The sequence below is a fragment of the Anas platyrhynchos genome, chromosome 5, assembly GCF_047663525.1.
Source record: "Anas platyrhynchos isolate ZD024472 breed Pekin duck chromosome 5, IASCAAS_PekinDuck_T2T, whole genome shotgun sequence".
Classification (NCBI taxonomy): Eukaryota; Metazoa; Chordata; class Aves; order Anseriformes; family Anatidae; genus Anas; species Anas platyrhynchos.
The window spans coordinates 33043597-33114395 of record NC_092591.1 but is presented as its reverse complement, the minus strand read 5'-3'; the positions used below and the strand labels follow the sequence as shown (position 1 = coordinate 33114395).

Below are 70799 nucleotides of genomic sequence, written 5' to 3'. Positions count from 1 at the left end.
ATTCTTTATATATCATTTTATATCATTGTGTTCTACTCTGATGCTGGATAAAAATATTTCTGCTGTGTCTGTCCTGCAGTATAAAGATCCTTGTTTTGCAAGGTTATGGAGGAGCTTCTCCAGTCACAGCCCAGGCACTGTCAGCAATGGGGTAAGGGCACTGGCTGTAGCTGGGGGAAGCCACCCTGAGCAACAGTGCAGGCTCCCTGGCTCAGACTCCAGTTGCTAAATTTAGAGAGAAATAGGTAGTATCACTAAGGGGATCAATCCTTTGGGATGTCTCGCTGATTGTAATATCTGTTAGCCATCAATCCCTTGGAGCATCTGGATAGGAAACGGTGGTAAAGTGACCAGTGGCAGGCCTGGCTCTGAGGAATGAGCCTTCCAGAATTGACTTCAGAGCAGGGAGTCCTGAACCTCAGCTCATTTTTCTGTGGCCATCGGATAGATTTCACACTGTAGGATGAGGGGTTGCACCTGGGCACATTGGCACTTCTCACGCTGATGAATAACTAGGGACCTTCCCGGCCAGTCCAGATTAGGAAAGGATTTCTCTGCTAGATTTTATTTATTTTTTCTTTATTTTATCAAAAACAGCAGGTGAAGGTGGAATATCCTGGGGCAGTTCACTGCAGGCTGAGTCAGGCTGAGCTGGCTTTGCTCTCCACATGAGTCACTCCCTCGCCATTGTGGTTATGTCTAAGAATGAGGTAGGACTGCCCCGGCGGTCACTCTCTGGAAAATAGCTGCAGCTGTCCCATGCTGCCGTGGAGAAGGTGCTTTCTTGTTTCTGTTCTTCCAGTGAAAATGGCAGAGGATAAGCCCCAGTGTGCACCCAGATGACGCAGTTCATCCTGTGCGATGCTGCAACGAACAGCTTGGGCAGGCTTACGGCGTTGGTGTCAGCAGAGGCACATCTGTACAATGACCCCGAAGAGACAAACAGCTCAAGAAAGGTTGCAAGACCTGAAGAAGTGGCAATCTGGTCTACCAAGACTTCCTTTGTGAGGGCATGTGAGGAAAACATTTGCTTTGAACAGGCCAGCCCCTCACTAAGGAAGCTGGCAGTTTTATATCGTAGTAAAAGAGTAGGGGCTCCTAGATGGTACCGGCCTTGTGACATGGCTTCATGCACAGTGAGGGTCCTGTTTCCCAATGGCCTCATGAATCTGACATAAGCAAATTTTACCTTTCATTTCCGAACAGTTTTACTTTTCTTTTCTAATGAGGTTGTTTCAATTGTCCTCACAAGAGACCTGTCAAGCCAAATCTGGGCAGACTGTGACTATGGCAGTGTCAGATGGAGAAGGAGCAGGTGGCCATGCCCCTAAGCTCTTTTCTTCCCCCACTGTCATCCTTGGAGAATGGTTAGCAATGCAGCAGCCTTGCTTTTGGCATCAGAAGTTAATTTGCTAGCAAATTATTGAAAACTCAAAATTATTCCCATTTCCCACACAGCAGCAAATAATAAACTATTAATATTATCCTGACTTGAAGAGCTGTGTGGTTTGCCAGAGCAAGATAATTATTTGGCTACTCTGAGCAGACCCCATCAGGCAGCCTTTCGTGGCGTTCATTTACCGCTGAGCCCCCAAAGCCTCATTATATGATGTCCTGGGGAAGATCTAGAAAACTCCTCTCTCCCCACTCACAGCAAAAGGCTGTGTTATGTGTTGCCAAGCCACTGCACCCACAGGTCCTCAGAGCGTGAACGAGGCTCATCCACTGGAGCCCTCTGGCTCCAGACAGAGCTGGAGATGTTCCTTGGGTTGCTGCTCTCCCTGGCTGCTCTGGGGGAGGTGCAGTTCAGCCACTGTATTTGTCTATGGCATAGATGTCTGCATTTATTCTCATTGCCTAGGCTCCTTTTCTAACAACTGGAAAGGTGCAGGCACTGCTGAGGCACGGTTCATCTCACCCTGAAGCTGGAACAGCCCGGATAGTTTGTTTTCTCTCTACTGACTGAACAGATGCCTCCACTTGTGTCTGGAGGGATGTTTGCTCTGTCCACCAAGAGAAGGGCAACTCCACAGCCCGTTCCTGAATGCTTTTGGAAAAGCTGCCGCTATCCTGCTGGTGGTTTTGCTGGGAGATTTGTAGCCCATCCTCCTTCAACCTCCAGCCACTCTCTGCCTGGCACCCCTGAAAGCTTCCCTCCTGAGCATGAAAAGCCTGGTGAATGTGACCTGGCCCTGATGGCTCACAGAGGACTGAAAATTCATGCTGAGAAAAGGACAGAGAGTGGCTTAAATATAATTCCTCTGTAATGTCAAGGAAGATTGTTTCCTAGATTGCCACAGGAGCAATTCACTCCACCTTCCCAGCTCATGTTTTCCATCTGCTCAGAAGACATGACAGAAGACATGTTCTTCTACTTCTGACTAGCATCAATACTTTGATAACAATCTTCAATTTGATTTTTTTTTCCCCTTTCTAGGCCAGCTCAGAGCAAGGGAGAAAGAAGTGGCAGACTATTTTAAACCAGTCTTTGATGGTTTGAGGTGAAACTGAAAAGTTACCAAGTAACTGAAAGGTCTAAGTCTCCTTCTTGAATGTTATTCAGTCACTCAGAAACCTAAATCTCACTGGAAGTCAGGGTGAATGATGCTCTTACCTGCCTAAATCACTTGAGCAGGGGATAGCATCTCATAAGTCCACTCTGATGCTTTGCAAGATTTCACTCACTTAAAAATGTTTTTTTTTTTTTTTTTTTTTTTTTTTTTTTCCCCCCTGGCTTTGCTCAGTGCCAATTGAGTGGAAGTGTTGGCAAGACCTGCGTTAGTTTGTCTGGACTCCGAACCACTTTGCTGAATGATTAATCAAGCTGCTCACCCCTCTCTCCCAGCAGAGGCCGTTTATACAGCAAGGAATCAGCTGGTCGACGAAGCAGACAAGTGGAGAGGGGGAGAGGGAGCGAGCTCTTTGAATGGGATGAGAACAGAGCCACCGGCACCTCAAGAAACTTTATCTGCCTCCAGTGCCAAGCGCACACAGTGCTAATCTTTTGCTGCCATGAATATTCAAGCCCAGCTGCCAGCAACAGAGGGAGCAGCTGCAGTGGCAGAGCTGGCAGGTCCCCTCGTGGTGCCCTCGCTTGCCGACCCTGGCATCTGGGTCCGTCTGGGGGTGGGGAGGGGGAGATGCCGCGCACACGGCAGACGCCGAGCTGCTCTTCCACAAATCCTAAGTGGCAAGAAGAGAGGAACAGAGAGCTCGGCACCAGGCTCCCCCGCTGACATGGGTATGCCAGATGCTCCAGGTGTTTGAGGTCGCTTGAAGTCCTGGAGGGAAGGGGTGAGTGTGGGACAAGACGGAGCCACAGCTGGGGCAATTTAGGTTTGAACAACCCCTGCTGCTGCTTGGAGAAGCTGAGATGAGAGCCCACAGGCCCCTTGGAGAGCTAGGTGTGCGCAGCCCTGGGCTGGTCGCCGTTCTCATGGCTTGTTTGGTAAAGGGTGAAAACAAACAAACAAACAAAACCAAACAGAGATACACAGATCTCCAGGACAAAGAACAGCCTTTGAAGGAGAGAGGTGGATATTGTGTGGTTAGCTATTGATGCCCAAGAAGGGGGATGTGGCTGTTTGAGAAGCTCATCAGACTTGGTTTTGTACAGTTTCTGGTGATAGAAACATCATCTCTTGGTGCTGTTGTTTTGCCAGTTCTCCATTCTGTCTCCATCCCTTCAAACTCAGAAATAAAGTGCATCCCGACACCTCAGACAGAGGAGGAAAGCAAGACAAAAAGGCAGGAAAAATCACATCTATCAAAGTCTTTAATTTCACTTTATTCATTCTTGTCCTTTTTTGATGTCCAATTCCAGAACAAAAAACTAATTTCAAAATTAATGAAATATTTTAGATTTAGGAGGGAGACATGTTGATCCAGAAAACATAAATTTAAAAGTGCCTGCTTGGAAAATTTAATTTCTGTCTGGTGGTAATAGACATGAATTTCCAGCAAACTTCTCAGAAAGCAAGAGCCCAGCCACCTCACAGTCCACCTGCCGGGCACACATCCCACTGGCTATTGGAATGGATACAGAATATAGGTGTTTCCTGTGGATTTATGGCTAACTTTGTCCCTGGATTGATATTAAAAGATAAACTGTTTGAGGATAAGAGCTTTATCCCCAGCAAATCCACCTCCTCCTGCTGCTGCTTTTTCACACTAAGAGGTCAAGGGTTTAGAAACTGATTTCAGACTCCCAAGCTGTTACTACCGCAGTGCTGGTATAGAAGAAGGAATGGCCACGGTCACAAAAGGTATCTTTGTTTGCAAGAATTTAAAATCACGTCTCATATTCCAACAATACTGTATTTACTTCCTTCTGTATTCATTGTAGATTGAGCTACATCCTTATGACTGTAGTATCATTGCACTCATTGCATGCACTGCTCTTCCTCCACCTTTTTTTTCCCCTGTATTTGAAGACATGGATTCCCATGAAATCCAGCAGCATCCATGCATGTGGTCATGCTCCATGAGCCTGAATTATTTTATCCAAAGTGGCCTTGATGAGCTCTCACCCAGGTGCTTGGAAATGCTGGTCTGCACTCAAATACAGTGACCGCCTCAACCCAACAGGTGTGTGCACAGCAATGCTTCTGTGCCACATGAGCATATTACAAAGCATATGACATTGTATACAGGCCAAGTGTGAAACGAGGCTCTAGCAAAATGGCTCAGGACACAGCTAAACCCACAAGGCAAGACAAGGCAAAAGGGAGAAGCAAAGAGGGAGGCAGAGCTGTGCTTGGACTCTCCTCCTGGCACAGCGGTCTATAGGAGAGGTTCAGCTTGTTCCCAGACGTGGTGAGCATTGCAGGGAATTGCTGGCTTCACGACCCAGATTTAGTTCCCTGAATTCTGCCAAACTGCCTGCCGAGACACCTAACTCTTAGTTAGACCAAACAATTAATGAATAACCATTAAACAGCTATGTCTGCAATCTGGGAACTGTTTACAAACACCTTGTGGCAGCAGAGTGTTATGCAGAGCTGTGGACGCACTGTGTTTGGCATATACGTTAAAATTTCTCTTCACTACTTTGGTTTGGCATGAGATGAATTACATAGAATGGAAGTGTCTCGTGTTTTTGTGCTGTGGGTGCTCTCAGCCCTGCATCCCACCTTCCACTGGTGGCCAGTTCAAGCAGCAGCTGCCATGGGGAGCAAATATGCCTGAGCCCTACCAGTTGGCTCCTGACATGCCTGCTGCTCTCAGAAGAGCAGAGGTGGACCAGAAGGAAGCAGAAGCAGCTGGAAGAGAACTGCTGGATGATGGATATGTGACACATACCTCAAAACACCTTGTTGCAGCCCCGGCTGGATGGTGATCAGTGGGAAGGGGGTTGGTTGGGTCAAAATGGCTTTGCTCAGACGGGCTCAAAGGCAGGAATGAGCAGTGGCAGCAACACTTCCTTCTGCCACTTCTCTCCTGAAATTCAGCCCATGGGGCCCTTCATAAAGGGGGCTGCACCTTTTTATGAAACTCATATCTCCCAGGGACATTGTAAGCACTCCTGTAGCTTGCAGTTGTCTCTTGTAACAGGGACCGTGACCCGCTGGCCATTTATGTTTGTTGTCTTTGGTTATTTCCTGCAAGCTTGGTATCTTCCTCTGCCAGGCTAGCTTCTGGCCTCTTCTGCCTGTTTAAATATAGCCAAGATGGCTTCTGGTAGTTATTTTTTAACAGTTTCTTAAGATTTTTTTTTTTTTTTTTTTTTTTTTTTTTTTTCTTATAAATTAGTTACACATGCCTATGTACTAGAAGGAAGAACCAGCACAACCAACAGTAGCACCATTTGGTGCATCTTCCAGGCTCTGGTTGCCTAATCCTTACTTCGCTGGAAAGCCAAGAAATGCATCGGGTCTGCAGAGTTGTCTGCTGGAGGCTGCTGGCAGCCTGATAAAAGTCTGGAGAGAAGGAAGTGGCTTGTCCAAAGCGCATCTGTCTCATTCTGCCAGGTGCCAGGAACACCACCTGGCCTCCACGCACCGCCGGGTGGGTGGCGATCTTCCTCACAACACTCACAGCTTCTACAGCACTTCCAGTCTCAAATTCTGTAGAATTTCATCCAAGTCTACAGTACCACCCTGATGCTTCCTTTACACCAGAACAATCCAGAGAACAGAGGGTCTTGCCGGCAAATTTAGCCCACACTTGGCATGGAAAACACAAAGACTTTAATTCTGTGGGATTTTTATTTTATTTTTTTTCCAAATGATGTCATGGACTTCACATAGTGTTACAGGACATGTATCTTAACATCTGTAATTACTTCTGTTGCACCCTCCATTTGCTGTCCTTCAGAAAATCTCCATCTGCAGGGCACAGGAATTCCTTGGATCCTCCTCCATGAGTGACAAAGCTTCAGCGTAGGCATGAGACAGGGGTGAGGCTGCGCACAGGGAAGAAGAGAGCTATTTCAGATGGTCTTCTACCAGCCCCTGCCAACCTGTTTATTGGTATATACCTTGCAGGTGTTTAGCTGCTCTTCTAGATTGTTTAAGCTCTGTGTTGTCTGTACTTCTTAGCCTGCCCTCATTGCCTGCATTGCCTGTGCCCTGTGTTTGCCTCCAAGGTTTCCCCTTTCTCATGGCAAATCCATCACTCAGAAAGCCTGGGGACATCTGCAAAACAAGGACTTGAAACCTCCGTTCCATTTCACCAAAGTATTTCAAGTGCTTGTGTTGAAGTGGGATTTAAATCACAGTACAGCAAGCAGCTTCTGGTCTGATCCTCATCCATGGTAACGCTGTGCCATGCCCTTTTAATATGAACATCGATATCTATGCGGGTTTAGGCTGTTTCTACGGTACTTCAAACTTCAAAGATTAAAAAATAAAACAAAATAAATAAATAAATAAATAAATAAATAAATAAATAAATCAAGAGAAGTGAGGAACCTGAACAAGAAATCATGTTTAAGCCTAAACAACTGAAAAAAAAAAAAAATCCAAGTCTCTATTTTGTTGCTCTCTTAATAACCTAATTGTGGCCAGATGTATGTTGCCTATTTCTTCAAAGTAAACTGTGTTTTAGAGAAAAAAAAAATACTCATTTCGCAATTTGCTGATGCAGGACATCAAGCTCATGCCAGGGAACAGTTGGCTGACACGCAGACTTTCCAGTTCACGCATCTTATTGGTAAATTTTCTCTTATTTATACTTCTCTGCTTCAGTACAAGAAAGTTTTCTACTGTGTCACTGAAAAACTTTATATTGAAATGTGATTTTCTGGTTTTCTGCTAGCACAGCGCATAGCACCATGCCAGCCTGACTTGTGCCTGGATGCAGCTCGGTACAAGGGCAGCAGGGCTGTGTCCCACCCAGGCCCTCCCCCGGGACTCTCCGAGGCCCCAGCAGCAGCAGGTAATTAGGAGGAACCTGGCTCAGGAGGGGAGAGCGAACCACAGAAGTGGTAAAGGCATTTCCCGACGTGACACGGCTGCCAAATCTTGCACCTGAGCAGAGCAAACCAGAGGAGGATGGCAGCGGGGCTGGTCCCAAGCTGCAGCAGAGCTCAAATCCCAGCTGCACCCGTGGCAGGTGACAACTGCGGAGGGAGCCCGGGGTACTTTGTGTGCCTGTCACTCATGTGCCATCGCCACCAGAGCAGATGGGGCAGGCACGGCACGCAGGGACCTGCCTGTGCGGCGAGTAAATACACAGAGCTCATTCACGACGCTTCCCCTGAATGCTCTCGCCGCTTCACCCTCAGCTCGGTCCCGAGCGTGGACAGTCAGCACATTTGGCCTCAGGCCCAGCCTTGAGGCTGCTCTTAAAATTCAGCGTGGATGCAGGACGGCGGCAGCTCGGGCTCTAGCACAGCATCTCACAGAAGCCGGCGGCCCTGCACGTGCACTGAGCTGGGCACCCGGGGGGGTTCACTCCTGAAGCAGCAGGCCTCTCCCCGGTGTGTTCATGCTGCAGGAACAGGCCGCGCGTCTCGGCACACGGACGTGGCCATATGCACCCACGGCTACACACACGCCTCCTCCCGCGTGCGTGTGCGCAGGCATTGCTCTGCCAGCACCAGATTTCTGGCAGGCGGCTCCGGCTGCCCTTGCCCCGCAAGCAGCAGGCAGCAGCTCTCCCATCTGCAGGCTTCACCCTTTCCCTCGCCTTGCTGTCTTGCCTGCCAGCAAGCAGCCCCTCTCTACCTAGCCAGCCCTGCAGCCTCCCCGCCAGCTCCTAAACTGGTGCTTTTTAATCAAGTAAACGCTCTGCTGGAAGTGACCAGGCAGCTCGAGATGCCATATTCACAGCTGAGGCCCGTTCATGTCCCACGGGTGACGGACACCTCAGTGGCACAGACGGGCACCCCTGGGACCGCATGCCTCAGGTGCACGCACTGAGCACTCGCCTCTGCCTCGGCTTGGGGCTGGCTGTGTTACATACCGATGTGTGCACAGGCAGGGCTGTCGGATATGCTGATGTCTGTTTTTCTTTTGTTTGCTGAATTTGCCTGCTTATAGGTTATTGTAATTCCCCATAGCACGGTGATGCTTTGGCGCTTTGCCAAAGGCTGTAGAATTTCAGGGCGGCTGACTGCAAGGTTAAAAATTGGGTTAATAGATTTCTAAAAACAGCTTTGATATTAGGTGGTCGTCTGCTTTCCCTGACAGATCAGTCTTTTTAACCTTTAGTTTCTATGATATTTGTGCAATTTCACTGTTACTCACAGACCTTTTAACCCAGCACTTCTACCCTATATGTTTCAAGAGCCTCCAACCTAACTCATCCTCTGCAAAGATTAAATCTTCACAGAGAACTGAATCGGCCTGATTTAAGTAGAAATTAAAATACACTTTCTTTTCCTGACTGTCCACATAAGTTTTTTAAACCCAGGCAAGCATTAAATTCAGTCTTGGGTGGAGATGGATGGGGTGTGGGGAAAGAAATGTTTGTTCTGAAAGATGGCTCACTTTTTACCACTTTCAAAAGAGAACGACAAAATTGAGTCTAAATCCTATAACACTTGTTTTGATAGCACAGCTGGCTTCGGAAACCTTGAAAGACCATGCTGGATGGCTGTCCCAACCACCTTCATATATCAGGTATAATGTTTCAGATATGATTACCGTACCTCCTCCTAGCACCTCCTCCCTAAGAAAAACAATCAAACAAAAATGAAAGGAAGAGGAGAAGAAACGGAAAACAGAGCATAGCTGAAGGGAACTGCAATTTTGACTAAAAGCACTCCTACAAGAAGATCAGTCCCCAAACCAGCATGCCTCTCCCACATACTTTATCACCCCAAATCCTTTCTAGGTTGTGTGGTTTTAAAAACCTGCAAGCTGGGACATCAAAGAGAGGCCAGGCATAAGAGGCAAGTACAGAGGCACTATAAAGAATTAATGCACAAAGACCTGTGGGATTAGGGGCTGCAGATTTAGGTCTGCACACAGTCACAGAAAAGACTGAGCAGAGATGGCATGCAGAAAGATTTGCCTGAATATCAGAGTTCCCTGGTCAAGGGTTTTATCAGCTCTGCCCTACAACGCAGGCAAAGGCAGCAAAAGCAGATCTATACCAAAACAACGGCTGCGTTACTGTCCCAACACCAGACACCTTCCTCCCAGTCATGGCTGTCACAAAGGCTGGTTGTTTTTTTTCAGGGCGGTGTGTTTTGTTTTTGGAAGGATACACTTTGTCCTTGAGGGTGTTTTTTTGACAACCCACATTTGGGGCGATGCCACAGATTCCATCAATGCAGGAGCCTGCTGCGCCTTTTCTTTCTCGATCGAGCCCCCAGCCTGTGAGACCAGCATGGTGTCTCTTGATCCTTCCAAATGAAATTAGGAAAATGGGCCGGCTGACTTGCATCTGCCCTACGCTGCACGAAACAGCATTGCGGAGAGGGCGCATTTGCTAGGAAAAGTAATAAATGTAATTTCCTCCACGAATTAGCTGTGCCACACTGGCTCCAAAAGGGGTCGGAGGGAGAACAAGAAAAGAGCCACTGTCTGTAAAAAATGCCAGCTTTTGAGTTATCAAAGGAAGTGGGATAGCAGGTCACACTTCAAAACCTAATGACAGCGGTTCAGGGGATTTGCTCAGCTGCATTTCCTTTGCTCAATTTTTACAGGGCACCTTGCAGTGAGCAAGGAGCCCTCTGCCCCATCTAGGGGGAAAGGGCCAGAGAGTAGGGCAGAGCAGTGCTCTGGGTGGTAGCCCCAGCCCTGCCAGCGCCTGAAGTGACCTTGTGTGGCTGCAGAAAGAATTTCAGGTCGGCAGAATGTAATTACTCCGGTTGGAAAGTTGCCAAGATTCTGGTATTAACAGCCCCGCCGCCTACAAAAATGCCACAGGGCCAGAACTATAGATTTCTCCATCACTGGAAAAAAACAGTGCTGGAGAGGTAGAGGGGCTTATAAGCTCTGTGAGCAGTTGGAATTGTTATAGTGGAGGTTGCAAAAGCAGTTAAAATTTCCAAATCTCTCTTTTAATTTAAAAAACATGGCTAAATTAAAGGGAAACAGTCCATATTCCCCCACCCCCCTACACTCTTTTAGAAAAGGAGAGAATAAATACCCAAAGATCTGTGGCAACGTATCCTGGCCCAATAGCACACATTATTTATGCTCGCACCAGGATGTTCTTTGTCCTCTCTTTCCCCCACCCTCACTGCTTTTTGCAGATCAATCTCCTTCAGGGCAAAGCCCACAGTAGGCAGAACAGCACTCAGCTCCAGCACTGCCCCAGCTGAGGCTGAAGGCCCCTGTAGGACAAGGGGCAATAAGGCCCTTGTACAGAGATCCATTGCAAGCAGAAACATTTCATATGATCAGGAGCAGAGATTTCCTCCATGGGTCTTCAAAACACACAGGAGCCCAGCCAGGGGCCAGACCTAGTGCTGGAGGAGAGGCATGGGCATGCTAGCACAGCAGCTGTATTGGATTATATTTATAATTCTCAGAAATGTACGGAAACGCTTTCCAGCATGTGATCACTTGTGTTTCAGGATTAGTCTTGAGAAGGCAGAAGTTAATTCTTCCCTTTCCTGGCACTCTCCTCTTGACCCACAGGGGATCAATCAGATTGTAACCTGCAGAGGAAAATTTGCACACTGTTTTTTTTCCAGATACTGTGTTTGGCAAGGACACACCAGGAAAAACAAAACAAAACAAAACAAAACAGCACTGCTCTAGTCAAGGAATGGCATCAGCTTTTTTTCTTGTGGAAGGCAAGGTATACCAGTTACACAGAAACGTGCATGAGTTTGAGGACAGCAGACCCCCAGGGAAGCCCAAGCGACTTTTTGAGAGTCCCGTGGCATCACGGTACATTCCTTGTGCCGTCATGCCCCATGGCAGCACTGTGGCTGTGCAGCAGCCTCCACGTTCAGACTGAAGCCACGTCTCCTCCCAGGATGGCTGTACAGAAGAGCCTGACAGAGCAAGATGGAGGGGTTGTTGCTACCATTGCTCACAGCTTTCTTGCCGCCTTTGCTATTTGTTTTTTTTTGTTTTTTTTTTTTTTTTTTATAGCCCAGACACTGAAAACAGATGATCACAAAACAGTGGTCTGTCACTTTCAAAATTAGCTTCTGTCCTTCTCTGCTGTGAAAGAAAATACAACAAATGCTGGAGGCCCAAAGCATAACCGAGAGCTCTGCATTTTTTAAGTGTCAAAATTTCTTTGTCTCTTGGTATTAGACGCCTGCTCTCTGAGTGGCAAGATTGCTTTTTAAGCCCAATTCCTCAGGAGCTTGCCTTTCACACCTGAGCTGCACCATCTCGACACCCGTGCAGGAACACCACCTTCTTTAAAATGGCCTCACTCCCTGGAAATGAAGACATGGAGCAGGAGCAGCAAGAAATTACTGAGGCCTTACCATTTACTCACAGCAAGGTGGAAGGACTGGAATATGGTAGTCTCGGCAAAACATCAGGAAAGGGTGTTTTCTTTTTTTTTAGAATGACAGCAGTTTAATTTTCTGGCCTCCTCACTGATGATTGGGGGTCTCAGATAGCTGGATGATCTGGATTAGCATAACTTTAATCTGCTGGAGGGCTCGTTCCATCACAAGCTCTGGCAGCAATCCAGGCAGAGGACAGAAAACCTCCAACACTGTCTCAGGGCCTTCTTCTCCCCTTTCCCTTCATATGCACAGCAATGGAGTTTTTTCTGATTCAGAAATAAGCAAGTCTTACATTCCCATTTCCTCTGAGAGCCTGAAATAGCCATGCAGCCATCTGCCACAGGTTTCATTCTTTCCATTTTGTCATGGCGTTATGTGACTCACAGGTCACAGAATAGGCAAGTGTCAGAACCAGGAAGACATGATATGTTTTCTACAACTTCAAAGAATAAATCATTAAACAAATAACTTACGAGCTGTTTTAATTTGGTTTGGTTTTCATCAGTTTTGATAAAAAGGCATTGACTGCATGCAGAGGCCTTCATTCTGTATGATGCTAAGAAAAGATAGGGAGGAAAAAAAAAAAAAAAAATCAATTCTCAGTTAAGAATAGACTCCCAACCTTTCCTTTGGTCAGCCCAGTAACCTTCAGAACCTTGCTAGGAAAAAAGACAAAACGCTAAAATTGCAACATTTCTACTATGTGGTGGCAGATTAAACTGCGAGACTTAACTACAAACAAGGTTGCTACTAAAATTAATTACAAAGCAATTCCTCTCCCCTTGCTGTCCCATCCCTCCTGTACCCCCTCAAGTAGGGAGCAGCATCCCCACTGCAGGATCAGCTTGTCAAGGCACAGCAGCTCTTCTACCACCCTCACGTATCCAAGTTACCCAAAAACACACAGTGAAGTTATCTCCTGTAAACTACGAAGAGGTAAGGTGCTCCGCATTACCAGATCCTCCTTCCTACTGAGCAGTTGTCAAAGCAGACTCAGGAGATTAAAAATTGCCCACTAGAAGTCAGAGCACTGATTTTCTCATCTCCTCAGACCCTCCCAGCTAACACCCCTGCAGGGCCAACTTTGGGACAGAACAGCTGGGGGATAGTAATTGGTTCAGCCATCTCAGCTTAAACTGCCACCTGCACACAAGCATCGTCCCTATTCCGCAGCTCATTTCGGTCATCTACAGCTTCTGAGCATCAAGAGGCTTGAGATGGGTCCTGCTTCACCACTGCCTATACATGGCTCAGGATACGGAGTGGAACACCTTGCAGGGGACCCAAAAACTCAAGCCTGTGACTAAAGAGCAAGATTAGCCTCTACAATTATCCATCCCTCTCTCAGAATTACCCATCACATCACAGAAAACACACTCTGATTCACTCTAGAGCTGGAATCACTATGAAAGAGTCTCTTTAAATACAAATTAAAAGCGTGCCATCTGTAAATAAAGCAACCTGCCCTGCGAAGCCAGGCATCTACTCTGGGAAGAAAGGGCCTCAAGTAGAAGGCCATAAAATATCTCAGTAGGACTGTTGGGGTTTAAATTCCCCCTTTGAAGTACCACACAGGGTTGTTATGTGTGCTAATGAAAGGCTCAGCATTCTCAGCTGAGTTAAGCACTATGAGGAATTAGAGATGCCGTGTGCCAGCCGCTATTTTCTGTGCAGTCACTGGCGATGCTTTTGCTGCAGTTTGACTCTGAGGCCTTAAAAGTGGCGTTGCTGAGATATTCCTCAGAAGGAGGGAAGGAATAAAGCAGAAGCAGGTGTATTGTACAAAAACAAACAAAAGGGGCTTATTTCTGAGGAGTGCCGAGCACCAATACCTTGCCACAGTGCCAGCAGGAAGCACAAGTGTTCAGCAGCACTCCAGATAAGCATGTGCAAATAAGGGTCAGAGACACAAATGTGTAGAAATAAAAGTCACCTACCCTCTAATTCCTCATACTCTTTTTGGTTATTTTCATTTGCAATAGATGAAGGCCAGATAAAGCATTTACTGTGTACTGTAACCAACAATGAAATCAACTGTTTTTGAACAAAAATCCCCATGTCTCTCTGCTGTCTAAAAAAAGACTGCACAGGACGTCTCTCACAGTAGATGTACAGTATTACCAGGTGGACCAAAGCCAGGAGTCAAAGCCAGGATAACAGCAGAGAGAAAATGACTGTGATAAGCTATTAACAGCAGCTCGGTGCCTTCTAAGCTTAGCCTCCCTTTTCCCAGCAGGCAAGGTTCTGGATGCTGCTCCATTGAACACTGCCTTAAGCAACATGGCCTCATTCATTTGAGCATCTGTTTCACCTGCTAAAGAGCAGCGTATTTGGTCTTGCACGGGCTTGAAGTGACATTAAACTGCACAGCAGCCTTGAGAACACTTCCAGGGAAATTTATGGTGAAGGGAGAACAGATGCTTTAAAAAATAAAATAAGTAAAGCCTCTCTTGTTTGATCCATAGAAGTACTTCTATTTGTCCCTTAAACAAACCCTGACTTTCTATTCCTTGAGCTGAAAGGTTGGTGCAGAGGCTCCAGAATGAAGCATCCTAACAAGCACGGCAGCCTCAGTCAACACATGGTCCCTGGGATGTCAGTGGTGGAAGCATCCTGCTTGGCTTCTCGCTGACAGAACTGAACTCAGCAGCAGACTCAGAGAAGCAGTCCTGCCCCAGTGCTCCTCCATTCCCCACAGCAGAGGATCGTTAACCCGGCGGTAACGGTGCACCATGAAGTTTTGTTATTACCCTGGAATCACTTAACACCAGACAGGTCTCGGTAACAGCAGAGAAAGAATATTAACAGACAGCACTCTTTGGAAAAATAAATAAATAACCTCCACACACTTGTTTCTGCTTACACTTTGATCAGTTCCAAGAAGTCTGTTTTTCACCCAGCGTGCTGCTGTCAGGATACACACAGTCTCACAGTTGACTCCCGTTTGCCACAATTGTTTCCTCCAGAAGAGCTCCTGCCTTAGGAATACACGTTATCTTTACAGATCCAGACTGTCAGCAGCCTGAGATACAGTGAACTAAACAGCTCACCATCACCCAAAAATGAAATTTGTTCCCCCTTTTCCCACTTCATCTCTCCCTACGTTTCCTTATCAGCTCTGTTGTGCACTGCTACTGTCCATAAGCCAGAAGAAATGGAATCCAGCTCAGATGCACACGAGATTTCTGCCTCAGACTTCCCCCAGCCCCCTCCCAACAAGGTTTCTGGGCAAGACCCAACGTAATCAGAGGTTATCTGTTGAACAGAATGGCTAAACGCTCCCGTCTCTTTTTAGAAAACCCCCAGTCCCTCTAGATGTAGGAAATGGCTGAGTCATTCTCTTCCTAGAAAATAAACACATCATAAGTATCTTAGCACCTAAAAGGTTAGGCTATAATGCTGTAGTGGTATTACACTAGGAGAACAGTCCTAGACCTTCTCTGGAAAATATGAGAAACATTCTTTTTTGTTTGTTTTTCCAGGATAGCTACTATGACTAGTTTTCACAAACAGTTTCATCAGAAGTTACAAAATATGGTTGTTATATGAACTAACATTTGGACTGCAATGCTTATAACAAGCCCCAGCAGCAGATGAAGTTTTTTCCTTTGGCCACAGCCTCCACAGTTTTCCTCTCATTTGGATTCCCTAATACCTGAAACTTTGAGCACATGGCATGGGTGTTTCCTATGGAGCCATAAATAAGATCCAACTCACCAACAATTTTCAGGGAACTTACAAGAACTGAACACCTTTAAAGCAATGCCTGTGTCAAATAAAATTACACTTGGTAAATAGATCTGGAAATTTCAGAGACAAAACACAGACACACAAAAAAAAAAAAAAAAAAAAAAAGAAAAGATACAACAAATGTGCATGAGCTCAAATGCCCAGGCCTTATTTCCTTAGAAACCAGGCTAAGGACAAGAAAATCTGCAGTGTCTGTAGCATCAAGACTGAATTGTAAAGCCTTGTGCATGTTTCTCACTGGATAAACTCAAACATAGAAATATTCCCTTTCCCCCCACATTATACAGCTGCAACACACAGGAGTAGAATAAACACACTAGAATAAATAGCCACAAGTGCATGGTAGCACACAGCACAGATGAGACTGTGATAAACATCATTGTTCCAGAGAATCAGCTGATGTACTATCAGCACCCAGGGTAGAAAGAAAGGATGCTTGGGGAGATTATCTGCATTTATGATTCAGTGGAACCAAGTCCAAATTTCAAACAACTCCACTGAGATCTTGAACCATGAAAGGGATTTCATAAAGTAAAAGGGTTGGATAAAAAATTGTCCTCTGTGTCTACCAGCCCTTCTGGGGAATAAAGGGAGAATGGCGCAGCACTAGCAACTACTTTCCAAGTTCTTTAACTCAAATGCTACACCAAAATTCACAGTGAACAGCATAAAGATTAAATGATTTTGGGGAGTGAGCGTACATGGCTTGTTTCATATACAGAGGAAGCAGTCCAAATGCATGCAGTTTTCAGACAAACAGCAGAATTTCATTCTTCAGATTTTGTGTAGCATAGGAAACTAGTGAGTTACAAGAGAGATGACTCCAATAATGCTGCTCCAGAGTACATCAGAGGAGACTTCTTCCTGCAAGAAGTCCAGAACGGTTTAGATGTAGACTTGTAAGTGGCAATGATGTGGCTGTATCAATGTGCAAAGTGGTAGAGTTGTGTTGAAGAACCTCAAAACATACAGAAGCGGAAAGCATTTTTTTTTGACTGGGCACTGGACAGAGCAAACATGAAGTTGGTCTGGGTCAGAGATCTTCCCTAGCTTGTGGGGAAATTTATCAAAAAAAAAAAAAAAGAACAGAAATAAAAGTATTTCTGACCACATCAGTTGATAAGAGGTCTTGATCACAGGAAGACTGACTGTCCATTTTTAGCACTCTGTGTACAGTCTCAGTCTCTCTGGGTAAAACATCAATCTGTCTGTTGTGGAGAGCATGCATATATATCTTTAGAAATATTCGGCATGGTTGTGCAGAAATAAGTTCTTCCATTACTATTTCTTTAACTGAAGGGAAGGTGCTTGGTTGTCCGGCAGTGCGATCTTTGAGCCAGTGGAAACAGGAAAAAAAAACATGAAACCTGTTCACAAGCTGATTATTATGCAGATCAGCAATCGTTATCCTTTCTCTCATTACCTCAAATGCTTTCTGCCATCTGTTGGTAACAAACCTGCATCTGGCAGATTACCAGAGGCGCCCTAATCAATGGGTAATTGGGGTAGAGGATTGTGGGGACAATCCTGGCAATGAAAGCACAGAAAAAACTTAGAGCACAAGAAGAAAGTTTGCCTGTCACGAGCATGAGGTCTCACACCCAGTATTTCTCTACCATTCTGACAGAATTCCTTCTTGGAAGAGCATGGAGGGATAGACACAGATTTGTCACAGGCAATGGAACAAATTATACTAGCCTCTGTAATGATACCTTAAGCAAAAGGTTAATTCCCAACAAATTATGTCAGTAAACACTGCCAGGAGAGGCACGGTACAGAGCAAGCACAAACACGCATGAGTTTGCATTGCCACGCTTACACCTTGGAACCATCTGTTAATGAGAAGTGGAGGATGCTGTGGGCTTCCAAGTAATGCCTCCTAGCCTAGTATCTTAGTGCCTTCTGATAAGAATCGCCCAAAATACGGCCCCTGCAGGTTTTCTTCCCCCAGCCTTGCATTCAGGGTCCTTCCCAGTTTTGATCACAGCAGCTCAGATATAATATTCTTACTATTCCCCAAGAAAGTAAGTTTTTTTTTTTTTTTTTTTAAATCATACTTACTGGTACTGAGCTCCCAATAGAGACATGATGACAGATTTAATCTGAATTTCAGAATAAGACAGTCTCAAAATTACTGGACTCTGCAAGTTTTGAGGGAAAGAGCTGAGCGGAGCAGAGCAGCCCAGCCAGCACCTCCACCAAGGGAAAGCCCAGGGGAACTTGCTGCTTGCCTCCTCTTCATCAGCTGGCTGATTGGTCAGCAAAATGCATTGGGCTAGTCTGTACACATGGAGCCGTCAAGGAAATGACACAGCTGCTGTCCATCCTCCACCTTAACCACCTAGAGAGTAAGAGGTGAAAGTGTAAGAAGTGTAAAGGCCTCTGGAAGAATCAGACCATCAGTTCACATTTCGAAGAACAAATCAATATAAAAACAGTACTGTACTGTTTAAAAGACCCAATCCATGCTATCTGCCCTTCCACCACTGTGTATAGATAGAGAACAATTTCAACTGGAAAAACATTTGGAGTGTTTGTCTCTCTCATCACATTATAGCAGTGCTCGATTTTAAGATATCCAGCAGTAATAAACCAGCAAGCCTATGTAATCTGCCAAAATAGATGAAAAGAGGCAGAAGAAGCAGTGATTCCTTTTTTACTGTGCTTTGCACGCCACTGCTGTGATACCCCTGCTTGCAGTGCCCCCAGCCCCTGGGAGGGCACACACGTAACCTCCATTGCCCAGACACTGCCCGGGGAGTGCCACATTCATTGCAGCGTGGAAGGAACAACAAATTCTTGTAGTAAGAAAGCAGCCCAAAGAAAAGAAGGAAGTAGAAATCCCTATAAATATCCAAATGCTGCCAGTGCCCACGCACACTGGGCTGGGATCCAAAGTAACTGTTTTGGGGTGATAAGAGTGCTTATTAAGCACCTGAGCATGGGAGAGGAGCACCAACACCCAAGCTATGATGTTAATGAGACTGTGAAAGAAACAACATCCTCCAGTAACCTAATACCCAGGCTGCTGTGACTAAAGAGTAAGAACACAAATCTTTACTATTCAAAGAGACCAAAATAAGAGGCTGCAACTGAAAGTTCATTTTAGAAGCATATTCCCAAGAGATACAGATCTTATATACTTCATGCTATTAAAAGGGGTGCCTTTAATCTTGAGGTCTCTTCCAACCTAGAGATTCTGTGATTCTGTGATTCTGTAATATATACTGGATTTCACATTATGGTAGAGCAACATCCCCACTTGTTCAAATCCGATTTTATTTAAATTCAGCATTCCAAGGAAGTTGGTGCAACCTCCATCTAACAACTAGAGCCCGCAACATGCTGGTTCAGTTGCATTTACATCCCCATAGACAGTGGGTATTCAGACACGGTAACTTTTTCTAGGCTATCAATTTGAACTGCTACCAAAAAGCAAGGGTTTTGTATAGATTACAACCTGACTTCTAGGACTCATAGAAAGATTTCAGAGAGGTAACAGAAAAAGGGCTGGAAAAGAGAGAGACTTGGCATACTGCTTTTTTTGTTGTTGTTGTTTGCATTTGTTTGAAGCAGGGATATTGTGTAGTCCAATCTTCAAATACGGAAGGAGAACTCAATCCCCCCTGTGCAAGATCAAATAGCTGTTTGTCAACAGAAGGATTACTTTCTCCTGCCATCTTGAGCCTCCCATATTCATTAAATGGTATTAGTCAGAAAAAAGGGGTAACAGTGAAAGGCCAAATCCTATTTGGATGTCATTTGTGGCACTGGAAAACTCAGTGAGGAAATACAAAAATCCAAACTCATCTTCTCAACATAACCATGCTACTGTGAGCAACCTCTTTAGATTTTCATCTCAGACTTTAAGATGACTATTGCTTCACTGCTTAGCTCTGAACAGCCACAACAGGCAACAGAGAGGTGGCACTAATTCAAAGACACGATGCTTAATTGTCCTGCTGACTCCTAGTAGTTAGGTAGTAACTAGTGCCCTGGCACAGTTTTGGTCTGTCTCACATTTCATCCTTGTGAAGCCTGGAAGCCAGCAGTCCTCTTGTTACCCTCTCATTTCAACTCCTTTCCTTTATTTATTCCTTTATTTATCAAGATGTGTGCCAGGCTGCTGAGCTGCTGTCTGTCCCAGTGACAGAATGAATAAAAAAGGCACAACATACCAGGCACCACGAAGAAAAGGCTCCATCATCACTGCTCATTCAAGGCCTCATAAGAAGGCATCCAGCTCCAAAAGCATTCTGACTTGTGAAGAATAGGATAAGAAGAGAGCGCTTTGAATTTCTGCTCCTACCTACAGATTGTTTGACTTATGGAGAGCATCCAGCAAGCTTGCTCTGGCTTAGCACTATGCAGATGTGCTGAAGAAAGATTGACGATAATACCTATGTTGCATGAAGAAATTTTTTCTTGTTTCACCCTAAGTTCAGCCTGAACTTCCCAAGTGGTTGATTTTCTTCAGAGCATAACCCAGGGTGGGACAAAATGCCTGGCAGGCAAATAACCCACACCTTTACTTTTGGCTCAGGCACCACAGTGTCAGGTGAGCTGCTCCCTGTTAAGTCAAAGCTGCTGAAATGCAATACTGAGTTCACTCAATCCATGAAGTTACCACCTTGCAGGTACTTCCCCCCTAAGAATACCCAGAATCCGTAAGAATACTCCAGATTCTTCTGAAAACTCCCCACTGCTTCTGAAGCACTTTTCAACTATGCTGCAAAGATGACCAATTTTCAGGCAGCAGATTCTGACTTTAAACTAGCAAACTATTGCCAGAACCTACCCTTTCCAACCGCTTACTACTGCTAATATGCTGGCTTGCTTCACTAAGACTTGCTGTGTATAGAAATTAGGTAGCCCAAGGATCACATGACATTTCCAATCAACAGCCAACAAAATTAAAATAGATGCTACTTGTAAACAGCAAGCTGACATTACCCAATTTGCACTCACTTAAGCTCACAGAAGACATTTGTCTGTTCTTTGAGAAGGCTGAGCTGAAAAATCGTTACTTTGCAGTTTATTCTTACTAAGAATTTTCAACGCTTATTGTGGAATGGGTTTCTGTATTTCCCACTTTAATTAGACATTTCCTGTGCATTTTTTTTTTCCTCTCTTTGGAAACTCTGACACTGCAAGAGTTTGAAGCACATTCACATGATTATCATACGCAACCTTTTAGAGGAACATAACAGAAGGATGACACAGTCCTAGTTATTCCAGACTCACTAACTGGGCAAGCAGGCAAGCATTGGAAACAAAACGCAGAGCATAAGGAAGTGCTTTTCTCCCCAGAAAAAGGTTGCTCAGCAGAACATACCACTGCCACACAAATGTAGATGTCACTCAGACGGTCATGCTGTGTAACACAGGCGAGTATTCAACAAGGAATTGGGACATCAAGGAGAGTAAGCCATGACCCTCAGTTTCCTCCTCACCCGGTGACATTCTGTTCAGTCCTCCCAAACAGCACAAGCTGCTCAGTTAATGGCCCTGTTACCAGGGGGCTGCATACTGTTCAGCTATACGTGGAAGATCATTTTATTTTAACAACAGATCAGCTGTACATACTGAAGTTGTGTTGATGGACACTACACAAGAATTGCTAGACTCGTATTAGTTCAGCAAAGACCAAAAAATACTGACCACCCATCAAGAACAGACACAGTAGCTGCAAATAGTTGTCACAACCCTGTCTGCAGAGAGAAGTCCTAAAAAACAAACAAACAAAAAAAAAAACAAAAAACAAAACAAACCACTAATACAGCAGCCTTCATATTCTTCTTCATCTGTAATAGTCCTAATTCATCCAAAGGCACTGGCCCATTATCCACACATTTCCGTGTGAACAGAAGGAACGGAGCTGAAACACTAGAGAACAAAAAACACTAGCTCTACCCTCAAAGAAAATCACATTGTGCTCCTTGTCTTTCCTAAAAGAAAAAAAAAAAAAGAATAAAAGAGATGAAAAACTCTTAATGAGCCCAGCTCCATAGCAAACATTTATTTATTAGAAAATCTACTCAATATGTACATGCAAAGAGATGAAAAAAGACTGTTGGACAGCTAACTGCAAAACACAGATGTCTGCTTAAGTAGAGTCCAACAGCCTTCAGGTTCGGGCTGTGATCCACTGAACTCATCCCACGTCAAGTGACCAGTGCTTGGATTTCAATTGCACAAAGTGGAGGATACCTGTTTTTGGATACCAAACTGGTTGGTTATTTAATCCTTGTTGTATGAGCTGCCACCTACAGAGAACAATTCAATATGAAACATGAAATGAGAAGGTGGGGGATCATTTTCTCCCAAACGTAACTAAGAGAATTGCAGCCTTCAGGTACAATGTTCTGTGCTACAGTAACCCTTGAAGTTGATCCTGAGTTTAGAACAGGGTCTGGATGATGCAGAGCCTGAGGCTGTATCATAAACAAATAAGGAACTTAGAGGAACCACAAGCAGTATTCATCCTGCACATTACAGGAACTATTCTCTTTTGTTTCCCTCTCACCCCACGCTGGGGAAAGGAGGGTAAGGTACAAGGGACAGGTTGCAGGAAATCAGTAACTGCATACAGCCACATCACGAAATATTCAAATCTGAAAGCATCGATGCTTCTTTGGTTTGCATTTACACTCCGATACCTGGTACAGTGAGGACCTGGCCCAGAACAAGATCTCCGAGATGCAATCTGAACACAAATAACGTGCAAAAAGACTGGAATAAAAATTGTAGATGCACTTGTCATTCTCAGTACAGCACTTCACATACATAATGAAGTTAGGTGCACTTGTAACCTTAGAGTACTCCTGTAGCTCCCTTGCTCCCAGGTAACCAGTCTTCAAACAAGCTGCCTCCAACACTTCTAGCCATTACAGGGAAGAAACACTCAGGGCCCCCTTTTCTCCCCATCCCAACCACTTTCAACAGGTAGATCTAAGATTTGTTTAATCTTTTTGCCCTTCCTCCACCTGAAAGCAGTTGCACAGTAGGTTGCTTTCAAACTCATACCCCATGGAAGCAGCCTGATGCCTTTCCATGAGATCTGGGGATGAGACGAACCATACACTGAGTTAAGGGGGAAGCATCAAGAGTCTCCAAAATCACAGTAAGGGCATGAAGCTCAACTCCTAAAGAGCTCATGAGGTGTAAAGTCTGCACTGGGCATGATCAGAGACCTGAATTCAAACAAAACCCACTGCAAATTTAAGGTATTCCTGTAATATTTCAATTAAATGTGCAAAGTAAATATTCCAAGCTCTTTAATTTTACCAAAATGTTAATGCTCCTATTTCAAAGGAAATGAGCTTTTTCTCATTTTTCTCTGAGATACATGGAGTTGTATTAGAGAAAATACCATTTCCTCTCCTTACCAGGGCACTCCTTCCTGCCTTGTGTACAAGAGGCAGAACAGGAGATGCTGGCCAGCATCTCTGTGCTTTGAGGAGGCCCTAAGATTCTCTCACAAACACCGGACATACTGCAGTGAATTGCATGGTACACCATCTATTCTGAAGAAAAAGACTTAGTCCATCTGACTGAAAATAAATAAATAAATAAAATCCCCAAACACACAAACTCAGGATATTTCAAAACTCAAATTTCATCTCACCACACTTGTTGGAAGGAAGAAGCCCATTTCCAGTTTATCCTTCCACAGAGCAGTACAGGATTGTTGGATTACGTGATACAAGGACCTAATGGAAATGCTTCCCATTAACTCCCATTAGAATCTTAGCATTTGCACTTGTAAACAGAGTCTATACGCTAACAGTGACAGGGTAGTGCTTAACAGGAACTAGCCTTTTCAGGAACTAAATGCTAATGTTTGACTAAAGCCTGAGTCAAATGACATCATCTAATTTTAATGGAGTACTGGATGTTCCTAGTACTACCTGCCCCCCCGTTGGGATTATGACCCCACAACTCAGAGGCAAAGACAAATGCACCAACTTCTCTGGTCATGCAGGTCAGTGTCCAATATTATTATACACACCTGGCTTTAATGACACTTTTAACAAATATACCAGATGCAAAATCTGGCAGCGAATGAGCTGGCTCACATTCACTCCACCATTTCTGCTACTGGGACAGGGTGAAAAGGAAGCAACAAAAATGGCCAGATCCAAGGCCACCAGGTGTTGTCACTGCAAGCCCAGAGATGGTTTCTCCACAGCTTACTGAATTTGTTAGGTCTGTAGAAGCTTACACTGGAATTCAGTTAAGCAAGAGAGGACTTGTTTGATTTGTTTTTAAAACAGTAAATCCAACTTTCGATACTCAGAGCTGAAAAAACAGTGATCTGTGAAATAGTTCCTTTTATTTAGAGACGATTCTCTTTAGCATCCCCACCTCCAAGAACTACCTTACAGGTCTGTCTCCACATCCTCACCACAAGAGGATGGGAACCTGCTTCAGTTCCTGTTTTGTAGTATTTTCTGATACAGAGCAGTTTCAGCTTCTCCACAAGAAACCTCAGTATTTAAATGGACAGCAATGACACCTAGTGGCTTGTTAAGAATTTGCCTTACTAAATTTCCAGCTGTCATTTATTTTTAGTAATGAGACAAAGCACACAGCCCCCAGCATTTCAGTTACAAGTTTCCAACTAAATAGGCCAACAGCAAGAGCATCTGAAATTCTCTAGGAACACTTCCACAGCGCACACTCGCTGTTGTCTCCCGCAACTTGCAGCATTTCTCCAGTCACTTGCTTGAAGCGGAGGTGAGGTAGCTGGTACTGGTTTACTTTAGGTTTTGCCCACATAACTAAATTTCTTCAGCATAAATCTAGTTACAGCTATTTATTCTGGTTAAATAGGGCTTGCGCTTCCACCCACCTTTCTGGTTTTGTTCTCTACCTGCACTAAACTAAACGGTAGAGGTTATTTCCACAAAGAAGTCCTAAGGCCACATCATCTAACTGGTACATAGTTCATTCACAACTTAAAACAAATACCAAAGACTTGAAAAAAACAAACAAACAAACAAAAAAAAAACAACACGTAATTGCACTGAAATTAAAGAGAAAAGAAAAATGCTGTTCTGAAAGTACAGAGGAAGAGATCTTGCAGACCGGACTTAAGGGAGAACATTAAACACTTCATTTCTGTTCACCTGCCCAGAACCTACCCACTCTTACCTTTTTCAGTGAGTGATACTGCAAAATTGTCAAGAAGCACAGGTGAATAGTTATTGAAATGTTTGAAACACAGGAGTGAGGTAAGCTCAGAAGACATCTTCATGTACCTTTCTACACTACTGACACCAGTCATTTAATCACTACTGGAGTCTTTGCAGGGGGTAACATTCTCCACAGCCTCAGCAGCAAATAACCTAAAGATTTTCTGTCAACAATGGTGAGGAACCATGACATTTGTGATGTATGTACCTATTATACAAGCCCAGAGCCCTCTGATCATTAAAAATAAAAAAAAATAAAAAACCTAGTTTCAGTTTTGTTAACTGAGATGTATTAATACTCAAGACTGAAGTCAGTGGATTTTTGAGGTACTTTCCCCATCAATCTATCTCACGCAAAGACTTATGTGTTTTGATTTACTTGGTATGCCCCAGTTTCCAGACATACACTTCTTCCAATATTGCAGACCAGCAAATCTCTCTGGAATGTTCTGTAAGCAAATATTGCTCCTTGTCAAGAGCAAAGCAGAAACGTTTATCTAATATTGTGACATTCTGTTGCGCTAAGAGGAAAATAATGGAGAACTACTAATAACATACCAGGAAAGCATACTGTAAACACTACAAAGTAAAAGGATGGAATAAGCATTAAGAATGCCCCAAGGAAAATAAGCAACTTTATGTTACTCACTGCGTCAGGATGAGTTGCTACTCATGTTTCTGTTAAAAGGCAGAAAAAAAGCCACTTGCTTGCTTTGGACCAGGAAAAGGTTTGGGCACAGGGCTGCTGTTTCTTTATAATGGTTATCGACCTTGAATATCACACTGCTTACATGAAAAGACAATGATTCAGGAGCAGCCACTTACAACAGGTTTAATGCTGAACTTCAAAGGACATCACATTTAGTTCCATCACAAATTCTTCTGATAACAGCCATCAACTTATAAAAAGTAAAAGGCTATCCAGAGCCAAAGAAAACTACTGAATGGGGTTTCTGATCCACTGGTTTATGGAACCACTGAAACAGCAGTTTCTGATAAGCCAGCAACAAGCACTACAAGGCAATAATAACGAAACTGCTTATCCCATAGCTCTAGCAGTGAGAAGATTTCAAAACTTCAGATCTTCCTGCCAGCTCTGCTTTTTATTACTCACTTTACACAAGTAAAATTCATTCATTACAGGCTGAAGCTCCAAAAAAAGCATGGATGTTCTTCTGGAGTTATTAATAGTTATCAAAATTCTTAGGTCTGTTCCTTGAGGAAAGAAACTGATACTCCCTTTTAGTGATGTGAAGACCAATTTCTACATCCTATGAACAGAGTAAGTGACTTGCAGATTGAGACAGGTGCTGAAGACAAGCACAGACAGGTATGCAAAATAACAAGAGTTTTTCAGAGGACAATTGTTTTCTCTTGCCTTAATTAAAAGTCATAGTTTTTATCCCCTAACAGTAGAGCTTCACCAAAATTTTAGTTTCTTTAGTAATAAAACAAGGAACCCAAGCTAAACTACTAGAGCTTTTTGTTGTTGTTCCCTGGGAAGAATTGCCTTCTGGGAAGAATTTTCCAAGTCAGAGCAACAGACCGGCATTGAGCTGCAGCCATCCCCAAAAAGCATCAGATGCTGTCAAGAAGGCAAAAACCTGCCTGATTACACAGCACTGGCTTCAAATAGGAGAGCAACTTTGTTACCACCAATTAGAGCTTTCTGTAGTCCATCCTTGAAGGAATCTATGACTAGATCCCTATTCAAGGGCAGCTTGAAGAGGAACAGAGGAGGGCAATACAAAAGGGTAGTGTTCCTACTTGTCTGGAGTATCAGTTAAAACCTTACTAGTGCATGTATCAATTTTGGTTTGGAGTGGAGATGAAAACAAAACCCACTATACAAAGGCAATTACAGAAGAAATGGGACGGCAGGGTAAACAGGCTAGAAAGCATTGCCAAAAAAAAAAAAAAAAAAAGAGTCCTTAGAGAAAATCCAAATATATGGACTGGCCCATAAAGCTCGTGGGAAAGAAGAATTACACCCTCTGAATTGCAGGCAAATGACTTATGTGTATTGTGAGACACCTGCTTGAAAAATTATACACATTCCTGTATTACATTGTGTAGAAACATGTATTTGTGTGGCATGATGTTTACAAAATATATGTGCAAGAGCACTTCTCCTTTCATGTTCTCTCAGTGTATGTGGTTATAGCACTCATCAAAAAGGAAACCAAAGGCAATTCTAGCACTGGAAGTAATGAATAAATCTAGACTGCTGAGTGTTCCTTACTGCCATCCCTTTAAGGTTGTCTTCACCAAAACAGATACCACACTACAGGGAAGAGAAACCACACACTATTGCCAGTTCCTTCTGGGCAACAAGGCACTCCGTTAGCTTCCCACTGAGAACTTCAGAACTGCAAGTTGCAAACATCTAAAAAAATCCAGAAGATTAGCTTTAATTATTTTTCAAGCTCTTAGCCATCACTACATCCCCTCATTTTTCAAGACTAGTTCACTGTAATTCCAGTAACAAGACCCCACTACTCTTTCCTTAGAATTGCACAGAAGCCACCATGTTCCCACTTCTGGAGCTTGTATTTCTACCACAGAAGCGTCACCAGTTGTGAACAAAACCACTCTAGTGTACTGACAGTTGCAGTTTTGGAGGAGAACTACAGCCAGCTTTGCATCTCCTCTTCGTACTTTTGGGGATCAATAAAGGGCTTGTCAATGGACCGGATCATCAGTTCTCCACAGTACACACATTCGGCTGCCACAATATCATCAATGTCAGCTTTGATTTGTTCCCGGCTCTGCTGCCCCTTCCCCAAGCTAGCAGTATCTGCATCCTTGGGACGATGGTGGCCTTTGGAAGGCTGACTGGTAGCTGCCAGCTTCTTTTGAAGATCTTCAAGCTTTGCCTGCTTATAGGCAGGAAGGTTTGGAAAAACTGCCTGAAGAAGACAGTCATAATGGAACATGTGACCACAAAGGAAAAGGTAAAATGGGCGGTTTAAAAGTGGAAAGTCACAAGCAGCACACTTTTCCTGAGGCTCAACAGAGCCATACTTATTTCTCATTTCCTGGATGTCTTCTCGAATTCTCTTGGCACTCTGTGTGGCTTCTTCCATCTCCCTTTTCAGCTCCTCAATGTGCTTGTTGTAGTCCTCCAGAGAGTTACAGATTGCCTCCTTAAAATGGTCAATAGTGACAAAGTCTGGAAAGAATGGCAGGACGTCTTCAATCTTCAGCAGGGCGCAGCTGGAAAGGCAAGCCATTGCCTTCTTGACATCTTTCTCTTCTTGAACAACATGGCGAGCAATCTTCAACCAGAGCTTCTTCCGGAGTTCCTCATCATCTTCAGGGAGGTCTGCACAGGACTTGGCAAGATCAACATCCACCTAGAAGTTGAACAGACGAGGAAACTGAGTTCAAAGCCTGCTGTCCATTACAGGAGGCATTTATAGAAAACCTCTTGCTATTTCATTGCCTAGGGCTTCACTCATCACTGGCCTGCTGCTTGTTTACATCGCAAACACCTCTCCATCGCTACTGCTTCAGTTAGAAGATTTGCTTACTACTGAGCAAAGAACAAAGCACAGCACTAAAATAAAGGTGTTACACTATCTTTGCTGGCTACACGCTTCAGTGAAGACACAGCAGTGCCAGTAGAGAGACCTCAAACATCTCCCTGAAGGTCAGACTAAGCTGACAAAAGCATTACTCTGATAATTACCACAGCTAGGAATAGAAAGCAAATAGAATCCTGAACAACAGCTGAAAAAGCCTTGCATAAATGCAGAATAATTTTATGTTGGAGACTGAGCTTAAGACAGACAGTATTCCCCCTTGTACTTTTCATACCCACACCTTCAATTAAAGTCAGCTGTCCACCTAAAACAGCTGTGAAAGCACAGACATTAAGAGCCTTTCCTCCTAGACTTAGCTGCACAGCTCCTATACAGATGAGTCTGTCCATTTCCTCTCAGTTTTCAGTTATTTGAGATAACTTGACCTAGCTACATACATACATCATAGCATGCAGGCAGACACACATACCTGTAATGCAAGATCCACGGCTTCTTCATATAATTCCATCACTTTGTAAATATGGACACAAGCATGGTGGTGCCCATGCTCTGCACACAGGCGCAGTGCGTACTTCAGGTCGTAGTGGATCCTGTTTGGATTGGTTCCTGCTTGCTCCAGGTATGATAGTAGCGAGTCTGGCCGACACAAAGCGTAGAGAGACAACAAGTAGTTATGAATAGCTTGCTGGGTTTCCTCCAGCTGATAGACACAGAACTCCATGTATCTAATGGCTTCATTGATCTGCTGGGTGCTGGCACTCTGGCTATAGTTAACAAGAGCTGGAATGAGATTCCTGGCATCAAGTCTGGAGCCCATAGAAATCCAAGCATCAACTACCTTCTTGGGAATATGCTGGATGAGGACTGGGGAGAACTTGTAGAACAGCTTCTCATCTCTGTGCCTAGACAGCACATTTAAAGCTTCATCATACTCATCATGCTGGCAGTGGTGAGCTACTACTCGCTCATAGTCCTGCATGATGACTGCAAAGTAGACCATGTGCTCTGTGTCCCCATGGCTCGCCAACAGTTCATAAATAGATGCCCGATTATTAAACAGACAGTCTTTGTTTTTAGGGCTGCTCAGGAAGGTGCGAAATTTCTCCCGCGTATCCAAATAGAGATTTCGCTGTGAGGGATCTCCTTCCAATATACCTAGCCAGTTCAGATACAGCTCTGTTAACCACGTGGTCAGAAGAGTGGTCTGTGTCTTCTCAGAAGGCTTCAGGCTACTTAGCTTCTTAATCAGAAACTCCATCAGGGCCTCTTCTTGCTTGGCTTCAATGAACTTAAGGGCAATTTCCTCGAAGTAGTTCTGGGTCAGCGCATAACATTTGGCACTGTCTAGGTATCTCTTGTTTTGGAAGCAGTGCTCTGCCTCTTTTGCCAACACAATGTCTAGGCACTCTGGACGGTCTTTACAATACTCTTTAGCTAAATCAAATTTGTTCATATTCATATACATCTTCCACACATCTCTAGATTCCCGCTGGACGTGATAGCGGAACACTACTTTCTCCGTGTGGATCCATATCTGCTGAACTGTGGGATCCTTGATCATGCGTGTCAATGTGCCAAACTTCTCCAGGAACAGGTCTTGAAAGACAACCTGCTCATTCAGAGTGCATACAGCCTTTACCCGGTCAGGCAGCAGCAACAGAAAGTGAAACTGGGTAAGTACAATGGATATTGGCTTGTTCACAGTTATGTCAATATCAGAAGGATAAACCCAGACCCGTTCATCACTCAGAATTGAATCAGGACGGCTATAATCCAAATTACCATACAAAACACCATTACCCATCATCCAGGCAAAGGAGCGTGGGTTGGAACGCAGTTTTGGAGTGTAAAAGGCTATCTCGCTGAAACCGAAGCTGGCTGGAAACTCCCGGAAGCTGGGCAAATGATCAGCATGCAGAGCAAATATGGAGCTGAAGCCTTGCTGCTCTGTCCCTTCAGGCACTTTGCCAACAAACTGGAATAGTCTCTTTCGAGTGGTGGCGATAATAAAAAATTTTCCTTCTATTCCTCGTTCAATCTCTAAACAGCAGACTGGTGCGGGTCCTGATTCCTCCTCCAGAGTGTAGACCTGTCGGAAGTACTGGTCGGGATTAGTGCTGAAGAGGCTTCCCTCACTGACAGATATTTCGGCTTCATAGATTTGCCCCTGGGCTGTTCCCACCAGGATAGGCCCAGTGTTGGTCTCTGTACCAAGAAATTTGTTCCAGCCCACGCTTTCAATTAAGTGGCCTTTCCAGCGGGAGAGTGTCCGTGCTTTCTGAACACTTCTGTTAAGGTAAAGGCATTCACTAGTGTTCAGAGCAATCAGCAGATGAGAGCCTGCAGGGGCACGGGAGAAGGGCAGAAGGATAGAACAAATTTACACTGTTGCCTAAGCAAGTCAAATTCCTAAGGCTTCTCAGCCTCATATTAGATAAGCACTAGTATCAACAGACTTCATCAACATACTTTTCCAGGCATTCATAAGAACATGGGGGATTTCCATACTGGATCAGAACAGTAGTTCATGTTGCAAACTAAAATTGCAAATCCCAGAATCTTCAGAAAAAAGGTATTCTTCTATTTTAATAAACATTCTAAGAACAAACATTTCCCAGAGTTCTCTCCTGTCCCTGGCAGCTAATGAGCATCTCTTTCCAAAAATTTTGTTTGGTTTTAAATCAGTCAAGGCTACAGCAAGCTGCAGATGTTTGACAGTTCTTTAAAAAAAAAAAAAACAACTTACATATACACAAACAGTACAAGGCAACTGCAAGGATTTCCTATGGTTTCTTTTAGCAGCCTTGTTCAGAACAGCCTCATTGCATCAGTGAACAGCCTCATTGCATTTCAGATGGTTCAAAAGCAACAACATACACACGAATCAGTAGGCAGAACCCCTGGGCAATGGAGTACAGCCCACAAGAACCATCTGTTTGCCTTATTCACAGAACAGAGAAAAAGAGGACTCCTTCCCCAGTACTTGCAATGCACATTCAGTTGTCTCTGCTGCCAACCACTGCCTGTAAATATACACAGCCCATTGCCTCACCTGTGTGGTCCAAAAACATCTTGTAGACTCTGGCTTCATCTTTGCGTCCCAACTCTACCTGATTAGGTTCATCTGGCTTCCCAAGATCAATCCTGCAAAGAGAAACTATGAAAGAATGCTGCCCACAAAAGTTCACACAGGCATAGTTTCTTACAGTTTTCCATATATGCAGGTTTGTGGCTTCTTATCCCTTTTTTAATTACAAGTTCCCTATTAACTTAAAAAAAAAATAAAATAGGAAAACATTCAATAACTTCAGGTGACTGGCAGCATTACCTGAGAAGGGTGTCTTTGCCAAGGCTCATACAGAGCTGGTTAGAGGAGACCACTAAGCTGTTAATTTTCTCTGGAGGAGCAAAATCAATTCTTTGCTTGTTAAATATTGGTGTTTCCTTCTCCAGCCGTGCATTCACATACCCTGGAGAAAGAACGTGAACACTTATACAACACAATACAAAGAAAACACAAGAACTACATGCTACACCAGAATCTACTCTTGAAAGACAGAGGAACCACTGCCTGCTTTAGGTTTTACCAAAAAGATACAGTGCTCTGTGGAGCATAAACACTGAGAGCAGCACTCCCGTAAGTACAAAACAGAAAAGTAGTAATATGCCTTACTGTCTTGTTACAGAAATGCAAGCTTGTCACAAGGAATTCCAGGGCAAGATACAGAACTGTTACATAAACTGCATATGAAGCTGAAAACGGGAACAGAATCAAAAGACTTTTTTTTTTTTTGGGGGGGGGGGGGGGGGGGGGGAGGGGAGGGAGGGGGAGGGGCAGTTTATTTGTTCAAGACAGAAGAAAACAGCTGGTATTATGTAAGACACAAACAGCGCTCTGGTTTGACACTCCCATACAAGGTACAAAAGAGACAACTGCAGCGTTAGCTGAAATATATTTCTTACTTTTTCCATATTGGAATTGAATAGGCTACAATATTCGACATCCATAGTGCACAAGGTGAAGTTATTTTTAAAACCATGTTAATGTTAATTTGTTTGTTGATGGTGAGGATGTTATTTATGCGTGTTTGTTGTTGGTGGTTTTAGTTTCATATGAAAAAAACAACAACCAAACAAGTTATAATAATCATCAGCAAAATCCTGGAACATCTGTACATCCACAAACAGATCGTATCTCAGAGTTGCATCCATATCTGTCCCACGAGGCAGGTTTTCCCATTGACTGAGTTTCCCATACGCACAAAGTATTACATAATCTTCTGGCAAAGAGAACAGCAGAAGATCGCAGTCTGACCACACTACCTCCAGCTGGAAAGCCAGACAGATGGGATACGTGGCTAGGTTAACTCATCTGCTTTGCTCCATGAGCAAGTGAAGGATTTCTAAGGCAAGTAGATCCACGCAGCAGGTAGCCTGAACAGGAAGATTAAAAGCAAAACAGAGCTACTACAAGTTAAGGCCACTCACCGCCAAAGCAGCTATCCAGCAAGATGTACACAATGAAAAATTTGTATCTTGGAGGAAACAGACTACCTCCATTCTGAAGAGCATTGGCCTAATAATCTCTAGGCTGGGACAAACAGCATCCCTCCAATGCATATTCCATACCTATAACCTCCTCCACATTATCCTGAAAAACTTTAACTCCAGCCCCATTGTTGTTGAAAACAACAGCACAGTAGTAGAATGCAGCCTAACACTATGATTCCTTTTATTGCTCTTTCTGCCAATATCTTCTCCTTGCTTCTGCCTCAACACTAGGCCAGCTGTGGGATCTTTAAAGGATTGCTGGTTTAGAAGAGAGATGTGCACACGGGAACAGACAAAGCAACCACAATCTGAGTAGGCAGCCTCTTGCTCAGCATGAGTATTTTTCCTCCATGCTGATCCACAGCTGAAATGCTACCCACTCATGCAAATGTGCATTCCTTGCTTTACACTTAAGCAAAACAGATGTTCTTCTGCTCAGGTTAAGCAGCTGCAATGCGAAGGCCTGAACTTGCTGTTATGAATGGTGGTTCAAAACATGCAGACAAAGCTCCCAAGGTAGAGATTCACATGATGTCACAGGTAACCAATATATATTTCCTCCATATATGCTTATACACCCCAACAAGATCTTCAAGTCCCATTCATTCAGAGAGTCTTGATTTCTTTTCAGATTGCCACCAGGCAAAAGGCAGACTGGGACAGAAAGAGGTAGGATGTTTAAGGGATTGTTTGTTTTTTATACAGTTCAAATCAGCACACTGTAGACTTAAGACTGTATCCATTAGCTATAACAACTGCAGCAGCAGTATTAACATGAGGATTTTAACTAGTGTCTGTAACATGACACGGATGCAGTTCTCCAGCTTACAATTCCCTATACAAAGGAGATAAATATTTTACAACTCAATATTCCTTTCAAACAGCCTCCTTCCTCCATCCTGACCTCAATGTCCGCTTTCTGTTCAGGTGAGATCCTACTGCAATATTTCCCACCCTGATTTCTAAAAACTATGTTCTTCCTTAGATCTTTGAATCTGTTCAAGGATTTAAGTTCACCAGCATCAATCGAGTCTACCAGGTCAAAGTAGGGCTTTTCAGGCTGGAACTGGAATACTTGAAGGTTACACTGCAGCTGTACTTGAGCTCTGCAACAGAATCTACAACTCTGAGAAACAGTACCTGTTCTGTAACGTTGGGAATGACTCACTGAAACAGAGAAATACATTTTTAACATCTTCCAGTATTTTCAACATAACCTTAAGGACTGGTTTGAGGAATTTAACTATTAACTTACACTTCTTTCAAAATCAATTTGCTTAAACTTAATTTTGCCCACAACTTTAGGCATTGGAACGGGCTGCCCAGGGAAGTGGTTGAGTCACCATCCCTGGAGGTCTTTAAAAGGTGTTTAGATGTAGAGCTTAGGGATACGGTTTAGTGGAGGACTCTTAGTGTTAGGTCAGAGGTTGGACTTGATCTTGAGGTCTCTTCCAACCTAGAAATTCTGTGATTCTATCAGGCTAAGTTTTGTTCCAAAATGGCAAAGCATTCTGATGTATGAATGACTGAAATCATGACTGGACTGAGTCCTTGCAATTAAGCAGTTTCCAAAACCTCCTTTGCCAACATCATTTGTCACCAAACAGGCAGATTTCCCAACTGTAAGACAGCCATGACCGAAGACAGCGTTGCATAAGTCAAGAAGAAAAGTTGAGTCCTTGGAAATGTATTTTCAGCTGGCACCATGTCCCAACACTGTTTTGTTCAACGAAACCTATTCAGGACACTTACTCTTACATAACATCATGCAACAAAATAACTTAACATACATTAAAACAAACAGTAGGTACATATCTACTTAAGTATGTAGATTCAGAGTAATTTTGTGTGTTTTTTCTTTATAATACATACATGAGTATGTCAATGCATATATGAGTATGACAATTCATCAATGCCATGTATACAAGCATCCCAACCTGTTTTCCCCAAAGACAGCGGGCAGCACTGTATGAGGAAAAGACTTGAAATAACATGCCAATGCATTTCCAGAAGTGTAACCCCCATATGCCAGCTCTGCATAGCAGTTGGTACTACCTTGATGATAACAGGTAGCACAGAATCCTCCCTCAACCAACATTTCCTCCCCCAGCATTCAATATGAAGTGGCATCTGATGGCCATCTATTACTGAACCTACGGGGTTTACCTTGGATTTATCAAGAAGGGTGCTTGCCATTTGGTTGCTTTCTCACATATGAAAGAAATGAGCGACTGGTCACCATACCATTGCTTTACACTGACTGCACACCCCAAATCACCCCAAACAGCGAAACTTTTAGAAAGTTGCGCCAGTATAGGAAACCAACCCCATGCAGGTACAACTGCCTGCACAGCCACTGCGGCTGCAGCAGTTGGGTTCCTTGACAAAGACTAAAAATTAAAAAAGAGGAAGCTGTTGATGTGGCCTCTGACAGCTCCCCCAGCCCTGACCTAGCCGTGCTGCAGCGCGGTGAGGCTGTAGGCACGCCGCCTGCCACAGACACCCACCACACGGCGCCTCGGGGCACTCGGCCTTTCAGGGACACCCCTCGTCCTGAGGCACCCCGGCGCCTGACGTGCCGCACCGGGGCCCGTCCGTCCGTCCGTCCGGGCAGCGGAGAGGCGCTTACCGGAGTGCGGGATGCCCACGGCGGCGCGGCTCTGCTGCACGGCGGCGGAGCGGTGCAGGGAGTCCTCGTACTCGTCCAGGATGGACGCCATGGCGCCCAACGGCCGCACCAACGGCCGCCGCCAACGGCCGCTTCCGCCAGCCCTCACGTGAGCCGCCTCACGTGCCCGCCCGCCGCCGCTCCGCGCCTGCGCCGTGGCCGCCCCCCCCCCGCTCCGCCCCTCCCGGAGCAGGGGGGGGTGAGGGCGCCGCCTCCTCAAGATGGCGGCGGGGGGATTCTCGCTGTAGTGGTGGATGCGCACGCATCTGGTGTCCTCAAACCATAGCTGGCTGCTAATAAACACTTCCATGCAAACTGACACGTCTTTTTTTTGTGACTGTTTGATCCAGTCTTGGCTTTGTAGCTAAGCAGTGATTGCCACAAAGCAGGTGGTGATCCAGCGTAAGGCTGACCTTGAATTGGGATAGATTTACTCTGCCTGTTTGTCCCATCTTTCTAGGCAAAGCTTGCTTGTTAGACCCAACTTCTGTATCAACAATACTTCAAACCTGGATTTTTGTTGTGTTCGGATTATGCCAACAGTTGTATTTACAGCTTTGCCCTCTAAACTAGCAGACTTCGTATCTGGGGTTAATGAAGTTAATCTTACACAACACTTTCAGGCTTCATCTGATTTATATTATTTTACAATGAGAACGTGTGTGTATGTACTGTATGTATACAAAATATATTATGTGTAAACTTCACAACACCTGGCAGAAACAGAAATGTTATCCCTTAGAGTACAGGGCAGTTTAAAGCACAGACAGACACATTGCAAAATTAAAGTTGGTCATCCCCATCTTTGCACATCAGCTGGCAGTGAGTAGCACCACTAGTAGCAGTGGCACATGTACAAACTAACACAGTTACATCTCCTTTTCCTCTGCCCTTCTTCTGCAAACCTCACCCCCATAAACATTGCTCCAAAACACAGCTCTGTGCCTCAGGCCTTCTCCCCAGTGCAGAGCCAGACACGCAGGTCCCACGCTGGCTGGGCTGCTGGAGGCTTTTGTAGCATTCCTCTGCGGGGTCACCTGTGTCTGCTTGGCTGAAAACACAAGGTGGCTCTTCCTGACTCAGCCTGTCTGCAAGCACTGGCAGAAGCCTAAACCCAGGTCCAGCCCCAGCTGTTTACCATCTTTGTGTGACAGCTCTGAGACATAACAAAACCACATTCCTTTGCTCTCCAATCATCCTTATCATCATAAACTGCAAGTGTTCTCATTTGGCTTTTCAAAAGGTACACACAAATCGCATTAGGTTTAGGAAAATTAGGTAGGAAGGGTTTTATTGGACTATCAGATCCATTCTCCCACTCTGGCAGATACCACATCATATACTCCTTTCTCCGTTCCTATCAAGCTCTGTCTGAAAGCGTGGGTTTTTTTCCCCAACTGCTCCAGCCCGTACCTGTCCCAGATGCTGATTGCTCTCATGATTTTGAGCTCTGATTTCCACTCTAATGTAAGCCATGGCTAGTCTGAATCAATTTGTTCTTGTTCAAACACTGTCCTGTAGTGTAAATAGTCCTCCCAATCAGGCATTAACTTCCTTCACAAAAAAATCAACTTAGAACCTTCATTCTGATTGAAAACCCAAGATTTACCAGACCAGGATTTTTCCTTTCTTCTCATAAAAAAAGAAGAAAAGAAAATGAGACAGTTTCCTGGAACATACCAGCATACTAGTATTTTCTGCAGCAGTTGCAGCTTCAGCTTGTCTTCACGTAACATGAATTAACCCCTCCTTTTAGATGAGGTCTCCCCTTTTGCCTTAAACAATGATGCTTATACTTTTGTATTTTTAGCAGTACAAGAGTGAATGATTGCTTGGTAAGTGGAAAAGCCATCCCAAAATGTGACTGGAAATTAGGCTGAACTGAAATTTGTGCACAAATTTCTCAGTGTACAGGTCCATGGAATATTTCCATTCAAATCCCACAGGACATATTTTTATAACCTTTCTTTTCTTGGTCAGATCCAGAAATGGAAGAGATTTTCTTTCCCATTTTGGTAGATACCAACACCGGTTAGGACTGATACCTCACAAGAAAGCTTTGTCTGAGTTTAGTGTGGTTAAATTGGATGCCAGATCCTCCCTTTATTTGGGAATGAAACATCAGCCTAAAGCTAACCCAGGCCCACAAGTCTGCTCTGTCCATCTGCACTATCATCTGCTGTGATTATTTAATTTACAAACATGTGCAATAATTATATCCCAGTGCTGCATTCACAGGTTTGATGTTCCGAAAAGAAGAGGGGAACAAGGGTTGTGGGCAAAGGATTTATGAGGTCTTTGATTCACCAGGACTGTGTGGAGAATCAAGATGATTACTTTTTGTGTGTAGTAGTAGTGCAAGTCTACAAGAGGGACTCATGAGAGAGATTTCAGTGAACAATTTTGGTGATCTGTTTCAACTGGAAGCCTAAATTCTGGCCTTTTTTGTTTGTTTGTTTATTTTTTTTCTAATGGATGTGCTCACATTCACAGTAGCTTCAGCTTAAACAGTAAATGTTTTCTCCCAGCTATGGGCACAGCTATCAACATCTAGATACTCTATAATGTCTTATCTACTCAACTTCTGTCAGGAACAGATTGTAGACAACAGTGTGGATGAACACATACTATATTGGAGGTCTGGATACCCAGAAGATTGAGCTTGCCTAAATCCGGGCTTCCACAATACCATCTCTGCCACTCCTGGCTGCCCTGCCCAGCCCGTTCTGTGTGCCAATATTAGCTCATCTGTGAGATGAGTGAGCCAGGTCAGTGCCACGCACCAGGTGACTGTGATCCATGATCTAAACACAAGTGCTGGTGCAGAAGGGTGGGCGGGAAGATGTGGCTTTCAGGAGAGGTAAGGACACAACAAAGGCAGCTCATATTTAAATTACGTGAACTGCCCTGGAGATAACCTGGTAACAAAATTATAATGTGAATTAAACCCTGGACTTCCTCATAGATTTTTGCTGTAGTTGTGGTACTGGTTATCCCTCTACCTCCCTGTCTGTAGAGTATTATTTTATTGTGATCAATACAAAAGTATTCCTCATTTGTAAAAGCCATGGGCAAACAAATGTACTTCCCCAAAAGCAACAACTTCCATAAGATACCAAGAAGGGTGTAACATACATGTATAGCCAGGCTCTCAGACAGGCTCTCAGACCATGCTTGCTTTGAGGAAAATGCTGCATATGCCTATGTCCCCCACCCAATCAAGAGACCTTCTCCCATTTGTGTCTCTTCCCCAGTGATGCAAATGGTGCCTCTGAGTGACCAAATGTCTTATATGTACGTACCTACTATAGCAAAAAGAAGGTCCCACAGTTGTCTAGCCATGGGTATCATGGTTGCCTGCAAGAACCTCAGCTGGAACTCAGCTCAGTAAGAATCTATAAAACAATTATAATTTACACTGGAAAAGAAATCAAAGCTTGAAAGGAGTTTGCCAGAGCCCACCTCCTAAACATTAACCACTCTCCCATGCTTTCCAAGCCGATTGTCAGGAGCAAACATCCTGCAGACCAGTAAGCACTGCATGGAACCATATCACAGACCAACTTACTACAGCTCTTCTGACAGCTCAGTAAATTTTCCCACTTCAGAGCATGCTGTCCTTCAGTTAACACACTGAATGCCCTAATGAAAACTCTCTAGGTGTAAGTGCCAAAATGAGCATACAAACACAAGAGAGGAAGGACAGAAACATGCTTTTGCATTGAGAAAACCATTTTCCCATGGCCAGCACCCTCTGGCTAATCCCTCAGTTCTAAAACTATTAACTCTTCCGGAAAGTAAAAACCAGAGATGTGGCTGAGGCAGTGGTCTTACAACATTTTATGGTTTTCCTAACTATGCGTTTTCAGCCCAGCCCCTCACTGTTCAGTGTTAAGTGCCTGCCCTTCCCTATTTCTCATGGGCAATGCAACCTTATCACCTTCTTCTTGCTAATTCCCTCACCCTTTCCAGTTAAGTGTTAACTCCTCTTTTCACTTGAAGTGTCTAAGAGATTGACATAATTAAATTAGCCCCGGAGCATTGTCTCCCAGGTTACCCTTAGTCTGAGGTTTGCTGTTCCTTTTCAGATTTAAAGAAAGGGCTTTGAGTGCCTTAAATCTCGCCTGCTTTTTCACATTTATCAACTGATTTAATGAAAGATACACTTTCTCCAGCAGGTGGCAACATACTTCTAAGTGATTTATAGAACATGAAAGAGATAAAACTCATTCTGTGCAAGTCACATAAAAGATAACTTGTCTTTGAGAAAGGGGCTGAATACAATATAGGTGCTTAATCTTTCCTTGGAACAATTAAGAAAATACTTTTGAAGCTAGTGGCACTGTCATTTGTTATTAATTTATTATTCTACAATCTTAAAATCTATTATAATGCTGTTGTTGTTATTTGCCTTCACATTTAAGTAGTGAGGCAGTGAACAGATGAACCTGGCCCCGCTTTTAATTCCAAACAGGAAGAAAGATGTTCAGAGGCCAGGACAGAGGGAGCTGTTTTCTCCCATTGTTTCTCTCCTTTTTCTTTTTTCTTTTTTCTTTTTTTTTTTTTCCTAAATGGCATTTCAAAATCACATACCTCTGATGCGCAACAGTAACACCCATTAGCTGCTGTAAAATCGTAAAGCATTTTTATTGCTGTGGACTCAGAAACTAATGAGTTCCTATCAGTCAAGAAATCTATATGGGAAAGCAAATGCTACGATCTTTCTTCCTTTGATTTCAGATGTGGTAATTTTTCTGTGAATAACAGAAGCCTGGTATTCCACTGGCTTGTGCTTTGTGGCTATTTATGCCTCTGCAAGGTTGTAAGAAAATGATATGGAAAAAGCATTTGACATCACTTCCTGCAGGCTGCAGTGACTAGACAAGGTACACCACAAGGGAAACCAGACGCAGGCTCTCATCTTTACCTTTTTGTCTGTCACTTCTTTTAAGTGGTAATTATGCTTGATTTTTCCCAGGGAGGATATACACTCAGGTGCATGACAAAATGCCCTGTGACTCAGCATTTGCTGTCTCCCTGCCTGTGATTATGAAAGTGCCTTGCCAGGCAGCGGCTATGTTTGACTTCGTGAGCGTATCCCATGGCATCCTGTGATCCTGTTTGCTCTGGCACCTGTGCTCCACCACAGCTCCTCTCTTAACTGAGATCTCCACCCACCCTGCCCCACTGCATGTTGGCATTGCCTCCTCTTTTCATCACCCCCCTGCTTCTTACTGTTTTATACTTCCTTGCATGCAGCAGGGTGAGAGGATTCAGAAATGTACCCAAGCGCATCGTTTACAAAGGGAGTGTGTTGACACACGCAGCCCACTCGTACAAAGGGAGGTGAAGCTGCAGGCCTGGTTTGCTCAGTACCCACGGGCCGTGCCAAGAGTGGCCGATACTTCTTTCTCTCTCCCCTGGGAAGAAGGAAGCCCTGCTACTTTTAAAACTCAGGATGGCCATCTCCCACAACCTGCAGTGCTTTTTTCTGAGGCAATCTGAATAGGGTGTGCAAAGGTCTGTGATAGCGGCTCCCAGCCTGTGACATCCAGTCAAATTGGTCTGTGGCCACACCTAATTATGAAGTTACAAATGAGATCGACAAGAGTGGAAGAATATGATGTCATCCGAGGTAACTGCTGCTCAGTGAAAGTCAAGAGCAGTAGCTACAAAAATAAATGAACATCATAATACTGCACTTCAGAAGGGAAATGTGGAATTGTTTGAGCTGACCCATAGGCTTGCCCCCACTACAAGAGACCAGCCCTGGTTTCCTATTCCCCTCCTCATCCACATTGACTCAGAGTTTTTAACTTAGTCCCTTACTGGGCATTTCCTCCACAGCTCTAGTGGGAAAGGTGGCTATAATTAATAGAAATGTGCAGAGAAGCAAGTGTCTTTTGCTACATAACTGTTTTGTTGTTGTTGTTGCTTTTAACAATGGACTTTGTGCAGTTGTATAAAGATGGTTGGTGACATACTGCCTAAATATATAAATTGAATTTCCACTTCAATTTACTGTGCACTCAAATGGAGAAGCTTTTCTGTTTGATTGAAGCAGAAGCTACAGATGGTACTGGATCTCAGCTGAACAAAGGTTGAACACTAACAGTACCTGAAATCTTGATCTGCCTGAAAATAATTTGATCTTGTGCACTTTGTTCCCAGTGGACAGGTATCCACATCATGAGGAATACTGCCATAATTGGTACTAAATATAATTCCCAGGAGAGAGGCCAAATGCAGTCTTGGAGACTTGAGTATTTCACACTCAGCCAAGAGCTGATCTGTCACAGAGTACCTGCTACGAGTGTGCAGCCAGTCTCCACGACTGGCACTTCAGCAGCTCTAGGAACGAGACAGACTTTCACTGCAAAACCAAAATTGTTCAAAAGTCTTGCAAAACCAAAATGTGTGACTCCTACCATCTGACTCCTTGCTGCATTGTGAAACCTGCCTCTTGTTAGACGTCAGGAGCAAGGCAGGACCTGAGAAAGGAACCCGTGGGAGCTGCTGTGTTTATTTGCTTAATCACTTAGTTTAAATATAGATTAAAAATCACTTAAGCTCATCCAGAAGTTAAGTGCGTGTCAACCAACAGCTGTCAGAAACTGCAAAGCAAAAAGAACAGAGTCACAGAAGCCAGAGCTTTTAGGAAGGGAATGAGAGAAAAAAGGAGTCAGTCGCAGGAGTGGGGCAATAAGCACGTCTTCCCAGTGGATGTCCTTTCCTAACAGAAAAGCAAATAGGAATCTAAAGCTGCCAGTTTCTTCTCATCTCTCCCCTCTGCTGCTGCTGACACTTGCTAACAGTGAATAACTTGGTGAATACTCCCTCATTTCCATTCATTTCTTCTGACTGAATGGAAATGCCACAGTTCACAGAATGTCACCCTGTGCTTGAGAAACTGCTGCGGGACATCCCGTGCCACGCTGCCTGCCCTGGCTGCGGTGCTGGGCGTCCTGTGCTGGTCCCATGTGTGCTGCAGCCACACCTTGGGTGTTATGGGGGGTAAATCGCCTGCCCAGTGCCCTTCTGCAGAAGCTCACATGTCCCCTGGCTGTACTGACACTGATGGCTTGGCACTAGAAAAGCCTCTAATGCAAGCCTATCACTTGAATTAGCAGCCGCTTGCACACGTTTTAGCAGCAGCCTAGCTTGTGATACCGTCCCTGCTAATAAATATATAATAGCTATATAAATATATAATAGCTATAAAGAATCAAGGCTGTACTGGTAAAAAAAAATGCAGAAGAGGGAGATGAAAGGAAAGCGCTAGAGAAAGCTGCAGAGAAAAAGCCTCCTTGCCCCAGGAACCCTGTGGGCTGTCCCCACGGAGCGCACACGCTTGGCGGCGTGGAATTAATCAAAACTCGTGAACCCGAGGAGCTGCGGCGTGTGTGACCCTCAGTCAGCCATGGGAAACGGCATTTTACACCGTGCCTGGCTTAAAGACGCCTTCTTGAGCTTATGCTCACACGGGTGAAGCACACAGCTTGCTCTCAGCCACAAACTGCGGCTGGAGGCAGCCGCGGGGAGGGCTTGGGCGGGCCGAGGGGAGCAGGGGCCGGGCCGGGGCGGGCCTGGGGAACGGGGCCGGGCTGTGGAGCAGCAGGTGCGGAGCCGAGCAGCGGGGCGAGAGGCGACACACAGGAGGCCGGGGAGAGCCCGCACGGCATCGCGCAGCCTCCTCCCGGCCGGGCATGGCAGCGGCCTCGCCGCGCCGCTGAGCCCCCGGTGCCCCCGGTGCCCCCGGTGCCATGCCCCCTCAGGAGCTGCTGGACTACCCGCCCGCCCTGCGCAGACACAGCCGGCCCCGGGGCAGCGGCCCGGAGCTGGGCATCAAGTGCGTGCTGGTGGGCGATGGAGCCGTGGGCAAGACCAGCCTGGTGGTCAGCTACACCACCAACGGCTACCCCGACGAGTACCAGCCCACCGCCCTCGACACCTTCTCAGGTGAGGCGCCCGGAGGGTGGCCGGGACGCGGGGGGACGTGGAGCTGGGTGAAACCAGCTCTTGGATGTGGTTCCCCTGGGTTAGACCCAAGTCCACGCCGTGTGGAGTTCAGCAGCAGGAGCCCTCCTGTGAGGATGAGGTGTGCGTGGCGGTGACTGGGGGCTGGGCGCCTTCCTGCTCTGGGGGGCTTCTGCGGGTAGGGGCAAGGGGGCCTCCTGGCTTTTTAGCTGCAGAAACAGCAAAGCGTTGCTCTGTAGGGTTTCTGCTGTCAACCGGTGTTCAGCAGAAACTTGTTCTTCCCCATACATCCACTGAAGTGAGGCTGGAGCAGAGGTTGCTAAAAGAATTGAGCAGCTGTATAAGGCTGCCTAAAATGCCTGCCTTCCCTGTCAGCTGAGGGGCTCTCGTTAGTTTCCACTTCTGTAAATGCCGTCTTTGTGTTTGTTCTCCACTCTTCTTCTGGGCTTCAGCTTCTAGTATAAAACCCGGGACAATTAAAAGCCCTTTGAAAGATTGCTGATCTTCACCTGATCCGAAGAAACGTGCAGTACACGATAGCACAGACAGGTAGATTAGAGATGGGCTCAAGTCAGACAAGGAACCAGACTTGCAATGTGTCATAGTCTCATGGGCTCTTGGAGGCAACGCTTTGTTTGTCTGAATGTCCTCCCAGTTGCTCACTCTTGCACCGGGAGTTATTGATTTTCCCTAGACCCTCTCTAAGCTCTCCCTCTGTTGCTTGAAGGGAACAAACTGGGATCATGGTGGTGTTTGGGTGCCAGCAGCCCTTTGGGAAGAGATGTAAAGAGCCTTTGAGCTCTTCCGTGGGAAGGTTTCTGCTCTCTCTGCTCCCTTCATGCCCATGGAAGGGCTATAAGAGGTTTGAAGTTACTGCAGCCGTCAGCCTCCGTGTTGTCTGAAGGGCAAATTTATAGTAAAATGATACAGAAAGGTGGAGGCAGCATGAGTTCAGAGACTTCCCTTCTAGCAGCAGGTGATTCAAGGATAGCTGCATGCAGGGCTAGCCCCAATCTGAATGTCTCAGTACTGAGCCTGACTTCCAGAGGTGCATAGCATTTGCAACTGATAGAAATCAAAAACGTCATTAAAAATGGGTCTTCCAAAGTTCACTTTCTTCTTATTGGGAGGTGCAAAAAATGGGAGAAGAGAGGAATTTCCTTTCCCTCTCCTACTTTTAATGGGATAAACTTGAAAAAAAGCCCTTCCCTGGATTCACTAAGCACAGTTCAGGACCCACGTTGGAAATTTCAGCCCAACTCCCTCCTGTCTTGGGGAACACTTGCAATTGAAGCTGCCAGCAGAGGTGAGCTTCACTGTTTACATCCCAACCCAAATTCTGGTCAATGGGGTGTAAGGTCAAAGGGCTATAAAGCCGGTACAAGTTAAAGAAGGCAATGAGATAGGAGAAAGCATTGCGTTATCGGGAACAGTGCTGGGACTGTGACCCAGCTGCATCCATCTGGGCGCTGCCAGCAGGCTGGGTGTCACTGCCAGGCACAGCAGTCTTGAGTGAAACGCATACCTGGTGACCTTTCCCCACCAGGCTATCCTGTTCTGCCGGCCCCTACACTATTGTACCGAAATCCAGCCTCATCCTCAGGGTGTGTACCTGGTGCGGGCGGTAGTTGGAGGCTTGTCGCGGAGTTGCTGGCGTAGCTTAGGCTAGCAGCAGGTACGAAAAAGCCTTGTGCAAGCACTGGAGCAGCAGGTAATATATGTGGTGCCTTTCTTCTGAAGACTGTAAAACGTTTCAGAGATGCTAATTCGTTCTCTCGGCGCACTTGTGAGGCAGAAGAAACCAGATACTAGAAAGGCAAATGCCCAGTGCCTCGAAGATCAAGTCAGGATCTAGCAGGTTCTTTGATCAGGAACAGGTTTCTCTTCCTTCTCTGGGGCAAAGATATGGTAACAACCCAACCGTTTCCCAGTCCCAGGGAAGCAATGACTTTCAGCTACTTGCTGAGGAGTGGCACAGTGGTGTATGCTCCCACCTCTTCATTTTTCCTTTCGTTGCTCTCTCCCACCAAATTTCAGTTCTCGCTTTCTCTGTGTCTCCCTTCTTCTCCCCAGGCTTCCAGGGAGGAGAGCTCTCCTCCAAGAGTTTGTTTTAAACTCTCCATGTCAGTTGGTTTTGTCATTTTTGTCACCTGGCTAATTCATTAAGGAGTAAAAGAAGAGTGATCTAATTCACTCTTTTTTTCTTTTCTTTTTTTTTTTTTTTAAACAACAGCAAGAAGAAAAGGACAATAAACCTCATTCTGGGCATAGAGAAGCAGTTTAGCTAGCTAGTGTCAAGTGCCAGCCATTGTCACCTTAGCACAGGATGTCTGCCTCTATTCAGCAAAGCACAGCCCCATCCACATTGTCAAGACTTTAAAGTGATTTCCAGTTCCCCTGATATCTTTCTCTCTTTTGCCTCGGTTCCTAGCCAGTCTCTGTGGTGTCTGTGCACTTAAACATCTAACAGTTTCATTCCAGATTTCCATCAGAGGTCCTGCCAGCCCTCAGTCTGAGTCAGCTGATACCACATGAAGGCTTGCTGTGATTAGGGAGTGAAATGGAAGCAGACCTTACATCTGTAACTCAGCAGTTTTTTGGTGTGCAGATAGTCTCTGAGGGGGATTTCACTAATCACCGTTTCCTTAATAGCTTTTTGATTTCAAAGATGGTTTTAGGCATTTGTTTTTCCTTAGCTGGGGCACTTATGGAAATACTTTCTTTTTTAATGGATGAGAAAAACATCCAATAACTCATTTAATGAAGACTGATTTGAGCTTCCACCCTGGGCCAAAAAGCTAGGAGCAAGTTGCTGAAGTTGTTTGTATTTATCCCTACTTGTTTTCTTGGGGTGTGGAAGAACAACAAGTTGTTCTCAGGGCACTGTTCAGCTAAGGGCTTTTCTTCTCTCTAAGGAAACAGTAATATGGAATGATTCTTTGAAAATACTGGAAAACAGCCCAAAACACCTGAGGTTTTCTCATAAAATTGGAAAGTCAATGAGCTGGTCTCATAACATTTTCAGTGCAAACTTCAGCTGTTTCAGTGAGGTCTGTGAGGAAGGACAGACTGAAGTGATTTCAGGGGTCTCTTTAGCAGGATACCAAATAGAGTGCTCTGGGGAAAAATGTATGTGTGTGTGCTGGGCAGCTTCCTTAGACTTATCTTGTATTCTCTTTCTGCTACAGTGCAGGTCCTGGTGGATGGAGCTCCAGTCCGGATCCAGCTGTGGGACACGGCTGGCCAGGTGAGTTCTCTCAAAGGAGCTGTCAGCTCTGGTCCCGTGGGACGGGGACTGTTGGCAGGCTTTTTGAGGAAGGCGGTGTTTCAGTGGGAAGGAAGGAGATGTGCCAGACCAGCATCAGCCATTCACTGGTGTGGCAGGCACAGATGGGTGAACGACAGACTGCCTGAAGCATGGCATGGCCACAAAGTCAGCACGATGCCTATGGGGCATTGCTGTCCTAGCTAATGTGTGAAAAAGGCTCTGCAGTATCACACTGTTAGAGTTCAGCCCAGTGAAGACTTGTTTTTTTCCCCTTTCTTCTCTGCAGGAGGACTTTGACTGTTTGCGCTCGCTTTGTTACCCAGACACTGACGTCTTCCTTGTCTGCTTCAGTGTGGTAAATCCAAGCTCCTTCCAAAACATTACTGAGAAATGGATCCCTGAGATACGAACTCACAACCCCCGGGCCCCAGTGCTGTTAGTGGGGACACAGGCAGACTTGCGGGATGATGTCAATGTCCTCATCAGCCTGGATCGCTACCACGTGAAGCCCGTGCCCCGGCCTCAGGCAGAAGGTCTAGCAGATAAAATCCGGGCTGAAGCCTACCTGGAGTGCTCAGCATTGACCCAGAAGAACCTCAAAGAAGTGTTCGACATGGCCATTGTCAGCGGTGTTGAACACAAGGCACGGCAAGAAAAGAAGATGACAGCCAAAGGCATCAAAACTCTCTCCAAGTGCCGCTGGAAGAAGTTCTTCTGCTTTGTCTGAAGCTGCTTTAGGGGGGAAAAAAAGAAACATGATGCCAGTATTGCTCCGCACCTTCTTGGAGTGACTGCTCCTGTGGTCCCAGCGAGGAGGATATGATAAGCTGCTGGGCTTGGAAACCTGGCTCTTGCTGGGTTACTGTCTGAGATGCCTGGGAGACACGAACTGGATTTCAGATGTGCCAGGATGTGGAATTGCCCAGGCAGCTCTAAGTACCTGCTGGACACATCTGTAGTGTCCCAGACTAATGGGAGCCTTTAATACACCAAGACTCAGTACTGCAGAGCAGGCAGGTACCTTGCATTGTACAAAATGGCCATTTTTCTGTCTGAAACTAACACGCTTTCAGAGTCCTGGCAGAGTGAGTAGGGCAGGGGCAGTTATGGGCGACTGCAGTGTGGTCAAACACAGGCTGCTGAGTTTGTAAACTTGGGTTTCCTCTCTGATTCTGCTTGTCAAAATAGGTAGAAGTCACTTGGCTGTGAAAAAGCAGCATTCTTTCTTAAAGGCCCTGTACTGTGAGTGCCCTTGAGGTTTTTTCTAAATAAAGGCCGTTAGCTGGCTGACGAAAAAATGCACTGCATTGCTTCTTTAAGCAAAATGATCTCTGAACAGGACTCTGGACTCCAGTGAGTGCCAGTGCTGTAGCACCATCTGAAGAGGCAGTCATGAGCTTGGGACCTGTTTAAAAAATCTCAGTGTGTGTGGTGATCTGAGAGAAGGAACAGGTGAGGAGCAGTGACGGGTGGCTCTGTCTGCCTAGCGGAGACCAAACTGTGTCAGTGAAGGGTTTGTAACACTGCCAAGAGGAGAAATGTAGATGGGAACGTAATGCATGTAATGAAAGAGAGAGAAAAGGTAGAAAAGAAAGGGAATAAAAGGGGAAAAAGAGAGATGGAAGGAAGAAAGATGGGGAAGGAAAGAAGAATGAACGCTGTTGAATGACAGCTGTGATTCTATGTAGTTGAGGGATTCAGGGACTCTTCTAGGGACTGGGAAAATCTGCTAGTGATCTCAGTTTCACAGGATAGTGTCCATACATTAACTTTTGAATCAAAAGGAGGGGTTTGTAGGGAGATAGTTCCTCTTGGTCAGTAAAATTCGCTGTTGGAGCTCTAGACCAGAGAGCAGAATTTACCTTTGTGAAGTTGCAGAACAAGGAATGGAGGGCTCAGGGCTTCTTTGTCTTGTGCTTTCCTTTCTTAAAAATCACTGCTTGATCTGCTGAAACCAAAAGCAAGGGAAGCCCATGAAGTTCCTGCCAGAGAAAGACATTTGCCGTGTTTGTTCCATTACCTGCTCCCCAGTTTCTCAGGGGATTCATTTCCCAGTGAGTACTCAAACTTCATTGCAGAACTTGCATTGATTTCGAAAACTTCTCTCACAGAGACATTTCGTTCTGGTTTATGTAGCAGAGAGTGTCACAGGTTTGGCAAGCAATGCTTTTAATACTCAGGGGGTTCTCTGCATCTGGCTATGGCCCATCACTTTGGGAACGCTCTGGAATAATGTGATGTATGGGGATTGTTTGCCCTGCACCAAAGTCACGCACACTTGGGACTGCTCAAGAACAAGTACAAGCAATGCAGTGTGGCTCTGGATCCAAACAAAAGCCTGCGAACATCTCTCACAACTGTCTCTTTTTGTGACACAGCTCATGTAGCCCCCAGGATGTGACACGAGCCTGCTGGCTCCCTGGGTGGGCAAGTCTTCTTGCAGAGGGCTGAGGCCCGCAGCCACGGAGCTGCTCGTAGGGTAAGGCTCAGAGACCTGAACAGACTGGTGTGTCAAAATGAGCTGCGAGCTGACAGGACTCCCCCCACCTAAATGCCAGCCGGGTCCAGCGAGGGGTCCTAAAATGGAGAGTGCGAAGGCGGTAGCTAGAGCACCACAAATTCAGTTTGTCTGTTGGGTCTTTACGCATTTCTTGAACCTGTGAGACCACGGGCTCTGGTGTGACCTGCTAAGGACCGTGCCAACCTTGTACGGAGCAAACCCACAGGTGCAAAGAACAGCAGCTTCCCCTCATGCAGGGGGGAGCAAGTGTTGTCCTGCAGTAACTTGGTATAAAACAGGGATTCTTTCATTCTGGAAAAGAAACTGTACTGAGAGCTGCTTTCTTCCTCTGTGATTGTGTCAAATATTTGTGCAAATAAACCTTTTTTAACGTCTGCAATTTGTGTTTGTCATTTTGTCAGTGCGAAGTAAGCTGGGTCTACAGATGAAGGAGGAGATACTCCATTTTACTGACAATGGGGTAAGAGGGGAATTGTCCCACTTCTCACTCCCTGTCTAAACCCACACTGGCAAGGATTAAAATTCCCCCCATTGCTGAAACCCTCCGAGATCCTCCTGTTGCCTCACTGTTCATCTCCCTCAGATGCCCCTCAGGGTGCTGCTGAGGAGGACCAGTAGCAAGTCTGCAAGGCTGTCAGTGCCTCTTCTCAGAAGGCACCATCCAGGGACCTGTCTGGAGGCCCCCAGAGCACTCACTGAGACAAGCCCATATGGGACTTGTATCGGGAGCCTTAATAACAGCACGCTGCTCTGTCATTAGCTGGTGGGTAATTTTAGTCACCAGCCTCATTTCGCTTCTTAACTTGGTAGTTAAGCACTACTCAAGTGCTGAAAAGTTTTGTTCATGACACATACGACACAAAGGCTCTATCTAAGAAGCTCACAGGACTCATCCTTTCAGCTTTACATCAGCAAAATAGCTATGTAAAAGCTGAGGAGGGCTTCTGTCTGTCCACATCTGGGGCCCCAAATGAAAAAAAAAACAAAAAAAAAAACAGTGGAGCACAGGTGATGAGCACATGAGAATCAGAAACTAGAAGGGAACAGGGAATTACTCCTGATAAAAGATGATTTGGGATTTATCTTTTTTTTTTTTTTATTTTTAACCAAAGCCTGAGACTACTCCATCCTTCTGCAGTCTGCTGTGTTCAGGTGTAAAGCAATCTATGAGGATATTTGGAGCCAGCTCCCAGCTTCGCAGCTTCCCAGCATTCAAGCTTGCAGAAAGACCTGTGAATGGAAATAGCAGGAAAGTGTGAATTAACTTCACATGGAGTGAGTCATTCCGCTGAGCCATATCCTGTCATGTGCACAATAAGCACACTAAAACTCCCTGAAACCTGAAAACCCAGCCATGCTCCTGGGAAGGGTGGGGGTGAAGCTATCTCACTCATTAAATGGAGTGTCCTCACGAAGCCACCCCAGGCTCCCTGAAGAGAGCCTTGGAGCACTGGACCTGTGCTGCTGCTTGGCTCGGGCACAGTTCGGGCTTGTTTCCGTGTTGCAGTGCTGCTTGACCAGCCTGTGTTTTGGGATGGTGCTGAGAGCACAGGATTGTTCCTGGGAGACTGTTGCTAATACAAACCACCCCACCATGCTGGATGAAGCCAGCCAAGCCCAGTGCTAGGCCAGCACGATTCCACCCAAGTGTCACTTACTTTAGACCAGAAGGGATCCTTATTTGATCTGGTTTGTCCAGTAGCACAATGATCAGCAGAAAATGCCAAAAAAATGTATGTGTAGGGTAGGGACTCTAGTATCTGCTGTCTTGCTTAGGACTCTGACTCGGATCCTGGTCAGCAGACTCCTGCACAATCCAGCATAACTCATAAGGGGGTTCCCGGCAGTGTAAGTGACATCGCAAGTCCTTCTGTGCAGGTAAGCACCACGTCGTGTGGTCCTGCATGAAACCGGTGTGCTAGCTGCTGCTCTCAGCTCCCAGCTCCGAATGAGCAACGCTCTGGTGCTCTGCTGCCAGCAATGGTAGGGACGTGGTGTGGAGGGGGCCTTTTTGTTTCCTTTCTTTGTACATAGCATATCCTAAATGGGTTTAGCTGTGCCAAGTAAGATCCTAGCTAAAAATGTTTTCCTGAGCTTCCACTAAAGAGAATTAATCCCCAAAATAATACCAAGTTTTGTCTGACTCAACATGTCCTTCTTCCAGAGCCTGAAGGCAAGTCCCAAAGGGCCCTTGGGGAGAACTCTGTGCCCTGCAGGTTACGTACTATTAACTTTGAAGGGACAGGCTCAGTTCTTACCAGGTCAGGAGCTGACATGAGCCCAGCAGTGGGGACAAGCAGGGACTCCCTGAGCCCCACTGAAATGCAATTACCACATGCATGGCACCTTCCCCCATTTCCTGAGAGGGTTAACCGATAAGGTTAACAGCCTTATCACCTTCTTAATGCCCCCAAATTTAATCCTCAAGTGCTAACCAGCTTTTTCTTCACCTTGTCTCATGGATAAATATCATTAAACTTGGGGCAACCACTTTTAGCCTGGAAGCAGGGGGCCAGCTGACTTTTCCCAGCTGCAGCGGCAGCACAAGCAGCCTGCTGCAGCTTTGCTCCTGGTGCCCCAGCCCCATGCAGGATTAATCCCTCTTGTGTGGACCTGGTGTCCCCATGGAAAGCTGCATGGGAGCCCCTGAAGGAGGCCCAGCAGTGAGTGGAGGCACTGCTCAGATAGGTGCTGGCGGCAAAAGAAATGTCAGTCCTCTTGTAGCCCATGCATTGGTGTGGCTGCTTCTCTTTCAACCCTGCTGAAGGTCATTTGTGCCCAGGAGACACCTGGGCCTGCTTGGGCTGCTTTAAAATCTTGGCCCTCCTTTACGTTGTTGCCTCTCCTGGAGCCATGCTAAAAATTGTGCTTTAGTGCATCCAGAAGATAATGTGTTTGCATGAAAAAAAAAACACATTTTATAAGACGGGTCCAAAACTGACCCCCCTGTGCTGGAAGATGCTGGTCAAGACCCAGCTCACAGCATGCATCTGCTCCCAGGAGAGGAATCAAAGCGCTGGCCCAGCTGGCACCCGAGCCTCCTGGAAGCTGCTTACTCATGCATCTGCCAGAGTCCAGCCCTGGGCTCTCCGTTCCCACCGTATAAATACAGCATTGTACTTGCAAAGACCTATTGCACAAGAGAGCAGGGTATGTTTCAACGTATCCCTGAGACAGGTTCCCTGGGCTGCGGCCCCACGTGATGCCTGTTCCCAGGGTGACACCGTGCCCTTTCCAGCTCGCGGACCCAGCCGCTCGGCACCCAGACTGGCCCGACTCGTTCTGGAGGAGCAGGAGGAGATGTGGGTCCCATCCTCCCCCTCCATCCCCTCACCCCCAGCGCTGCGCCCGGGGCGGTGTTGTGAACTGAAATACACTGGTTTCTGCTCCTATGGAGGAACGTCAGGTGTGGGAAATTTGGCTCGGGGACAAGTTTCACCACGAGTCACTGAGCCAGGCTTTTCTTTCCCATGAGATAATCTTGGGCGGGGCAGACAATCTCTTAAAATTAAAATACAATGAAAATACACGGGCTTCCCAGGGTTTAGGGTAAAGCTCCCTTTCCTTGTTTTCTCAGAAAGCGAGCCAGGCTCTGCTGAAACCTTCCCCAGGCCTGTGGCACGGAGGGCAGCGCTGCTCCAAGGAGCCAGGCTGGGGCCTCTGCGCCAGGGCTTGTGCCCGCTGCTCCCCACAGCCATCGGCTGGTGGCAGGAGCCCTTCTGTGACACCATGCAAGGGTGGCCAGCTTGGCCTCCTTTGGAGGCACCTCCACGCTCCTGCAGAGGATGGATGTGGCGAGTCAAGCTGAGCCCCCTTCCCAGAGCATCCCCCACGCAGGGGTTTCCTGCAGGCTGTGCAGCCCACAGCACGGCAGAGCTGGCTCCTCCACTGTGAGAAGGGCCAGGACAAGCCGAAAGAAGTCGTGGGCTGAGGACTCCCTCCGCAGTGCTTCCAATATCCCAGAGGGGACAGTCAGCACCATGTGCTGCAGCAGGGCCCGTCGTGAGAGGACTCGGCTCTCCCAGCAGAGGCTGGGTCCCTGCGGGGCTGTACGGGAGAGAGAGGCTGGGAAAATGCTGCCTGAGCAGCGCAGATGGGCTTGAGGCAGTATTGCCGAGCACGGGCTGTTCTCCTGCCGGGAGCCCCGGGTCCCTGCAGCAGGCTGGGAGGCAGGAGGAGCACCAGGGCATGGGCAGAGCTTCAGAAACTGCGCATTCATCTTCCCTGCCAGTAAGCCAGAAAGCGCCTGGGGTGGGATGATGACGCACCGCACACCTGAGATCGTTTTCATGGGAATAGACCCGTGAGAGACAGCGAGAGGAAGAGTCAGGGAAACTCTCCCAGCACTTCAGCCGGTGTCAGCATTCACAGGGCAGATTTCACAAGATAAACAAAAGCCTTTAATAACCACGGTGGAGCGAGGCTTTGAAACCCTGTGCAATCTCTGCCAGCAAGGCAGAGCAGCAGAGTCCTCGCACGGCACGGGAGCCGCCAGCCAGCGAGAGTCGCGGCGGCTGCAGAGAAAAAAGCCTTGCAAAAACCAAAACGTACGGATCAGTGGGTACCCGAGCTGTACTCCCGGCTGCGGGTAGTAATATGCACAGTGCTATATATAGTGCCGATGAATATTCATGCCTCTGCTAAGGGGTTTTAATAAGATGGAGCAGATGAAAGATGTCAGCCACTCTGGAATATTATCTGGGCAGCAGTGCCTAATCTGCAGGGAGGATAGGTGAGGTTATGTTAGGCTGTGATATCTTCCGTAGGGTGATTGGTTTTGCTTCTTTTAAGCCAAGCAGATTTGTAGAATAAAAAAAGTTATTAGCATATAACAGTAAAATCTTACATGCATGAGACTCCCATCAAAAGACTCTAAGCCTGAAATACAGGGATTATGTGCTACACAGGAAAATACAGCTGTACCCTGAGAGGAGCGTGACATCCTGAGACAGCTGGTTAGCTGCCTTATGAGTACCAGTAGGAGCAGGGGAACAGCTTCCTGGTCCTGCCTTTCCATGCAGTGGATTTATTCATTGCCTCCAAACACGTCTTTTCAGATGATGAAGGCACTGCAGCAGGTGCTGGGAGAGAGGAAAAGTCTAAATATGGTTTTAGTCACCAGCAGCTTGGAAGTGCTAACCCAGGTTTTAACCTCATGCCCCTGTGTGGTCCTGGGTGAACGACTTTCCCTTTTCCATTTGAAAAAGGGAGATCCCTCCCCTCAGTGGGATGTGACACAGGTTTATTAAGGGGTCTTTACAGGGTGCCGTAGCGGAGGAAGGGTTGTTGACAGGAACATCACGGCATTTCTCCTCATGTTCCTCAAAACGGGACAAAAGCCCTGACGTGTCCGGACACCAGTCTTCATTACTGTTTAGTGGATCTGGGAGACCAAGCACTGTGATTATAGCTCCAGCTTTTGGGTTCAGGAGATTACGGGATAAAATGCGGTATTTATTTACATGGTACTTTCATCAAGTTTTCAGAGAAAAGTGAAGTGATGGACCCAAAACACAGAACATAAGACATTGGTGTCAGGATCTGTTGATTCTGTAGTACAGGCAGGCAGGCCTATGTGGGCACAGCCTCAGCCCAAATGGATGAGAAGCCACCATGCCAGAGGTCTGGGAGCCCAGCAGCAGCAGGAACTGATCCCGAACAAGATCAGAACTTGTGGGTGGAGAACAGCATCCCATCCTGAGTCCATCATCTTGTAGGATGGGGAGAGGAGAAAGAGATTCTGACTTTTGAGACACCTCTGCATAGTTCGGGAGAGAAGATCAGCCAGATGAGAGCAGCACAAATTTCAGAGCAGATTTCTGTGTAAGCAGCTGATGGCTGAAGGCTTTGCTGCCGGGCTGCCATGCTACCTGCTGTGGCTATGTCAAGCTAGCTCACAGCCAGCAAGCTCTGACCAGCGAAGGAGGTAACGGCACGCTCTGGAGCCCAGCCTGCCTCGTGGTAAAGGGGCAGCTTGCATCTGCTGAGTGCTGACTTCACCCATGCTGCCCTTCCACGTTTTGTTGGCACCTGCTGGAAATCTCTGGCCACATCTGTGGTCTAAGTAATTACAGAAAGGTTGAGGGGCCAGCATGAATATTTAATTGTTACAAACAGAAGTCTACAGCAGGAATTAGCTGCCCTTCCTTAACCTCCTCTCTATACTTGAAGGAGCGTAACAGAGTAGGAAGAGACCAAGTCCTGCTCTCCATCCTAGAGCATGGCTTTATTGGTAATTAAAAACTACATCTCAGCTTAATTTTCTTCCCACACTTGGCTGTACTCTATCTTACCCCATCTCAAAGAGGCATGTCAGTCCTTTCATATCCTCGCTGGAGTTCACAGAGGTTTGCCAGCATTAATCAGAGGCAATTACCTTTGCATCTTTAGGCAGGGATATCAGACCTGAGCCTAGGGTGATTCATTGCAAGATCGCTTCCCCCTGCAAGGTTCTTCCAGACATCTCCTTCGCCTGGAGACCTCAGCACCTTTGGTCATTCCACGCTTGGGAAATTCTCCTGGCATGGAGCAAGCCCCAAGTACTTCACATCCCTGTCTTTCCACTTCACCTGGTGGAACTGAGCACAGGGTTACAGGTTGGTTCTGGCCAGGAATTATCTAACCAACATTTTCAGGTTTTTATAGATTAACTTTTTTTTCTCCAATAAATTCTCAGGTGAAACTGTCCTGTTTTGGTGAACATCCACTGCAACACAGACAGTGCTGCTGGACCGCAGACCCGTTCTCGGCAGCCAGTCTGGGTGCAGCCTGGAGCAACCCAACCACACTGACCGCTCCTGACTTGGACAGCTCCTGGGTTCCCATCTTCCTGCTGAGCAGAAATGAGTCGCACCTGCAGCCCTTGCAGCTCTGAACCTAGATGCCCTAAGAGGCCTGGCTGGAAGGAGGGCTTTCAAGATCCCTTGGCTTTGTGGGAAGGGACTCCCTGGCTCCTGACATGAAAGCGATTCCTCAGAGGTGAACAGCACATGATGATTATTTGGGAGAGAAGGGATTTATGGTTTCCTAGAGGGAATGTTTTCTGTCTTACAGAAATCCCAGGGAACTGTGTGGGTCATAACAAAATTAGAAATATACATGCCAGAAAAGAAACGGAGAAATGCTCTAGCAGTTGGAAATAAAGTGAAATCCATTGTTATTACCATTAATGTTGTCATTACTTACTAGTAAACATTTTTGTTATTAAACTCAGTCTGCCAACATGGACTTTGTAAGTGTTGACTGTAGGCATCACTCACTGAAACCTGTAGAGATGCCAGCTGTGCAAATAAACACTCAGGTGCCCACAGCCCACTTACCTGCACATCTCTCCAGTGCTCTAAGAAAGCTTTTGCAGGAGAGAGAAAGAAATCTGGCACTTCAAAGGGACACAGACTTTCAGCACAACCTCTTCAGCTGCTCAGGGAGCAGCCTGCCATGCTATAAATGAGGCTGGAGAAGTACAAGGGATGGGTGCCCGCTGGGATAATGCCATGAGGACCACTCCCCCTCTGTTTCTCCTCTTCCCCTCCAAGCAGTCCACCAGCCAGGACAAATTTCTGTAATTTTGTGATAATGTGAATGTGCTGCCTGTAGATCTGGCATCAGGGTGCTGTTGTACAAATACACTGGGATAGTATTCTGGGGTTGAGAAGGAAAAATGAATAGGGAGGGAAGCAACTGACTGAAAATAAACCATGTCTCAGCAAACACATGACAGTCATTAAGGGATAATTGAGTTCAAAAACTTTTACAGCCTCTCCAGGCCACTGCAGTTGGAGTGATCACTGTCTCATCAGTGCTGACTGAGTGGGGTACAACTGACCTAAGCAAAGCTTTTATCTGCAAAATAAATACCACTCTGGCTCTGCACGGTCATAATGTTGATTGCTGACTGACAGGTTGCACAAGAAGCTGGATCTGAAGTCAGCGAGAGCGGCGTGGTGAACACCCTGCCGTGGCCGGGCCTGGCCAGGCGGCAGGTCACGTCCCACAGGGCTGTCCACGTCCTGCTGAGCACAGGCTGCGAGTCTCAGTAGGGTGAGTAGGGAGGGAAAGCAGACAAATGAGGCAAAAACATCTTCTGCATGCTTACTCAGGACAACGTGCTCAGCTGTTGGCAGAGAGGGCAAAGCAAATGAGCTGTCACCTCCATCTCAGGGGCACTGCCAGTGACAGAGAAATCTTCTGATCATAGGGACAGATTTCCAACAAAGAAAACAGCCCTTCCTTTGACTGGCACTTTCCTTTTTGCTAAAACCTGTTTTTCATCTTCTTAGCCACCTGCTGTTCTTAAAAGGTGGACAATAGCCTCCTTACTGGCAGGAATTACCTCTGTATTATAAATTGGACAGTCACATGAAAAGCGGGCTTGTCTGACAGGGCAAACCTTTCCATCACAGCAAAACACTGTGGTGCATAACACGCAGCAACACTGTTTTGGTGCCCATTGTTCCTTTGCATAAAAGTCTTTGAACTGGAGCTAGTAATTATGGGAGCCGCGCTGCAGACAGCTCCTCAGCCGCTGATATGTTTATCAGTGGAGCATCAATCTGACTTGCTTCCAGGAGGTGTAGATGGCATAGGGTCATGCTTGCGTCAGCTCATCAACCCCGCAGAGCTGGGATGATCTCTTTCTTCTGTCTCTGTGAAGCAGACAGCATCAGTGGAGTCCCTGGCCCTGATTTAAATAGGTGCCTCAGTTCAGCAGTGACAACATGCAAGGCTTTAAAGCTTGGGGATTGAAGATGCATTGCCAAGGCACAGGAGTGCTTCCTGACACCTTTAGGAGGCTGAAAGCAGAGAAGCTTTTAAACTAAATGAAGAAACAGACTTATCTAGGTTAAAATACATGTTGTCATGAAAACACAAAGGTTCGCTTTCCTCTCACCTTGTCTGAACTTTGGCTGAGTGCTGCTGGCAGACAAGTGACTTAGAAACAGTCACTGGCCGCAGCAGGATCCTTCTGACATCTACCCTCAGGAGGGAGGTACAGGGATGCCCGGGCAGCAGGGCAGGCCCTCTGACTTACCCTAGGGTGAATCAGCAAGCCCCAGTCTCCTTAGACACCCTAAGGATTTCTGAAATCTCTCTTCTTCTCTGAGGTTTATAGCTAATCCTATAGGGCTAGAAGATCCAGTGATCTAACCATCGGATATGTGAGTTGCTAACAGTTTGGGATGATCTGCAAGGAGAGCTCAAGACATAGCTACTGGCTGTTTGTCACTGGATTCTGAACTTTCTCAAGTTGGGGGAGAAAATGAACTTCTTAAGCAAAAGAACAATTTTAATGCAAATTAAATGGGTATGGAGTGGACAAAATTTAAGGCAGGTTGGAAAGTAGAAGATGGTTTCCTGCTCACAAAGCCTGGAGGTTCTGGAGAGGTTTTCAGCTAGAAAAGGACGAACCCCTCCCCTTGAAGACCAAGACAGTCTTGTTTATGAAAACTAATAGATGACAAAGTTGTCGAAAATAGAAGATAAGTGGGTTTGAGTCAGGAGGCCCTTTCCACCCCTGTGTTCAGAAGCATTTTCAAAGGATTGACGTACCTTACAATTACCACCAGGTTGGGGACGGCTCCTGAGCTTTGCCCAGCTCCACAACACTCATCTCCATGAGAAATTTGGTCCGTACTATGTGCAACATGTATTGCTCCACTCTAATTGCAGCACCAACAAGCATGGACTTGGTCAGGAGCTGAACATGGTTTGTCTCATTGCTGACTGCCAGTGGCCAGTTTTGAGAAGTACTTGCGTATCGGCTCTTCCCTCCTAACTGGGTCTTCAGTCAGGATCTGGCCTCCCAATTATCACTTTTTTTTTTTTTTTTCTTTTCCTGGTAAAACTGAGCAGAGAGCTGATTTTCTTACTGCCAGGGCTGGGACAAGGACTCTGCCCCCATCAGCCACCCACAGGTGGCTCACAAAAATCGACAGCAGACACTGGGGATGGGAGCACAGCACCGCAGCAGATAGCCCCAAAGCCACGTCATGGAGGCAGCAGTCATTTCTGTTCACAGGGAGGTGGCCAGCCAAGCTCTGAATGTATTGAGGCAGAGTTGTTTTGTTCTCTGCTCCAAGGAGATGAAAGGCACCTTGGAGGGGAGAGTTTGGTGTTTATGTGTGGCTCTGAGCAGCTGCAGCGCAGAGAGTAAGCTGCAACAGCAGGCAGAAAGCAAGAGCCATGTAACGGCTTGGTGGATACCCACACTGCCCTCTTTTACTTCCCACATTAAGGCTCAAGCAGAATCCCAGCTCAACGTGTAGATACACCTGGGCAACATTTCATTATCTTGAATATTTCTGCAGGACACTTGGCTGAAGTTAGCTTTGTTGGAATTAGATGCATGATTGTGTTGCAGCCGAGGCACACTGTCAGTCATTAAGGCTCCCATTGTGCTTTCTGCAGGGTTTGCAAGTATCCCGTACCATGCTTTGCCCAGTGCCAAAATCTCCTCAGTGGTTCAAAAATTTATTACTACTTCCTTTCCTGACACCGTTATGCCTTGTGCAGAAAGGGTCCCAGGGACATTCAGAGCAACATGCTTCCTGCGTGACCAGTGAAAGATGCTATCTGATCACCTGGTGCTGTTATATTCAGATTGTGCCACACTGTCTGAGCAGTTCCAGACATCTTGCAATGCATATCACAAATTCCACCTGCCTCTGTAAAAAAAAAAAAAAAAGACACAAAAGAAGGGAGTGCTGAGAGTCAAACAAAGGTAGAGTTTATGGGAAAGTGAAGGGGAGGGGGCAAACAGGAGGAATAGGAAGTCAGGCTTTGAACAAGCCCTGTCACGCCACAGGGACCTGTTCTACCTGCCCGCTGTGTGACCACAGCTCCGCCTGCCCGGTGGCTGCGGTGGGAACGGGGGCGCGCAGCAGCGCTGGAGGAAGGGGTCCGTTTGCTGGGGATGTTCCTGCAGGGTGGAGGGAGCCAATATACCCGGCAATGAGAGCATTAGTCAGCCGCAACCCTTGCCAAAAGCACGTGTATGAGCATCATTGGTGGCTCTGGAGGGGAAATGTCTGTTTACGTGTGACATCTCTCACAAGGCTTGTGAAGCTGACTGTGAGATGGTGACAGAAGAGGATTCAGTAATCTCTGACTTAGAAGTGCATCTGGTTGCCAAAAGGGACCGGGTATATTCACAAATCATCACAGCTTAGCCTCCTTTTTCTTCTTCACAAAAGAGAAACAACCCAGCACATCTGCCTTTCTCCTGCCCTACACTGCACACGGATCTGGCCAAGACTGGAGCTTGGTGACAAGAGGCAACACTCAATTGAAAAAGCAAATACCTGGACACATCAGCTATTCTTCATGTAGAAAGGGAAGCAGCGGACTCTAAAGGCAACTGCAAGCTGAGCTTAATTGTTCTGTGTTTCATTAGATATGTATCAATGAGGCCATCCCAGAGGAATAGTCATTAGGAGCTATAGAGCAGAAAGGGCATTTGTTGGAAGGAATGGGGTAGGACAGTTATCTCCAGAGAAGGACAAGCACCCTGTGCTCCCCGGCACCATCTTTTCACTGGTTACTTCTCTTGAGTCAAGTTCCTCAGACAAGGACTGGGCATTTGCCCTTTGATCAGGGAGAGGCCAGAGCACCCAACCTGCAGGTGGTCTGAGAGTGGAGAGCACCCCAACCACAAAGCCCTTCTGGAGGAGCTTCTCTGGAGTGCAGAGAGTGTTCAGGGGACATGGGGTTTGGTTCCCTCCAGCCTAGAAACCCACATAACCCTTCAGAGCCACCCCTGCCCACGCCCCAGAAAAAGTGCTGCCACCACTGTTTTTCCCCCCAGTGAGGACTTCTGAGTGGCCTCCTGCACCTGCTTTACGCATGACACAGTGATCGCGTGAATAAAATGGCTGTTGCTGGTGTGTGGACCCTGAGAGCTGGGGCTTAGCCTTCTGCCCCGGGCTCTGGAAAGGGCTTTTCTCCTGACACATCGACAGTCACATGCACAACCCGGCCAGGCACTCCTCGTCCTAGTTACTTGTGCAGTATGAGTGACCGCTTTTGCCCCAAACACAGGTTCTGTTTGAGCCTTCACACCAGGCCTCTCACACCCAGCTGCCTTCTGCTGCACAAGTCCCAGCTTCGAGGGAGAAGCTGCCATCGTTTTACCTCATGGCCTGCTCGGAGCAGGCTCTGAGAAGAGCTTCCAGCCCACAGCCGGTTAATCACGTACAATTAACATAAACCTGAATGCAGTGGGGAATAAATAAAAGCTGGGAAAGCCCCCATTTCCCAGCAGCTGGATGAGGCAATTTGCAGAAAGCCTGGAGGCATGGGGAAGAAGGAGCCTTTCATGAGGCTGCTGGTCCATGTGAAGGGGTGGGTGAGGGCAGTCTGGGGCAGTGCTCCTCTCACCCCCAGCGCCTAGGGCCAAGGCAGGACAGCAGGTGAGCATCCTGCCCTAGACATCAGTGCAAACGGTGCTCTGCGGGGAGGGTGTGGAGGCAAGATAGCAATGTCATTCCCGATCTGCAGGTGATGAGACTCACCAAGCAGGCTTGTGGCTTCAAGAACAACCAGCAGAAGCTGGACACAGTTTTCTAGAGCCTCAATCCAGTCCTGTAGGCTCAGGGCATACAGGGCCAGGAGAGGCTCTGGGGCTCATGAGGATAGTCGGACGTTTCTAAGTTAGCTACCCCCCCCCAAATCACCACAGTTTCTGTTTGTACAGTAGCCCAAAATGTTTCCTCCTGCTAGCCCTGGTGCTCAGCTGGTGCCCCAAGGGGTTGGAGAGGAATGAGCAGGAAATGCATTCCTTGAAGTTGATAGCTTTTTGCCAGCATGCTTGGGGGGCACTGCTAACATAAAGAAGGCAGATGCAGCTGGGGATTACCCCTTCATTTAGCAGCCTGGGAGAAGCTCAAGTGTATTGTGAAACTTCATGCGAGATCTTAGATCAGCTCCTTTCATCCGCGGCCTTGCGGAAGAAGAAGAGCCTAGTGGTGAAAAAATACTGATGAAAACAAATAGCTATTTTCTTGGTGCTCGGGCTTCCGTCTGGGCCTCACCCAGCTGCCCCGGGGTTGGCCAACAGTGGAAGTTTCCCTCATACACAACGCTTTTAGTATTCAAATGGCAGTACCTGGCTTCACTGACTATTTGCAAGCAGAATCCTTCAGATGCTTACTCATTTTCCTGATGGCCAGGCATATTCATGGGATTTACAGCCTTGCGTGCCTCAGGAGTGTGACTGGAATGCAACAGAGAAGAAAGAAGATAAAGTCTTGCTGTCTGCGAACGTGCATATGTAAGACGACAGGCAGGATGATATGGGGCACACACGTTGTGCCAGCTCTTCCCTGTGTCTACAAGCTTGCTTTCTGAGTAGATCCTGTCTCTGATCTGTCTCTTAGCAGCTGAAAGGGGAGATAAGTGAAAGGAGGGTGGAAATGACATGGCTATGGCTGAGGGGCAGTGGAAGGAGCAGTCAGCAGAAGACATGGCAGGAAAGAGGCAATTCCTGGGTACATTTGTTTTGCATTTAAAACAGATTTGCTTAGGCTTCAGGGAAAGGTAAAAAGACCTCCCCCTCTCCCAGAATACTAGGGCAAGAAGGAAAGGAAGATTTGTTGACACGGTGTAATTCTACAGCGTGAGCATGGGTAGTTTCTAAATAAGAGAGAGAACCAGTTCAAACTGGTTTAACAGAAACTTTGTGCACCAAAAACCTCTAGCAAGGGCATTAAAATAAGAGCGTTGCATCCTCGGCAGCAGCTCCGTCTGCTCAGCTGTGGAGCCACACAGTCCATGCAAGGACCCCGCTGCTGCCCAGTGTCAGCCCTGGTACTGAAGCCTCCCTGAGTGTGTGACAAATGTTCCTTCATCCTCTAATATGGATTTATAGTCTCCAAGACAGAAAAAAGAGGTGTATGGTGGGGCTTGGAAGGCATGGCTGCAAACTTCTGAATTTGATGACGCTCTACAAAAGGACCGTTTAGGCTTAGTTTGGTTTTAATGAAAACTCCACTTCCTTAAAGTCCTGTGATTACATGAAAAAAAATCTCTTATTTCTGCCAAAACATACTATATGTGTTAGGGGGAGAAGTCAGAAAAAAATCTGGGAAATAGATACAAATAAAGGTTAAAAAACAAAACAAAACAAAACAAAACAAAACAAAACAAAACAAAAAAACAAGTGGGAGAAACACCCCCAGACTTTTTTAAAAATTTGCAAGATTTTGCTGCTGGACTCATAAGCCTGGGAGCTGAGGCTGGCTCTGTATAAGCCACATGAAACCAAAGGGAAGGAGACACAGTGTGTGGAGGACATACAAGAGGCTTGGGAGACCTGCAGTCAGTTTCCTGCTCTTTTGAAGGTTGCACTAGCTCTCCCCTGCCCCCTAGGTGGCTATGAAGCTTGGAGGCTGGGTGGAGTATGGTAACATGGGCCATAACAGATGGAGAGGAAGGGAACAAGACCTCAAAGCTCATAGATGGCCATGGCATCTCACACTTTAGTAGTGCCCAATGCCTGCAGCACAAGATGTCTCTGCTGGTTCGACATTACAATGTCCAAGATAACACCAGGCTGGACATTAAGGTACTGCTGCCCCCTCTTGTGGACTCCTCAAAGGGGCTGGCAAACCACTTCAGAAACCTGCTCTGGCTGAACAATAACCCTCAGATGCATTAAAAGCACATCAGTGCAGCCTGCAGTGGCGGCACAGGCAGGAGGCAGGCAACAGCACTCGGCCCCTGGGTGCAGCTGGGGAGGGAACTGCTCCCCCCATGCCTACATGAGAGGGATGCTATGGCTTAATTTAAAGAAGTTTACAGCTGGGAGAGTCCCAGCAGCTTGAATCCCTGGGCCAGCACAGCCAGTGCTTTGCTTTGAGAACAGCTGCAAGTATTTTTTGACAATCTTGAGGCATGTGGCATGTGGGCCAGGTGTGTCAAAGCAGAGAACAAAGCCACAGACACCTTGTCTATGCTGAGATTTGTGGAAACTTCCCCTCTTCTTGCTGCAGCACCTGGCTGGCTCCACCAGCGTTGCTAGTCTCTGTAGCTCACATCAACTGCTAGCTGTCGTTTTGTGTAACTTCTAATGCAGGCTGGCTCTGGGCAACTTGGAGAACACAGTAATTAAACGCTGAGTCTGGCCTCTGCCAGAAAGCTCTTAGAGCTCTTACAGGAACCAATTGTGAATTTCAAAACTCCTGACATGGCTGCAGATGAGGACATTTCGGAGAGATGATCATTCTTGAAGGGCCACAGAAACTCTGTCACACCTCAAGTGGCACCTTGCCCAGGAAATAGTCACTTCCCTGTGACACTGGTCAGCCAAGCTTCCTTGCAAAAAAGCTCCTCCATACATTTCTACAGGCTGTGTTGCAGAAGAAATTGGATCTGCTATAATTTCTTTTAAATAAAGGTTGTCGTAGCTGACTGTATTTCCCTGTGACTATAAATTATTATAAAAACATGGTTCCATGCTAGATGGCCATGGCGTTTCTAATTTCTCTCTCCATTTCTTCAAGGGGAAAAAAAAAAAAAAAAAAAAAAAAGAGTGTCTGGAAAGTTTTCATAGACTGTTTCCCACACAGGCACTCCTTTAGCAAGCAGTGTTTGCTTACTGGAATAGCCATGACATTTCAAATCTGTATCTGATCTTATTCTGTAAGAATGTCTTCGCATAGGACAAGTATTGTAGATACAGGCTCCAACTGATGCCGCTGCCTTGCAAAGAAACCCCCAGTTAAGTTTTTCACAGCCCTTTATTCAATGTTTGCCAGAAGTTCACTTACTTATTTAAACCCCAGGAGGCTGAGTTACCCACATGTGGAAGGGAAGATAAGGCTCAGAGTAAAGGACACTGCCAATTAACTTGCAATGGAGCCTTGCATCCTTTACCTGAGCAGCCTCCTGCTGTTCACCCCATGTTAGTGTTCTTGAGGCTTTAGACATCCTCAGCTGAGGAATCCCAGAACTGTCTGGAAAACATACAGCACTGTCCCCCTGCTGGCTGCACTCAAAGTGCTCTTCTGCCACGTTGGCCCTCAGCAGCTTCGGCCACCGTAACTCCTGCACTGGGGCCAGAGCACCCTGGAGGAAGGTCTGGGTTGTCATGGGAAGGGGTGGATGAGGTGGTCCTCTCCAGCACTAGGTTGGTGCCACCTCTGCCAGTAGGGCATCTGGTTGTCTTTCTCAGAGAAAGATGTGGTGGAGATGGGCTGCAGCCCACAGTCCCAAGAAGAGCCTGTTAGATGCATAAACAAGCACACTGCAGCGTGCATTCAAATTTCTTTTTACATTCTGCAGGGCTTGAAGACAAGCCCGTTCCTCCTTCCCCCCACTTTTAGAGCTTTGTTGATAACCTGAATGAACTGTTTGACCTCAAAGCCAAAATAATGTCTTCCTTAAGCAATAAATTAAGCCAGAAAGCAGAAGCAACTTATCAGAAAGTATCACATCACTGTGGCCTTTGTGCAGGAGACAATATTCTGGCCTGCCACTGTGGAGCCATCCCTTGTCCTGCCGGGGGCAGCTGCTGTGTTTGTTTACAGAGCCATTGTGCCACGGGGAGGCCGGAGACACCTGATATCGAACTGTGAGCTAATGCTTCCTGCCGCCAGCCTGGCAGCCACACAAGGCGTCCGAGGACTCCTCGAGCCCACTGGGATTAAATCACCCACCGCCTCAGGCAAGCCCCCCTGGCAGTGGGAGTGAGGTGGGTGAAAAGATTTGCTGGACACGAGCGGCTCTGTGGTCTTCCTTCTGCAAAGGTGGAGGCTATGAACAAATAAGGCTGGATGCCGTGGATGTCTGACCCTGCACCATGCAAGCTGGGGATTGCAGGGCTGGGGTGCAGACATTCACAGGGGGCAGCACTGGGGCATGCTGAGGCTCCGAGCTTCCCTGGGTTGTGCTGACAGCCTGACACACTTCATGCCCTCCATCCCAAAGAAGCTTGGAACAGGATGACAAGCTTTAAGTAAACGCGAGTGTAACACACGTAGCCCTCTCTCTTTGGGCATATCAGAGAAGCAGCCTCCGTTTCCAACATCCACACCACGGGTTACCCGCTCCCTGCCACGCACTGGTGACCCCATCGAGATTTTCTCCTGGGACAGCCCCTCAGAGAGCACACAGGGGTAGTGTGGGTGCACAGGACAGCTGGTGTAGGTCAGGCATGAGCAAAGAGATGGTGTTGACAGGGCAAAGCCAGGAGCAGAGCACAGGGCAGAAAACCTTCCTGGTGGGAAGCAGCACTGGGACGCCCAGCATCACCAATTTGGTGATGTAGGGGCATGACAGCCCAGTTTTAATGCACATCCCTGGCCCATTAGCTAACCTTCCATCGCACTAAGCTCCATCTCACTGGCCTGGAGATGCAGGAGAGCGAGTCCTGTTTGAAGTGCAGTGCCTGCTCTTGGTTTCAGATGGAAACCAGTCTGACCAGCTGGAACCCAGTTTCAGGTTACACCCTGCCTCATCTCTCCCTGACTTAGTGGGCAATGATCTCACCCCCAGCACTCCCCAGGCAGGATTGCTCTCTCCAGTTAACCCTACCTGCTGTATTCACCTGTTCACGCTGTGCCCCCCGCCCAGCCCTCCCCAAACCACGGCACTGTGGCTGCAGCAACACCTGCAGATGAAAGGGTGGGAGATAGCAGGCATGGGAACGGCACCTTCCCCCTCTGCAGGTCGTTGCTTCTCAGACACCACTCCCAAGCCAGATAAGACAAACAATTCCCTTTTATTGCAACTTGCATTATCAGAGTGAATGCACAAAAAGTAAATCAAGATGGTAAGTTTATTGCATAGGCTGTGGGAAAATCGGAGCGATGGAAGAAATGATACGAGACAGACCGTGAAAAGCCATGGAGGAATCGGACCTGCCCCAGGGACACTGGGGCAGATGGCTGAGAGCACGAGCCCTGCTGTGACAGGGAGAAGCGTGCAGTCAGATTGTCACCAGTCTGGGGGCAGAAATTTCTTCCCCTTCAGCCCAGGCATTAGCACAACTCAGCGCCTATCCCAGAGCTGCACATGGGAGCTGAGCCATGCCCTGAGCCATCACAGCCCTCAGCCCGGAAAGGCTCCAAGCATTTAAACTAAAATCTGTACATAGATTTGTGTTTTGATGCATACACACACACACACACACACACACACCCAATTTCCTCTCTCTTCACAGCAGTTTTCCAGGAACAGCAGGCACAGGGGGCTCAGGGACTGGTGCCGACCCCATTCCTGACAGGGCATAGCAGGCACTACAGAAACAGCAGTTTCAGCCCACAGCTGAAGCCCTCAGCAACCAGAGGCACAAACCTGGATGCTGCAGACGTAGCCGTACAGAGCTGGGGGGCACCCTGCTACATCAGCCTACGGGAAGCACGCAGGACCTCAGTGAGGTGGGGTTGTCACGTGCTGCCACGAGGCCAGGGATGAGCTCTGGACCTCCCGGTGCTGGGCTCATCTTGCACCAGGAGGGACAGGCCAGCAGGAAGGAGGATGTAGCTGGCCTGCTCCTGATGCCAGGGACTCAGGTCAGCAGCTGTGTGCTCAGAGGAGAGGGCAGGAAAACCAAAATAGCAGCACAAGCTTCCTGGAGGGAGCAGCAGCCACTGGCACTGCTCAGTGGGACAGCCAGGACCATGGAGATGGCCTCAGTGCCTCCAAGAAACCCTCTGGTTCCTTCACTGCATGTCTCCTCAACAACCTCTCCTTCCCTACCTCCCTCAAAGGATGCTTCCCAAACACCAGGCAGTGCTTTCCCACAAGGTTTCTGGGCAGCCCCTTTAGGAGCACAAGGTTTGCCATGGTCAGCACTGGCTGGCACCACAGCAGCAATGGGGGGAGCTGGGTCCTTCTGCCCTCCCCTCACCATCAGCAGGAAAGTCAGGACATTCCCTTTCATTTCAAATGAGAATAAATAGGTATTATGTCAATGTGCTCAGGGTCAGGCTGAACACTGGAAAAGAAACTAGGGCAACTCAGGGAGAGAAAATGGTGGACACATACTGTATGTAGGTGGCTGTAATGTGACAGCCAGCCAGAAAAAAAAAATAAAATCTAGGTGCGCTTTTCTGTTAAAAAGCAAAGCCTAGTGATTAAAACAGGTATTTCTGTTTCCTTCTGTCATGAGAAATCATGAGAACAGGAACCACCGGACAGTGTCGCAGAGCTCTCAGAACAGGTCCAGCCAGTTACCCGAAGTACACAGTCCCCATGAGGCTCACCATGACCAGGAGGACTGCAGGAAGGCAGGGCCACCTTGCAAAGTGGGGAAAGGGCAGAAACTACGAGGCTGGGTGGAAGGAAGCGGCACTGCAAACACAAAATTGCTGGCTCTGGTGAGCTTGCACCATTCACCAATATGAACGCTACACAGATGCAATCTCAGGGTCCTTCAGTAAGTAGAGCTGACTTGTGCTCCAGGTTTGAGAAGGAAGAAAGTTGTCATTCAGAGTTTTCACTGGATTGTTTGAGGTTAGAAAGGGACAGACATCAGAGAGCATCAGAATGCTCCCAGGTCCTCAGTCCAGAGCAGCCATTTAGCCAGGACAATCACAACCACTATTACCACCAAATCATGGCTAGATCTTGGCCTCATGCTACAAATGTCTTTAAGAAAAAAAAAAAAAGCCCTTCAGGCACAGGCCCCTGTCTAAAAACAAAACTTCAGAAGTTCTTGGGAATCTCCCAATGCGCGGCTGGAGAGAGAGAGGCTGTAGGTCAGACTGGTTTGGTGGCACCGTTGTAAAACAGATGCTCAGTGTCCTCTGTGGTGGAGAGGGTGGAGTTGGTAGCGGTGGTCGGCTGACGGCGACGGCTGTTCTTCCTCCTGTTCTTCAGGAAGAAGTAGCCGATGATCACCAGGACCACCATGATGCAGACGCCGAGGAGGACAGCAATCACCACCTCAAAGGCACCTGCAGGGGATACACGAATGTGTTAGGAGGGTTGCTCCACGAGCTCTGGCACAGCATGGGGGGTCAGGAAGGAGCATGCACAAAAGCTGCTGGAGAAGCTATGATGGCATAAGGAGGAGGGGTGGGCTGGCAACCGAGTGGTCACTGCAAAACTGGGTGAAGAGCAAAGAAGAGAACCACATGGCATAAGGGTACGGACAAGGTACTGCCATCATCTCTCTCAAGGCAGGGCTCCTGTGTTTCTCAGATGCACCACGCCCTCTAAAGGCTATTCGGTGTCTTTGGCAGACTTGGCCATGTATAAACACTAAACACTTCTCTAATGCTGACCTTTCTTCATACATCAGCGGGGTGGTTGCAGAGAAGCACCCCATGGAAAAATGCCATGGGAGCTAGCTGTGGTGGATGGGCTGGGTCTGTGGGGAAATAGCTTGCAGCAGTGCTGTGAGCACAGCAGTCAACAGCCTTACAACTGACCAAACTCCTATGTTATTGATCGACATGATGGCAAACATTTGAGAGCTGGGGTGAATGTGAGGGTTAAATCACCCTATAGGGTTGAAGAACAGAAAGATATAATTCCAGTTTTCTACTAAAGAAAGAAGTCTTACAGCCCCGTGGTGAAAAAGGACACCAAGCTTAATGTGTTGTTACTTTAAGAACTTGTAGTTCAATGGCTTTGGTGTTCTTTAGAATTGTAGAGAGGGGAGTACAGGGTCACAAGATGTCCCCACAATCAAGCACCACACATTATTCACATAATCACTTGGGCTTCCTTTTTTTTTTTTTTTTTTTTTTTCAGAAGCTAGCAGTTCTTTTGTAAATATGGCCATTAGGAAGAATTTTCCTTGTCATTTTTTGATGTTGAACATTCATGCATGTTGATAAAAAGGAAATCGGGAGCCTTTGCTATGAGCTACCGAGTCACAGATGGAGAAATTGGCCCAGAGACACACAGTCCACAGAAGAATCTCTCTGGCCACTGCTAGTGTCCCACAAGTCAGGACGCTGTTTTTTTCAGGACAGAGTGAAAGCAACAAAGAAGCTCTGTATGAAGAACTGTTACTCACTTAGCATAGCACCCTGGGGCTCGAATGATTCCCATCTCCGGCCAATGGCATCTGCTTCTGAATTGAGAGCAGAGACAGGAAAAAAGTTTTACAAAGAAAGGTTGGGATAAGGGCTAAGACAGGATTCATAGGAGTGCATTCCCAGTACAGTGAAGTGACTACATGCATACACCACCCTTCCTGACAGCCCCGGTACTGAGCTCTTGGGGCAGCCCTGTGAGGCACACTCTGCCTGAGGCTGTCACTTCAGAAAAGCAGCAACATTGCCTCCTAGCAGATGCAGTTTGTCAGAATTCCTCCCATGTCTGCTGTTGGTCTCCACAGCAACACCTACAGGGCACTACAATGTGAAAGTTTTCCCTCGTTTGTTTAAAACTCCTTCCTAATATGTGTCATTGAGAATTTTCTTCATTTCTCCCATCCCTCTTGTGGAGAGCTGGAGCCAAGCTAGAAAATGATGTTGTTTTTAGAGGCCATACCGTATC

At 46.5% G+C, this 70799-nt stretch overlaps 3 protein-coding genes across 4 annotated transcripts in view; 1 reads left to right on the top strand and 2 right to left on the bottom strand.

Annotated features, from left to right (window-relative positions):
* Nucleotides 1–25635: 25635 nt before the first annotated feature.
* VPS18 (VPS18 core subunit of CORVET and HOPS complexes) lies at nt 25636–35732 on the bottom strand. The gene is made up of 5 exons (XM_027457926.3): nt 35545–35732; nt 31693–31834; nt 31417–31508; nt 28834–30704; nt 25636–28175 (listed from the first exon to the last, which is right to left on the bottom strand). The coding sequence occupies exons 1-5, from the start codon at nt 35633–35635 to the stop codon at nt 27447–27449; spliced, it is 2925 nt and encodes a 974-aa protein (XP_027313727.1). The 5' UTR covers nt 35636–35732; the 3' UTR covers nt 25636–27446.
* Nucleotides 35733–43156: 7424 nt separating this feature from the next.
* Nucleotides 43157–49728, top strand: RHOV (ras homolog family member V). The gene is made up of 3 exons (XM_027458906.3): nt 43157–43542; nt 46749–46807; nt 47115–49728. Exons 1-3 carry the CDS (start codon nt 43347–43349, stop codon nt 47553–47555), a joined length of 696 nt encoding a protein of 231 aa, XP_027314707.1. The 5' UTR covers nt 43157–43346; the 3' UTR covers nt 47556–49728.
* A 17318-nt stretch (nt 49729–67046) lies between these two features.
* SPINT1 (serine peptidase inhibitor, Kunitz type 1) overlaps nt 67047–70799 on the bottom strand; it is an 18387-nt gene continuing 14634 nt past the window's right edge. For both annotated transcript variants that reach the window (XM_005030971.6, XM_005030972.6), the window contains 2 exons: nt 70315–70371; nt 67047–69244 (listed from right to left, as the gene is read on the bottom strand). In XM_005030971.6, coding sequence (XP_005031028.1) covers nt 69048–69244; nt 70315–70371 — 254 coding nt within the window. In that variant the 3' untranslated portion in view covers nt 67047–69047. The remainder of the gene's footprint in view (nt 69245–70314; nt 70372–70799) is intronic.

Coding starts and splice junctions, on each gene's coding strand:
- VPS18 (XM_027457926.3), bottom strand. CDS start 35,635: ATGGCGTCCATCCTGGACGAGTACGAGGACTCCCTGCACCGCTCCGCC. Junction 31,509..31,692: donor GGCAAAGACACCCTTCTCAG/GTAATGCTGCCA, acceptor TTCTCTTTGCAG/GATTGATCTTGGGAAGCCAG. Junction 30,705..31,416: donor GATGTTTTTGGACCACACAG/GTGAGGCAATGG, acceptor GTGCCCCTGCAG/GCTCTCATCTGCTGATTGCT.
- RHOV (XM_027458906.3), top strand. CDS start 43,347: ATGCCCCCTCAGGAGCTGCTGGACTACCCGCCCGCCCTGCGCAGACAC. Junction 43,543..46,748: donor CGCCCTCGACACCTTCTCAG/GTGAGGCGCCCG, acceptor TTTCTGCTACAG/TGCAGGTCCTGGTGGATGGA. Junction 46,808..47,114: donor TGTGGGACACGGCTGGCCAG/GTGAGTTCTCTC, acceptor TCTTCTCTGCAG/GAGGACTTTGACTGTTTGCG.